General features: G+C 40.7%; 1 protein-coding gene and 1 long non-coding RNA gene across 2 annotated transcripts; both read left to right on the forward strand.

The window, feature by feature from the left end:
• Window positions 1-1,418: 1,418 nt before the first annotated feature.
• On the forward strand, window positions 1,419-4,358 carry LOC139073374 (uncharacterized). Its single transcript, XR_011522028.1, has 3 exons — window positions 1,419-1,548; window positions 2,770-2,808; window positions 3,813-4,358. It is a non-coding gene; the product is annotated as an uncharacterized lncRNA (long non-coding RNA).
• A 4,049-nt stretch (window positions 4,359-8,407) lies between these two features.
• Window positions 8,408-30,170, forward strand: AMD1 (adenosylmethionine decarboxylase 1). The gene is made up of 9 exons (XM_008521296.2): window positions 8,408-8,916; window positions 23,241-23,327; window positions 24,355-24,481; window positions 25,529-25,631; window positions 26,773-26,815; window positions 26,915-27,059; window positions 27,179-27,271; window positions 27,355-27,510; window positions 27,936-30,170. The coding sequence occupies exons 1-9, from the start codon at window positions 8,807-8,809 to the stop codon at window positions 28,074-28,076; spliced, it is 1,005 nt and encodes a 334-aa protein (XP_008519518.1). The 5' UTR covers window positions 8,408-8,806; the 3' UTR covers window positions 28,077-30,170.
• The last annotated feature ends 28,725 nt before the right edge of the window (window positions 30,171-58,895 follow it).

Genomic DNA, 58,895 nt, shown 5'->3' on the forward strand with positions numbered 1-58,895 from the left:
AATCTTCCTCTTTTTATACATGAACCACCACCACAGCATGGCCACTAATAGACAAGTGGCATAGGTCTGTGCCGAGGGAACTGACCCAGGGCTGCCGAAGTGGAGTGAACCAAACTTAATCACTAAGCAACTGGGGCTGGCCTGAAATCTTTCACTATTTCTTTGATAATTACCTCCTCTCTCTTTTTCTTTTTAAAACTCTTATTATTGGGGTTTGAGGACTGTTGAATTGATCAATCAATTTTCCTGTCTTTTCTCTCCTTTTTTTTTTTTTGAAAGATTTTTAATTTTTTTCCTTTTTCTCCCCAAAGCCACCCCGTACATAGTTGTATATTCTTCGTTGTGGGTCCTTCTAGTTGTGGCATGTGGAACGCCGCCTCAGCGTGGTTTGATGAGCAGTGCCGTGTCCGCGCCCAGGATTCGAACCAACGAAACACTGGGCCGCCTGCAGCGGAGCGCACGAACTTAACCACTCAGCCACGGGGCCAGCCCCTCTCTCCTATCTTTTATCCCTGGCTTGTCCTACTTGCTGAAAGATTTCTTCAAATTTATCTCCCACCTTTTTTTTTTAATCTCTGCTATCCTATTTTTAATTTCCAAGCACCTTTTTTATTCTTTAAACAATTCTTGGTTATTTTTATCATTCTTTGAACAATTCTTGTTTATATAGAATTTTTGTTCTTATGGATAGAATATCTTCTCTTATCCCTATGGAGCAGGACTATGGTCTTTTTTTCTCGGAAGTTTATTTCTACATCCTACATTATTTCTGTTTCTTCTGGTTTCCCGTTTACTTTGATTAAGTGTTGAAGGCTTTCTTCAAATATTGGATACTTGGTATTAGTATTTAAGTGTGAAGCACTACAAAACAGATTGTAAGCTCTAGGCCTTTGGGCTTACCGTAGGAAGGCCGAGTTGAGTTTTTCTTACTGAGATGAGGCTCGACAGTCAGTCTATAGGTAGAGGTCTTTCCCTTGGAGCTGCTAAGTTGCTACAGAGTAGAGGCCTCCAAACTCTGGGACATAGAAACTTAACTCTGCTTTCTGAAATTAGCCACCAGACCTGGGGGGAGGGGAAGAATAGGGCTAATTTTCCCTAAGAATTTATAAATTAATATTCAAAAGAACTTACTTCCCATGATACCTGACTCAAAAATTTACCATACACAATAGACACAAGAACTGAATTTCTGTAAATATTTGGCCTCAGAAAATGTGGACTTTTTCATTTCAGTTTGACAGGTTTTTTGAAATAGAGTAACTGGAGGGGCCCAAAAGATTAAAAACCTCTACTCTAAGAAACCTTTATGCCTACCAGTGGCATAGAAGACTAGGGAAGAGCTAGGGGTTTGAGACTTTAAGCTACAGCTATAAAAGGCTGTTAGAAGCTGCAGTCCAGAGATAATAATTCTGTGAACTGGAAGCAATATCTTAGACCCAGCAAGAAGGGCTCTGCCCTGGACCCTGCACGTCACAAACATACCCAAAAAGGCATTTATTAAATAACGCATGGGGAACTCTGTCGCTTGGAATCCAGTGCACGTTACAGGTATAGTATGACTCATAAACTTAAACATCCATTACGGGAAATAACAACAATTAGACTCCAGGGAAATATTTCTCCATGTCTCTTACCCTATGTCCACAATACAAAAGGCAACTGAGTACAAATGCCGTAAGGGTTCATGGTTTATGGTGCTGTTGACATAGGAGAAAGAACTTGCTTAGGAATGTGGGGAGGACTTGAATAGCAGAAACAATTAGATAACAGAAAAGACAAAAAACAGGCATTAACTTGTCAAATTCTTCCTCTCATTGTGAACGCAATAGTTTTGGGTCTAATGAAGTATCTTTTCCTAGTGCCAAGTATCCATTTTCTTGCTTTTCTCAGGACACCAGAGATACTCACCAATGAGGATGAAATTTCAAATAGTTGAATATGTGGCTGAGGAACACTTTGCCATACTGAACGCCTTTATGTTTTTCTTAAATTTGCGTATATGTAGGGATAGACATAACACACATGAAGTGTAATATAGACTCTTTACATTAGTAGCAAAATGGGCGTATTATACTAGAATTGCAGATAGTTTAATTTTCATAAAGATATTTAATAAGGTTTCATTAACGTTTTAAAAATTAAAAAACTTTATCATTGCAAATTTAAGAGTTATTGTTACTAATTATAACTCATATATTTATTGTCTTTAACAAATAATTATACATTTTGGAAGAAAAGCAGCTTTTTGAAGTATCTGAAAAGAGTTTTAATTTGTAATTTTTAACATTTTAATTTATATTTTACACACATTCAAAACAATTACTTTTTTAATCCTTTAGATGACAGAATGAGTCCAAGTTGAGATCATGATAAAACAAGAAAATACAAAAGTGGAACTCAAAAACAGTAAAAAAAAAAAAACCTCAAAAGAAAAAAAACCTTCAAAGAGGCTATCTGCTTAAATATTTAAAAACTGAAACGATGAAAGTGTTTATGAACCACATGAAATTTGCAAACAGCACATTACAAATTCTTTGCTTACTGAATATTTAATTACTGATGAAAATAAGTAAGAAAATTATGTTGGTATATTTTGTCAGGACCGTGGTCAACAAAATTGTTTATAAATAGCTTTGTCCCTTTCCATTAGGGTCATTGTCTATCTTTTCTTATTTTTAACTTTATATCTGCTGTTAAATATTTAATTCATCCTAGGAAACATCGTCACTAAATTTGTTATATTCTGAGTTTCTTATTCTTTCTTCTTAGTTTCATTTTCTTCTGTTACCTGCGTTTCCTCTATGTCTGGTAAGTTGAAATACAATACAGAACTTAAGGGGAGTCACTCCAAACAAAACTGCATTTTCATTTTTGGCATATTTCCTCTTATCCACATTAGTCACAAGAAAGAAGTCAGCTTTTGGGAGCGATTATATCTGGGCCCTTTTGTTTCACAATTTAATGTGAAATGTCTCAGGCCTTGCAGCGTTTTTCCTTTCTTCAGAACTTTCACATCAGTATTTTGTAATAATGATACTGTATCTTCTCTTTCCATGCTGTTCTACAGTTTCCAAAACACTTTTCTCCTTTGTAATCCTAATGAAGCCCCACAACAGCCTTGGGTAGTGGCACTCACATTTCTATTAGAAAAAACCATGTTTTCAACACCATCGAAGTGACAGATGTGACAACTAGTGGTGTACTGGTAAATGTTTAATGACTGCCTCTTGGAGGGTATGGAGAGCCCTGCTTTAGTCCCCAATCTCCTTGAAGTAAATACTCCCACCATAGCCAATTTCAAGCTACCAACGTGGTGTCAACTGCTCCTAAAACTTCTGAAAACTTAACAAATGGCTCTTGCAAACAAGGAGAAGTCAGCTCCAGCACACCACCCTGTCACTTTGAATTCAACGTGAAAGCATATGAAAATTTACGTGTGTGCCTTGTTTTGAGACTGGGATATCAAAACAAAACACTTGGATGTGCCAATTTAGTTGGCAGATTAAACCAACAATGAAGCCATGAAGCGGTAACTTATGTGGTCTTAATTACAAATGCTTTGGAAGGTCCCAGAGGGTGGTGAGCGTGGTGGCTGGGTTCTAAACTGGCCCTCAATCATCCCTAATTCCCGGAGTCATGCCCTTGTGAAATCCACTCCCCTTCGGCGTGAGCGGAACCTTTGACTTTCTCCTAACCGTCTTAACCAATAGAATACGTCAAAGGTGCAAAGGTGATGGATGCCACTGCCATGATTATATTAGATTGTAATTTCTGACTTACCAGCAGACTCTCTGTTTCTGCCTTTGATGAAGCGAGCTGTTAATGTTGTGAGCTGACCTATGGAGAGGCCCACATGGCAAGGAACTGAGGCCCTCAGTCCAACAGCTTGTAAGGAAGTGAATTCTGCCAACAACCATGTGAGCTTGGACGTACATCTTTTCCTGGTGGAACCTTGAGATGAGACTGCAGCATGGACCAACACCTTGTCTGCAGCCTTGTGAGAGACCCTGAAGCAGAGGACCCAGCTAAACCATGTGCAAACTCCCAACCGACACAAGTAATGGATAATACGTGTGTTGTTTTAAGCCACTAGGTTTGTGTAATTTGTTATGCAGCAAGAGATAATGAACACAGTCAGCGTGTGCAGGAGTGTTGTCCTGGAGAATGTTATGTGGAATTGTAACTAGCATCGGAAACTGAGTAAGATTTTGACAGCACAGGGAATGGTGTGTGGGGGGGGAGGGGGCACTTTAATGGAATGTTGGGAGATAAAGTCAGTTTGAAAGAGCACATCTATTAGGAGGGTGCTTAAAAATTCACTTATTCGACTAATACTGATTAAATACCAACCTTATGCCAAATACTTCCTTTGGGCAATGCTATACAGTATTATATAGCAAGCTTTTACGTAGCTTAAAATGTAATTGAGGGTGAGAGGGAGCTGACAACCAACAAACTAGTAAATACAAGAGAACAATAAGATCACACAGAGAATTAAAGCAGAACGGTGTGTCAGGGAGTGACTAGCTGGCTACTGTAGATTAAGTGGTAAGGAAAGGCATGACAGGCCCCACATCCATTCTCTCCCTCCTTCCTTTCAGTAGTAGAATACTCCAAGCTCTCACCAGCCAACTAGCTACCCAGGCAGCAACTATATTTCCCAGCCTCCCTTGCAGCTGGGTGTGAACATATGACTAAGCGAGCAGAAATGATGTTACAATTTCCAGACCTTGTTTTCATAAGGAAATTGGGTTTTTTCCTCCACTTTCTCTTCCTCCTCTTTTTCCAGGCTGGAATGTAGACAGTTGTAGGCCAGCTTCAATCATGTGAATTAACGTTTCACCCTATTTACCAGAGGGTCTAGAAAAAGCTAGAAGGAACCTGGGTCCCTGAATGATCTCATGGAGCTGAGCTGCCCATTTGCCTGTTACCAGCTGCCTCCATCTAGTCATTATGTGAGAGAGAAATAAACTTTAATCTCTTTTGAGTTACTATATTTGGGGATCTCTGTTATAGTAGCTTAGCCTGTGCGCTACATTACAGGGGACCTCTCAGAAGAAGTGACATTTAAGCTAAGACCTAAGTGACAAGGATGAACAAGGCATACAAAGAGGAGGAGAAAGAGCACTTCAGACAAGTGAAAAGGACCTAAAAGGTGAAAGGTCAATACAGCTGGGGCACAGGGTGTGAATGGTGGAGATGAGCTGGAGGAGAATTAGTCTTGGACCAGATCATGGAGGGGTTTGAAACCTAAGGTAACGAATTTTGATTTTAAGTGTCATGGGAAACCACTGGAGAATTTTTAAATATTAAAATAAGAGAAGTGTCATAATTGGATTTATGTTTAAAAAAATCACCCTGGCTGCTCTGTAGTAAGTTATCTAAGAGGGACAAAGTATAGGCAGAAAGACTGGCTAGAAAGCTACTGCAGGAGTCCAAGGAGAACCAATTTGAGCGCTCTGAATTAGGGTCGTGGGAGCAGTGAAGACAGAAGATAACACATTCTTGAAATGTTCTAGAAGTATCATCAACAAGGCAAATGATAGACTGGACTGGTAGGGGGAGCGCAGGAAAGAGTAGAATCAAGAATGACTGGGGGCTTGAGTAAGTGCTATTTAATGAGATGGTTGCTGGAGTGGATGGGCTGAAGGGTAGGCCATAGGGAAGCAAGAACAGAGGCAGAGAGGTCAGCCAGGGAATTGAGTTGGGGATAGCTGAGTTTTTTGTTTCTTTTCATTTTTGTGGGGAGGGGCCAGATTTTGCTGTGAAAAGAAGCAGCTCTCTTTGAGTCATCTTAGCTTCGATATGCTTATTAGACATTCAAATAGAAATGTCAGATATGCAACTGTGCCAAAGTCTGGAATTCAAAGGAGATGTCTGGGCTGGAGACATAGATTTGAAAGTCATTAATATATGGATGTGTCATATGCCATGGACTGGATGACATAAGTCATTTAGGGAGAATGTGCACATAGAGAAGAGGGCAGAGGAGAAGCCAAGGGCACTGCGGCATTGGGAAGGATATCCAGATGTAGAGGGAAAACCGAAAGACAGGTGTCACAAAAGCCTGGAGAATTGTTTCAAGAAGGAAGGTGTAGTTAATTGTGTCACAAGCTATTGAAAGACTGAGTCAAATGAAGATTGACACCACTCTTTGAACCATTAGCTTTGACAAGATGTGGGCCTTGAGAAGGGCCATTTCAGTCAAGCAGGTAGGGAGACATACCCATTTGGAGGGTTTGAAGAAGAGATAAGGAGGTGAAGACCAAAAGGATAGATATGTCTTTATGTCTTTTAGGGAGTTTCGCTGTGAAAGAGAGCAGAAAAATTGGGTGATAGCTGAAGGTAAAAGTGGGGTCAAGTACGGATTTTTTAAAATTTAGGTAAGATCTCAATAGGAAGGATTACTAAAGAGAGTAAGGGGGTGGGAGGGTACAATTAGAGGTGCCTTAAGAAGGCACAGGGGATGGGAGTCCTTTAAGTCCTTTAAGCAATCCTTTATGTTCAGAGTGCAAAATGATCATTAAGCACTTTTTTTTAACTGGTAAAGTGGGAAAAACAGTCACTTTGATAGAAATGGGGCTGATGATAAAGGAATGATGATAGATATATTTTGGACATATTAAGTTCAGAGAAATATTTAAATAAGAATTTACTGACCAACTTAGCAAATAGTACAAGAGACTTTGAGCTTCTAGATAGTAGTGATGCTTAAGAAAAATAATAGATTTTACAAAGGACCAGTACAGTTGATGGGCACTATTTAAATTATCCTATATCAAATTAGCAAGGACTTACCTTGCCAAGATTCTTGGCACTTTTACATTAACTTAAATTGCATTGGGAAAAAGCATAATAGTAACTGAAAAGCAACTAATTACAAGCAATTATAAGCCAAATTATGTTTACACCACAATTAGTGTTTGAGGTGGTTTAGTAGACTGATCCTTCATTTCAATAAGCAACCATCAAATAATTGAATAGCTTGTAAAACACAAATACTTCTTTTATCTTTATTCCAAGTATAACCACCACATTCTCTTTGAATTACTATTGTAATAAAATAAGCAACATTTATTATCTTTTGTCCCAATCCCCAGTTTGAGTTGGAAGCTTTTAAAAACATGGCAGGAGTGGTGTTATGTACCTACCTCACAACACAGCTTCTTTCAACAGGTTTCACGGAGAAATGTGAACAAATTCACGTGGTTGTAAGACTAGTACTACGCTGCAGGGCATCTAGAGCGCAAAGTGAAACGATGTCTTTTTTTAATTAGGTTTTTTATGCTTACATTCTTATCTCATTTTTAGTTGAGGAAAGTCTAAGGATGATAAGGAAAAATCTTTTGTCTTGTGACAATGGTAATTTTTATGTCAAGTTGGATTTTTTCTCCCATATTTCCAAGTATAAGTCGTAACTTTGTACTTAGACAATTATTTTACATCTTATTTTGATTACTGAAATATTAGATTCATGTTTCTTTAAACCACCACTAGTGATAGATCTGAATCCCTTTTCTATCAATTTCCATGTAAATTCTGAAGCACGTGAGATAATAGTATTGTAAATTTTGGAGGTGGGGAAGAACCCCTTTCAATTACTTCATCAGTTTGAGAAAATTCAAAGAAAAATATTATCAAACAATTTCAGATTATATTTAATAAATCAGTTTCTAGAAATAGTTTTGCATAATAAATTCCCACCAGTTGACCTAATGGAGCACGGAGTTGCCAGTTCTGCACGGCAGCTGCTGCGCTCGGCCAACTCCGAGGCTTGGCGAGCCACATGGTGGGAGGTAGGTAGAGCCGGAGCCCTTCAGGGCTGGGCGCCACGTTGCTTTTCCCTTTTTAAATAGGGAGACAACGCTCCTGGCTATTGTGTAAACGGATCGAGAACCGCGTCCATTCGCGCATCAGCTAAGGCGTAAGCAGAATTAAAGCGCCTTCTAATCCGACCCTCGGCAACATGTGTGCCATGGACAAATGAGTTTTAATGCCGGGCTTCGTTCACCTTGGGGAAACACTTTACAGAATGGCCAAGTACCCGGGCGATTGCGGTGAACTGCACAGGATCAAAACCACCACGCCAGTCCAGCAGTGGCCACCGCCCCCGCCGAACCCCGCCAACGCTCCGAAGGACCCACCCATGTGCTCGGCTAACCAGTTGTTTTATGCAGAGCCGCACAGCCTTCCCTCACTCCGTTCCCGCTCTCCCCACCCACTCTACGTTCGACCCCCGGTCCCTAATACCCAGCCGGACTACACAGCGCCGTCTCCCGCCCAGGGGACAGCGCAAACGCGGGCAGCCTCCCCGCGCTCCCTGCAGGCCGGCGGCCAGCCAGCCGCAACTCTGCGCCTGGTGATTGACAGGGGTCTGCAGCTATGAGCCGCAGGGGCGGGAGGCTGCGTCACTTCCTGGCCTTTCGGCGGAGACGGGGTATATAAACCCGGTGCTCACGCAGCGCCCTCGCTTCCACAGTATGGCCGGCGACATTAGCTAGCGCTCGCTCTACTCTCTCTAACGGGGAAACAGCGGACTACAAGAGACTGAACTGTATCTGCCTCTATTTCCAACAGACTCACGTTCAACTTTCGCTCACAACAAAAAAAAAAGCCGGGAAAATTTTATTAATCCTTTTTTTTAAAAAAAAAAGTTAATATAAAATTATAGCAAAAAAAAAAAAAAAGGAACCTGAACTTTAGTAACACAGCTGGAACAATCCGCAGCGGCGGCGGCAGCGGCGGGAGAAGAGATTTAATTTAGTTGATTTTCTGTGGTTGTTGGTTGTTCGCTAGTCTCACGGTGATGGAAGCTGCACATTTTTTCGAAGGGACCGAAAAGCTGCTGGAGGTTTGGTTCTCCAGGCAGCAGCCCGACGCAAACCAAGGATCTGGGGATCTCCGCACCATCCCGAGGTGGGTGCCCGGGGCTCTCGCCCACACTCGGGGCTGGGGGCTGTGGCCGCCTGGCAGGCACCAGCCACGGGCGGGGCCGGGTTCCCGCAGCCTTCAGGTGGGGCAGGTCCGCGGGCGGGATCGTTTCGGCGGCCGTGGACGGGGGCCGGGGGCAGCGGCCGCGTCCACGCGGGGCCCGAGCCGGCTTCTCCCGCCGCCGTTGCCGGGCCGGGCGCCGCCCGGGGGGAGGGGAGGAGGCCCGCGCCGCCGCGTGCTCAGGTAGCGCGTGCGGGGCGGCGGGCGGCGCCGCCCGACTCTCCCCTCCGGAGTTGGCGGGCCGCGGCCCGGGCGGGGGCCGGGGGACCGCGCGGGCTCCCTCCCGGCAGGTGTGGCTCGGCGGGCTTAGTCAGGCGCTCATTCGGGCGTGCCCGCCTCGCCTAGCGGAGGAGGGAGGGCGCGGGGCTGCAGCCGGCCTCGTTCTCGCCGCCCGCGTGCGCCGGAGGAGGGGGCCCTGCGGCCGCGGGCTGCGGGGCTGGGAGCAGGCCTCCGGCCCGTGGTCCGCGCTGGCAGCATGTGGCGCTGGGCCGGCGGGGATTGAGCGGGAGCGGTGATGTCGCAGTGGCTGGGCCCCACCGCCGCCCGAACGCGCGCTGCACCACAGCCTTCTCGGGCGGGCGGCCCCGGGCGAGGCGCGGAGCCCGCCGGGGCTCGCCCCCGGGGCTCTTGACCTTGGGCTGGGGAACCTGTTACGGAGGCGGCGGGGTCCGGCCGTGGGCCGGGGTGGGGCGAGCTTTGCCTGCGCGGACGGGCTGGAGGCCCGGCGGGCCCGGGCCATAATACCTTCAATGCCGGAGCCTGCAGAGGCATCCGGGGCCCCAGCGTCCCACCGGGGCAGTCACGCGAGAGAGCCGGGCATCCCGCGCGGAAGAGCGGCGGGCGTGCGGCGCGCTCGGGGTCGGGGCCTGGGCGCCGGCGCTCGCGCCCCCGCCGCCCCCAGCCTCGGTCGGCTTCGCGGCGCGCGAGTGCGGCGATCGCGGCGGTGCGGCGCCGCAGCCGGCGTGGCCGCTTCATTGAGAGGCGGCGACCAATGAGCTGCGGGGCCCGGCCGGGACCTTGGCCCCGGGGCGTGGGCCAATGGGCGTTTCAGGAATGTTGGCTGCGCTCCCCGCCGTCCCGGACAAAAAGCGGCTGGAGCAGGGAATCCAGGCAGACACGTGCTGCCGAGACTTCAAGGCAGTATTTCTTGAAGGCGTCTCTTGTAGAAAAACATGATCGAGTTAGCCAAAATGTCACGGGTCTCATCTTCCACGCTTTGTGCGACTTTTAAAATGTCCAGCAGAGCCCTTTACTCCTATGGCAGGCTCAGTTCTAAGCCCTTTATATGTATGCTATAGGAAGCAGTTACTTTTCTTGTAAGTATGCAGAAGCTTGGTATTTCCTCCATTTTACAGACGGGAAAACTTCCTGGTATTGGTAATAGGCGTTTGGCAAAACGATTGTGATCGGTAATCTAGGTAATCTTGTCAAGGAAGAAGTAATGAGTAACAACTGTCTTATAAAATGAAAAATTGTTTTGCTCTAGCTCTTTAAATGTTTTGAAGTTTTATTTGTAAGCACACGTTCTTAATAAAAAGAGGGTTTTTCCTCCCCAAGTTCTTGGGCAAAAGTGCCAGAATTTAAGCTGGGGCTTTTTTTTTTGGTGGTTGAGTTTTCTGAGTCAATGACGGGGAGAAAGGTTTAGAAAAGGGCAGCCTGCTTGCTTTAAACGTTTGAGAACCCCCTTTGCTGTGTACTTTAATCAGTTGAAATTGTTTTACTGCCTCAGTGTTGCTCTTAAAGTGATGGAAAATTAAATCTTCAGGAACAGAGTATTCCGTTTTGTCGAGTTCATGACTTAATGCCGTACGTTTTATAGACATTTAACGTTCGTTAAACCACTCTTTTTGAGAGTTCACTACCACGTTTCAGCTGTTGTAGATACAGCAAGTAAGAATGGATGTGAGAGGTCCGTTAGTAACCTTCGTGGGGATATTTTTCAGTGACCTGTCAAGCAAAGATACACAGGTCGGGTTATTTACTAGGAGGTAAAGTACCTGCAAATAGTAGATGCTAGGTAAATCACCTGGAGTCAATGGCCTAGCAAGCGGGAGTCATTGGAGTCTGGTCTCTGAGGAGGTGGAGTGCAGGCCTCAGAGACGGTGGAAGGATTATCAGTCATCTAGAAGAGGAATGCATAATAAAGTGGTTAAGTGCATGGCCTCCGGCGTGACTAGATTTGAATTCGAACAGTATTTAATAGCTAGCTGTGTAATGTGTCCTCATCTCTAAAATGGAGACAATAATGGTACCCACTTCGTAGGGTAGTTGTGAGGATTAAGTGGGTTAATACATGTACAGTAGCACTCTTAAGTGTTACCATCTTTTTCTTTGCCCTTAAAATCTTTTTTCTTTTCCTTTTTTTTTTTAAGCAAACAAGGCTGGAGAAGGAGGTATATCAGATTGTAGTCTAAAAGGTGACACGTTAAAGGCTGCTCTAGCAATTTGAAGTACTTTTTATTCTATTTTGTTGTTGTGCTGAGGAAGATTCACCCTGCGCTAGCATTTGTTGCTAGTCTTCCTCTGTTTTCGCTTGAGGAAGATTCACCCTGAGCTATCATCGGTGCCAAACTTTCTCTTTTCTGTATGTGGGTCACTGCCTCAGCATGGCTGCTGATGAGTGGTGTGGTTCCGCACCAGGGAACCGAACCCCGGGCTGCCAAAGCAGAGCATGCCACAAGGTCATGGGCTGGCCCGCAATTTGGTGTATTTTTATACAAGAAGAGGAGATAGTGTCACTGGGGAGTTTTCAGTTGCTTCCTTAATATTAATCCTTCGATGGCATAGATGGAATGATCAGTCTTTAGTGGCTTTGTTTTTATTTAATTATATAAAAATTTGGAAGCCAGAAAGTCATTGCTTGTGCTTGCCTCAGATGCCCACCCTCAGTAATTCCAATAAAATGCAAATAGACTAAAAGTCATAGTTAGGAGTTAATCCAGACTGGATTAAACTAAACAATTACGTTTACACTGTTGAAAAGAGTATATAAAACCTAAGGATGTGGAAAGGATTAAGAGTGAGAAGCCACAAATGTCCTAAGAGGGCATCACTACAGATGCTAAAGACATTAAAAAGATAACAAGGATATCGTGGAAAAGCTCCCAGAAAAATACCTTTCCAATATTGATGCAAAAAGAAGTAGAAAATCTAAACAGTCCTATAATGGTTACATAAATTGAACTGGTCATTAATTATCCCATAAAGAAAACTCTAGACCCAGATGGTTTCACTGGAGTATTCTCTCTAACTTTCAAGGAAGAAATAATTCCCGCCTTTTCCACACATTCTAATAGTAGAGAGGGAACACACTTCCCACACTTCATTTTGGGATTTGCATAATTTTGATGTAAAACTCTGACAAGCTGTGAAGGAACCAGAATTTTCATGTACTGCTGATGAGAATGGAAAACAGTACAGCAACTTCAGAAAATGATTTGGCAGTTTCTTAAGTTACACATCTTGTACAGTCCAGCCAGTCCACTCATGTATTTACCCATAAGAACAGGAAATATATGTCCATAAAAAGATTTGCACGTGGGGGCTGGCCCCATGGTGCAGCGGTTACGTGTACACGTTCTGCTTCGGCAGCCCGGGGTTCACTGGTTCAGATCCCGGGTGTGGACATGGCACTGCTTGGCAAAAGCCATGCTGTGGTAGGCATCCCACATATAAAGTAGAGGAAGATGGGCACGGATGTTAGCTCAGGGCCAGTCTTCCTCAGCAAAAAGAGGAGGATTGGCAGCAGATGTTAGCTCAGTGCTAATCTTCCTCAAAGAACAAATTGTACATGAGTGTTCATAATAGCTTTATTTTTAATAGCCTGCAAACTGGAAACAAATCTCTGTTAACACGCAAGTGGATAAACAAATTTTGATATATCTGTACGATAGAATACTCAGTAATAAAAAGAATTGTTATTGATAGACACATGCAACAAGTAATTGTGCTGGAGTAAAAAAATAAGCCACACAAAAAAGTACTATACTATAAGATTTCATCTCTGTAAAACTCGAGAAAATGCATGCTAATCTGAGTGGTTGCTGGAGGATAGGAGTAAAGGGAAGAGTGGATTACCAACAGGCACGAGAGACCTTTTGGAGGTGATGGAGGTAGTGACTATCTTTAGGTGATAGTTTCCTAGGTATCTGTGTATGTCAAAATCTTGTAGATAAAATGTAAATGAAAAGAGTAGAATGTGAAGTTCTGTAACACAGCTTAAAATAAATGGGTACATGCCCCCAGTAAGCAGAATCTGATCATTTTTGCCTTAGTAACTTCATCTTTTCAGTGATTCTCACCTCTTACATGGCTGAATTGCCTTGCTGATAGAAATATTAATGTAGCCATTATTGGCATGTGTTGTATTTACTGCTACAAACTAAAGGATACGTAAGCCCTCCCCTGTGTAAACCTACCATTTAGCACCTGTTCTAAGTCAACTTAGAGCATTGTATGCCCCCAAATTCTTTGTACAATAACAGATGGATATGAGTTTGGAAAGCTGCTGAAATGATTTTAGAGAAAAGATTCTATCATCAGGTGTGTGAATCAAAAATCATTTAATTGGAAGCAGTGTGGGGTTTGAAGAATTTATAGTTATTCCAGAGACTTGAACCAGGAGAAAAAACTATTATTTCAAAGGAATATTTCAAAGGTTATTTTGAAGGAAATAGTCAGCAATTTGAGGACTTGGTAATCTGCAAAGGAAAAAAGTATGGTATGAAAAATCTGGCTATTAGTAAAACTTACCTTACGAATACAGATATTTTGGATTTTTTAAACTTTTTGTTGAAGCATAACACAAAGTGTTATGAAAATCATAAATACATCCCATGTTTTCACAAAGTGGTGACACTTAGGAAACCGGCACTCAAATCCAAGACTGTAGCTAGTGCTGGCTTTGTACCACCTTCCAGTTACTATCCTCTCCCCACCCCACCTAGAATAACCACTATCCTGACTTCTCATCCCACCATAGATTAGCTTTCCCTGTTTTCAAACCATGTGTAACGTGGAATCATTTGGTATACATTGTGTAAGGCCTCCATATGTCAAGATTATGTTTGAGGTTTTGTGGTTCATTCTCATTGGTGTATAGTATTTTGTGTCAATATACCACAGTTTGTCCACTCTACTGTTAAGGGGTACTTGAGTAGTTTCCAGTTTGCTGATAGAAATATATTGCTGTAAACACTGTTGTACGTGTTTCTTAGTGAACACTATGTATGCATTTTTATTAGATACACAGTCACCTAGGAGTGGAATTAAGTGATAGGGTATGCATATAGCTAGCGTGAGCGTTCCAGTTGCTCCGTATCTTCATCCAACACTTGGTGTTGTCTTTTTAATTTTAGCTACTGTGGGTATTTGGCAGTATGTATTTCCCATCAGATAATGGAGTTGAGCATCCTTTCATATCTTTATTTGCCATTTTGATAACTTTTGTGAAATACTTGTTCAAGTCTGTTTACCTATTTTTCTTTTGGGATGAGTTTTCAATTTGCAGGAGTTCTTTATATATTGTGGATGGGTTCTCTGTCCAGTATGTATATTACAAATATCTTACACCCTCTGTGGCTTCCCTTTTCGTTCTGTCAGTATCTTTAGAAACAGGTTCATAATTTTAGTGTAATCCAGTTTATCAGTGTTTTCCCTTTAATGGTTAGCAGTTTTTGTATCCTACTTAAGATATCTTTGCTCATCCTAAGGTGATGAAGATACTCTTTTTTTCCCCTAAACTTTGTTTTACTTTTCATATTTAGATCTGCAATCCATCTGGAATTGATTTTTTTTTTTTTTAATATGGTATGAGGGAATAGAATGCACTTGACACAAAATTGGCTCGTCTTTCCTAGCTCTGATTCCCAAGTCAAGCTGAAACTCTCTGAAGGCTCTGCCTTTTCTATTAAACATTTCCCACCCTCCCGTAGGCCATTTAGTGGGGTTTATACCCTGTGTGATCTGGACAAATTACATAATACTGGGATCTTTTCTTGCTGGTTTTTCCAAGGGAGTCAAAAGGCGCACATTATATAATTTTTGTTTTTAAGAAGGAAAGTCCTGTCTGGTATGGCTTGGATTAAAGAATACTGATTAACAGTAGTTGGAGAAAAGCAGCAGTCCCGGCATAGTCAAATAAATGGAGGAACAGGTGATGCATTCTAAAACTGCCAGGTTTCACAGTGTGTAAAGTTGAAGTGTGAAAAGGACGGGGTAGTATCCTAGGTTTAATCTGCAGTTTTCTCTGAGCTTTTCAGATTTCAGCAGGATATTGAAGAGAAATCAGTGACCATATATAAAAATGTCTTAGAGTTGCTGGAGCAAGCAAAAGTCTTTTTTATAAAATGGCAGTTTGGGGAGGAAGTCTGTTAGAAAGTTAAGAAATTTTGGTTAGACAAAAGATAGTTTAATTTGGTCTTTCAGGACTTTCAGATTGGCTTTCCTCCTTGCTTTAGAATACATCCCAGACCTGAGTTATTCTTAGAAGTGGGGTGGGTTCAGATGGGAAGTTCTAGTGGAGGTGAAGACGAGAAATATTTTATTAATTGTGGGACGGTTAGAGGTATTTTATTTTTACAGTTAGGTGAAAATAATGAAAAATGGAATCTCTTGTTAATGTTAGAAAAGACATTTAGGACTAGTGGGATGTTCTGCGATTCTTACTTTCTCTTCACTCAAATTTTATAAGCTAAAATATAACTTTCAGTGAAGGATTAGGGGCAGTTGCAAAGATAGATAGTAAATCACCCCTCAGTGTTAACTTTCCCAGCACTCACGCCGCACTTGACTCCATCATTGCACATTATTGAAGTATCAGTAATTTACATTGAAGGAATTTACAACTCTGCCAAAAAACCTTTTAGTGTAAATGTTTTGGAGTAGAAAAGCTTCCCGTTGAATTAAGCTTCTCATTACGTTCCTCACAACAGTTTCAAAAAACTTTGAACTGCTATGTCCAAAACACCTTTCCTTAAGAAGTACACATTGAAAGAAATAGTCAACACATTGGTGCAATAATTACACTATGATTTACATTTTGGGTAAAAGTTTGAGATGGAGAACTTAATACTGTGATTATAATTAGCAGTGCATTCTGGGTTGATGCCTTTGAACAGAAGGGGAAGGCGTAATTCTCTGGATATCCGAATCAACGGCCATAGGAAGGCATCTTCAGAATTTAACTTAACTCCTCGTCAGCCTAGGCTTTGCTGACGAAGAATCTGATGTTTTAGGATGCTTTTGGCCCAAAGACTACTTAATACCTTGGGTAAGGTGTAGAGGCCTGAAGATAATGTGGTAAGGGGAGTCTCTGAAATAGGCAAGTTAGGCTGTTAGCTAAGGTCACAGTTGAGGGGAACTTCAAATAGTTGTGGCTTTTGGGGTAAATTACTTGATAACTCTGAAACCAGCGATTTTTACTTTAAGAAAGTACTCTGAGGAATCTGATCACATGGAGGCCTTTTGGCAAATTTCCAGGCACCATCTGCAGAGTGTTTGACCTACTGGATCTGAGAGGGTAAAATTCAGCTCAGCTCTTCAGGTGATGCGTGAAATCCTACTCTAAAGGGTTTCTTCCACCTGCCAGCAGCATTCTGTTCTCTCAGTCATTCACTTTTTTAAATTGTGGTAAAAAAAAAAATCTAACTTTAGATTTACTATTTTAACCATTTTTACATGTACAGTTCACTATTATTAAGAATATTCACATTGTTGTGAACAGATTTCTAGAACTTTTTTATCTTGCAAAACTGAAACTATACCCATTAAACCCTAATTTCCCCTCTGCCCTTTGAAACTACCTTTCTATTTTCTTTGTTTTTTGACAATTTTAGATAACTTCATGTGAGTGTATGAGTACCTCAATTAAGTGGAATCACACAACATTTGTCCTTTTGTGACTGGCTTATTTCACTTAGCATAATGTCCTCAAGATTCATCCATGTTGTAGTACGTATGTACCACATTTTCTTATGCTTTAATCCCTTGGTTAATTTGGGTTCCTTCTACCTCTTGACAGTTGTGAATAACAATGAACGTGGGTGTGCAAATATCTCTTCCAGATCCTGTTTTGAATTCTTTTGGATATATACCCAGAAGTGGGATTGCTGGATCCTATGGTAATTCTGTTTTTAAGTTTTTGAGGAGCATTCATCTGTTTTCCATAATGGCTGCACCATTTTACTTTCCCACCAACAGTGTACAAGTGTTAGAATTTCTCCACATCCTTGCCAACATTTGTTATTTTTTATTTGTAGATGTCTTAATGGGTGTGAGGTGTGGTATCTTGCAGTTTTGATTGGCATTTCTTTTATGATTAGTGATGTTGAGCATCTTGTCATATGCTTCTTGGCCATTTTGTATATCTTTGGAGAATTGTCTGTTCAAGTCTGTTGCTTATTTTTTAATTGGTTTATTTTTGTTGTAGTAGTTCCTTATATATCCTAGATATTAACCTCTTATCAGATATGATTTGCAAATATTTTCTCCCATTCTGTAAGTTGTCCTTTTTTCACTCTGTTGAGTGTTTTTCTGTGATGTGTGAAAATTAAGTTTGATGTAGTTCCATTTGTTTATTTTTGCTTTTGTTGCCTGTGCATTTTCTCATCTCCAAGACAGCATTGCCAGATTAGTCACTTGGCCATTTTAAGTCTTATTGAATCAGATGTTGTAGGAGTCTTTCTCATCATTTTAATTCTATCTTTTCCCTTGTAAACATCCCAACTTGTTCTATTTTTATTGGACCACAGATTCTTTAAGAAAACTGTAAATATAAATTATGGTGTACCTTAATGTTTTGCTTTTTAAGCATAGTGACTAAGATTATTCGGTTCATGGGATTACCATTTGTAAAGAGCACAGTATCTCCTTGGGATCATTTATCATGATCTGATAGTATTTTTTAGTATTTTAAATACCTACTTGTTAAGTTAATCAGGGTTTCTCAACCTCAGCACTGTTGACTTTCTGGGCCAAATAATTTTTTATTGAGTAACAGTCCTGTTCACTATATGGTGTGGCAGCATGCCTAGTTTCTACCCACTACCCTCCAGCACCAGCACCACCACCACCCTCAGTTTGATAACCAAAAATGTCTCCAAAATGTTTCCTGGGTGGCAGAATCATCCCCAGTTGGTCTGCTGAGTTAGACCAGTATGAGGTGGGCATCATTTAAGTAAACAAAAAGGAATTCAAATCAGGAGATATTTTGGTTTACCTGTGAATTTCTTTGTTTTATAAGCACATAACAATTGTGTAACACTTTTGAATACCTTTTACAATATTTTCCAGTCAGTATATGTGATTCTATAATATGGACACATCCCCAAATTGTCTTTATTCTGCTTCATGTCTTATTAGTTTATGACTTATTGAACTCGTCTATGTTTAAAACTTAAGAAGAATATTAAGGATATGCCAGAAAGACCAATTTTGTAAAATAGTTTAATATAGACTGGTGATTCTCAGTCTAGATGTTAGTGTGTTTGGGAGCAAAGTTCAGACGCCTTCCACCGTCGTTATTGAGCCTGCTGTGACATTCTGACTTGATACTGTCTCTTTGAAATCACAGATATGTAATTGAGAAAATGTCTCGGGCAACTGTGTGAAGCCCTCTGTCCTTTTCATCATTAAATTTGGACACAAAGCCAGGGCACTGAAAACCTTTCCTCTAAAACAGGAGCCAGCAAACAGTCTGTAAAGGGCCAGAGAGTACATTTTAAATTTTGCAAGGCAGACAGTGTGCTGTAACTGCAGCTCTGCCCTTCCTTATAGGGAGAGAACAACCAGAGACAATACACATGGAAGTGAATGGGTGTGGCGAGGATCCCATAAAGCTTCATTTACAAGAGGAGGCTTATTGTCCCCACAAAAATGTGATAATATAATTTGCTGAAATTCTCACCTGTTTTGGTGTTGGTTTTCACCTTTCTCTTAGCATCATATTGATGTAGTTTTACTTCTGTCACATCTTCTTTGTCCTTTGATTTATTTTTTTGATCCTGGCAGCTCTCCTAAGAGCATGTCTTTCTAATAATTATTTGGTTGATAGACCATCCAACTGTGTCTATCTTAGGGTGTTTCAAAGCAATTGCTTTCTTTCATATGGTGACTTTGAAAAAATACCAACTACTTGAGGGTTTCTATTAGGAAGAGTTTGGTTGGAGAGTTTATTAACTAATGATAAATGATCACAAGAGAATTCTGGTTTCCCTCAAAATGGAATAAGCACACTCTACTTTTGTCTCTTAGTAATTGCAACTAAAAACCCTGGACAGAAGGCATGGAGCAACTATCTGTGGACTCTGAAAAGTAAATGTTAGCAGATGAATGGGAGAAGGAAACCAGAACTCAAAACCACTGAAACAGCCATGATTTTCTGTTTCTTTTTTTCTCTGATATCTCCTGGGCTGGTCCCAAAGGCTGCCAGACGCCTGGAGCTGCACACTAGGTGCAGACAAAAAGAGCTCCAAGAGAGGCCCTCTTTTTCTGGTCTGCAAAGAGGGAATGGAGGCCCCTTTGGGTCAGAGAGCGTGGGAAAATCTTTTTTGTTTTGTCGCCTTACTCTTTTTCTGTTCTCTCCTGCCACTGCTCAGTAGCAATTTTAACACCAGGCAGATGCTAAAATTGCAAGGGAGGTTTGACCAGAGGAACTGTGGTCCCAAGAGTGGAGAATGGAGAACATCAGGGATATCCCTGTTACTCCTTTCCTTCTTTGTTGTCTCTCCATTTGGCCCCAGAGGAAGACACAGTCACAGGCAGCCTGCTGCAGAGTAGAGAAACTAAAGCCTTGGCTGTCTAGCTGGAGGATCCAGATGTCCCCCTACCTCCCCCCCCCCCCCCCCCCCCCGAGCTAGAGATTATCTGAGAGATTATGGAGAGGAGAAAGGTGAAGGAAGAGATCCCATAGATTTATATGAACACCCCTGAGCTACTCATATATAGATCTGACCCTAAATAGCATATCAAACGCTTTGAAAACTGATAAGATTGCCTCCCAGTCCCAGATTGGCCACCAGGTAGCACATAAGCTGGGCATTGCTGAACACCATGGCAAAGGCTTTCATGAGTAGACTGAAACCACAACATGATCCAAGAACTTGAAGGCTTCTTATAGAAGAGTGAATGGAGACTCTTAGAATGAAAGAAAGTCTTAGCAGAGGAGTAGAGAAGATGGAACTTAAAAATAGAATAACTGCAATTAAAAGTTCACTGGATAGGCTTTAGTGCACTGGAGATGATAGAAGAGTGAGTGAACTGGAAGATAGATTAGTAGGAATTATCCAGTCTGAACAATGGAGAGAAAATGAATGAAGAGAACCTGAGGGACCAGTGGGACAAGCCAAAAGCTTTAACATTTTGTGTCAGCAGATTCACAGAAAGAGGAAAGAATGCTACAGAAAAAATATTTGAGAAAATAATCCATGTCTGTGTTCATTATAATGAATGGGTCCTATAAAATTAAGTTGTTTGGCAGTGAAATGAGTAAGCTTCATTGATGTGTAGATTAAAATAAGATGGCGTTTCAAGTGGAATATATAATCACAGTTGGTTAACAGGATTATTCTGGTAAATGAATATCTCTTCAATAACTTGCCCTCTTAAATACCTGAGCTATCATGGTGAATAATTTAAAATACAGTAGAGAACCGTGTAACAGTAATTTTAGATTTTAAGAATTGAAGGCTGTTCGTGGTTTTCCAGCAAGTCCATAAGAACCTAATCAAAATAATTATTTATTGTAATTATTCAGCAATATTCAGCTATTTGAGGACAAGTTATAATAAAACAAACAAACAGTCCCTAACAACATGGAATGACTAGTGGGATTGACATGAATACCAAAATAGCCACACAAATAAAATACTTTGGTAAGCTTTCTGAATTTTAAAACCTTTGAGTGACAGATTTGACTTGGCCGGGATAGTGGGGTGACTTTTGGGCTGGAAGAAGGGGACTGGGGACAAGGGTTCTGTGTAGGGTGAAATCATTCCAGCAGTACCCAGAGCGGTCATGGTTTACATATATTTTCCCAACATGATTATGATGTTCCTTTTACCCTCAAGTGGGCTTGATTTGGGTGAACAAGTTTATGGTGCCCTGTTTTGAGGAAGAGAGAATAGTTTGTGGAAAAGCCCAGTGTGAATGAAGTATAGAAGATGGAGGTAGGTTCAGTTATCTATGTATCTGTCCATATATGTTTTATTTATTTTGATTGTTCTTCTGATTCATTGTCTTTGTATTATACACTTTAGTTGTGGGTCCCTCTAGTTGTGGCATGTGGGATGCCCCTTCAACATGGCCTGATGAGCAGTGCCGTATCCGCGCCCAGGATCCAAACCGGCGAAACCCTGAGCCGCCGAAGCGGAGCGCGCGAACTTAACCACTCGGCCGGCCCCCAGAGCCCTTGGTTAAAGCATATTATTTGTGGAATTGAAATGCCATGAGTTCTGAAATGTTGTTTGTACATTAGTGAACTTTGAGTCTTAGAAAAATGAAACTCAAAGCTACTGCTTGGCTGCCTAAAATACGAGGATTAAAACAATCTATAAATTTGTTTTATACAGAACTAAGTCCTAATTGCAAATTTTCCTCCCCTGGATAATAAATTGCACCATTTTTTAAAATGTTAAACTGCAAAACCATGGTCCAGGTCTAGTGTGTATTTATTTTTTCTTGATAAACAATTATTAGCATCTTTTAAAGGGGGAGCTAATTGTTAGCTCTTTTTAAAAATTGCTTGGTTAGGTTATGGGCAAATAGGCTCTAAAATTATTAGCAAGCCTAACTCATTTAAGGTTTTCAGGTGGGTCTCAGTACTGTTCTATTTAACTTATTTACCCATTGTAGGAATTACTGCCTTCTGTGATTGGTCTTACAATTTCCTTGTGGGCCAGTAACGACTTCTTTTAGCAAAATGATGAAACAGACGCAAAATTCTAACAAGATTGATTGGTACTGTGCTTGTTTTTGTTGGTGAGGAAGTCTGGCCCTGAGCTAATATGTGTTACCAATCTTCCTCTCCCTTCCCCACTCCCCAAGCCCTGTTACATAGCTGTATATCCTAGTTCTGAGTCCTTCTAGTTCTTCTCTGTGGGATGCTGCCGTGGCATGGCCTGAAGAGCAGTGTGCAGGTTGGCACCCATGAACCCACCCACTACACCACTGCGGGCCCCTATGCTTGCTTTTTAATACAAAAGAATACTTGTTTTTGTGCTCGCTATGCTGTTGAGGATTTCCCTTACAAAGTTTTGACTAGAAAAGAAAACTTTAACCATAATAATGCTATTCTCTTGAGTGTGGAAGAATGACCTGCCCAATACTAAGAGCCATAACATATTTCTGAGCTTTAATCTGGTAATTTCACGCTGTCCCATGGAACTATTTTGTGCTTTCTGTTTTATAGTGGACACACTAAAGAGGAAGCACTTCTTAGGTCTCAATCAGGTAAATGAAGATTATTTAGTTATGCCCACATGGCTTCCGTTTTCCTATCTGTTGCCTATGCTGCAGACTTTTCACTTTGTTGAAGTGAGTATTTTCTCATCCCGTTAGAGAGCTGCATAGATTTCCCAAGATCCTATGGGTATGCTTGTACTGTTGAATTGCCAGCCAAAAGCATTTTTCATTTTTTTGACAATGCTTCTAGACTTTTAGACACCACTAGGTATTGTGATTAGCTGCCAATTTGATAGCAGACTGTAGTATCTAAACAATGTGAGAGTACTAGCTTGCTTACTCTCAGCCTTTTAAATCTCTTTGCCAATCTAATTGGTGAAGGAACTGATGCTTTTTAAATTTTAATGCATAGAGTAAGGTTAATTTAGAGAATTTGACAGACAAAAAAGTATTTCGCTGTAACTTGTATTTCTTACACTTACTAGTGAGCGGTAGTGATTTTCCTTGGTTTGTGAGCCTTTTGAATCTGTACATGGCTTTTTCATGTTGTTTTGTCCATTTGTCTTTTTCTTAGTAAATTGCAAAAACATAGTCTAATTTCCAGTTTGCTTTTTTGTTTTTCATATATAGCAAACATCCATCTTATTTGGTGGATATGTGAATATAGACAAACTACTTTGAAACAAATTGTTAGTATTCATAAGAGAAGCTGGAGCAAGAATGTGACAACAAATATAAAATATGGAGTCTTAATCACTGGAAAACTCTTAAGTGTGCGGGCTTTGTAATTTTTATGAGAGTAGGCAAGTACTGTTATGAATTAATCATTCTTTCTTTTGGTTAAATAATAGATCCGAGTGGGACATACTTTTGAAGGATGTGCAATGTTCAATCATAAGTGTGACAAAAACTGACAAGCAGGAAGCTTATGTACTCAGGTAAGTCCTGTAGAACCAGTGCAAGCTAACCGATTTCTTTCTGAATCGTACTTTACATGTAAGAGCAAATCGTTCCTCTGGATCTTAGTTCTGTTATCATTTTTCCTTACTGTAAAAAATATAGCATAAAATTAAATGTTTACTTCAGGTGTCTTTAGGAAAGTAGCTTTTGAAGTCTTACCTAAAAGGTGCTTAAAATGGTTGCCATCTTTACCTCCTTGTAGTTAGCAGGAAGAATCTGTAAAGGAGGGTAGAATGGCATTGTACCTTTACCCTCGACCTCATATATTAAATCCCTTTTTAGTGTATGCCTCTCAATATCAGAACTTCAGGCAGAGTGAAAATTAGCTTCACCACACAAATAGGATTGCTATGTGTAAGAGAAGAAAACCATTTAACCTTTTTAAAGATACAAAGTTAATTTATTCAATAAATACGTTGAATTTTTATAATACGTATTTTAATCGGCCCTGGGGCTATTAGATTGAATAAGGTGCATACAGTGCCTGCTTTTTACTAAGCTTGTGTTTGACATATACTGATATTTGTAAGATGCTTATTATGTGCCAGACCGTGAGGGTATAATGATGGATATAAACAAACATTCCTTTCCTCATGGAGCTTATTATCTAGTGAAAGAAGTAATGAGATGGTTACAGAAGTACCTGTGACAGTGGGTGGTACAAGAAGAGGTATAAATATAAAAGTATGAATTTGGTAAATAACATCCTACGATAGATGAGGTCGAGAGGAAAGTTTAGTAGTAAAAGAGCTTTGTGAAATGAACTAATATGCTTTATACCTAATTTCAAGGCCTGTTTCAGTGGGGCTCTAGAACCTTAAGCAGATTTTTGGATAATAGAAGAGGAAGAATGCAGTAGTACATTACTCGCTCCCTTGAGATCTTAACATGTAACATTACTAGCCAAACATCTGCGTTGTAAATAATAGTCCCGTAATTGATTAATTGCATCTCAGTAGTAGTACATAAACATCATTATGATACTGTGACCATTTTCATCTGCAGTGAGAGTAGCATGTTTGTCTCCAAGAGACGTTTCATTTTGAAGACATGTGGTACCACCCTCTTGCTGAAAGCACTGGTTCCCCTGTTGAAACTTGCTCGGGATTACAGTGGGTTTGACTCCATTCAAGTAAGTAAGCAAAAAACTTGATCTGATCTTTTTTTTCAGGTATAAATGTTTAGGGTTCTGTGATATGCCTAGTAAATAAAGTTGTATGCTTATTGCTTCAGTTGTAATGAGTGAGGATGCTCACACCATGGGAGAAACAATGTTCTGCCTATTGCTCAAGAACAGCAGAAAATACAGAGGCAGCAGAGAACTAGTTGGGATAAAACGCAAATGGGAGAAAGAAATGAAGAAACCAGACATTTTCAATGGTTAACTCCTTGATATGGTTACTGGAAATGGTAGAGAAACTAAGGGAGGGAACAGCAAGGAAAATGACCCAGTCTTCATCGTGAAGAGTTGATTGTGTTGAAGAGCAACCCTCTGTATTGGGTTAAATTCTGATAGCAGTCAACAGTTAAGGTGATTATACCTGGGGTATAATTGTTCTGACAAACAGATGTTGATTTTAAATACTGCACTTAATTAGGGTAAAGGACAGCTTGTCCTTAGGACTTAAAAGAGTTTTTGTTAATTTTTGATCCTTATAAGAAATCTAAAGCAATATGTTTTTAATTTTTGGGTCACTGACTTTTTTAAAACTAAATGTACACATGTTCTCCCACAAAATTTTTGCTTACGTTAGTATTTAAAAGCTCAGAAACCACTGCTCTAGACATACATCTTACTCTTTGTCTCTATAGTTGTTATGACCCATCGTCAGTAGCTTGGGTATTTTTTAGTTTCTAGAACTCATCCGTGCAACCTGCATTATTAATGCTCCGTTGAGACTCTCCACAGCTTAAACACACAGTTGCTCTGTATGACACTGACTTGTGGACCTTGGTCTGAAACCTTGCTCTCTGACACAGTGGCCTTCGTTTTTGTTTGTTGGCCAGCAAAAGCCTGTATCTGTTTAGCATATTAAAGGGAAAACATTATGCTGAATGTCACTGGGGAACATATTTGTAGAGGTAGAGTTTTGATTTTGGTGTGCATATGTAGAAAACAGTTGATTAGTTTAGGAAAGGTGGTGGAATTCTGTGTGTGATGTTATCTGTCTTTTTTTAGAGCTTCTTTTATTCTCGTAAGAATTTCATGAAGCCTTCTCACCAAGGGTACCCACACCGGAATTTCCAGGAAGAAATAGAGTTTCTCAATGCAATTTTCCCAAGTAAGTTTAAATAAACAATTGGAGCGTATTTTCTTAAAGTTAAAGCACGTATCATTTCAGAGATATTTTATATATATGAAAGCATATGTATGCGAATATGTAGCACATTATGTAGTTAAGATAAATGTATCAGTATAGCTGATTACATATTTTAGAGTGTGTGTGTGTGTGTGTGTAACTCAGGTCAGTGTTGTTGAAATGATGGACCAAGAAAACGAAGGACTTGATCACCTGCCAGAAGGCGAGTTCATCTTCAACTAGCCAGTTGCTCCAATTTACGTCTAACTTAGTGGTTATGAAGGCTGATCTCTTCATCCAGAAAAATGCCCAGTGACTTCATAAACCTGTGCTAAGACACTCACTGGTCCATGTTAAGAAACTCTGGACGGGCATTCTATACAGGAATTGAGCTGACTTAAAAATGATCAATACAATGAGATCACAGTGTCTCTTGAACCAAATTGGCGAGATTTTCTTCCATCCATTTTGCTAAGCTCTTATTTATAGACCTTCCTTTTTTGGGCTTCGAGGTTAGGGAATTAAAGGTTATCTAATCTAACACCGTTATCTTCTAGATGAGGCTGAAAACCTAGGATGATTTTAATAACATGACACAAAGTCAGTCACAGGCATGATTTAACAAGAAAATCAGATTTCTACCTATTGTTTTTAACTTGCCTACTAAAACAAAAACTATACTAGGCTATATCAGTGAGTGCTGAGTATAATTTAGTGTAAATTTCTATCAATTGTTAATTTACTGTGTTGAGTAAGGCTTTGAAACAATATGGAAAGGAGGACGTATTTGATAAAATGGCTTGTATTTACTTGGGAGAGTAGATAAATGGGTGACCAAATTCCATTTCCTGGTGGAGTTTTAGGAGAGAGTGAGTTTTTCTCAGCACCGTTTAGACTGACTCACTGTCTGAAGTGTATCTTTAAATAGCAACCAATAGAAGATTTTTTTTAAAGAGGAGGGAGGGGAAGAATCTTACCCACTTGCAAATTCACCCACTTAAGTTTCCCTTCACTGAGGACATTTCTGATGGGAGGCAGGTAGTATCGTCCTAGCTATCGGAAGTGGGGAAGCCCTCCCATCAAGTGGATCTCACGTTTCGTTTACATTCTCTTCCCTCAACAGATGGAGCAGCATATTGTATGGGACGTATGAATTCTGACTGTTGGTATGTTGGACACACTTTTGTGGATTTTTTGGTACTCTATAGCATTTATTTTAAACTACCGATTGTCATTTTTAGAAACTATTTTTTATTTTTACATAGGTACTTGTATACTTTGGATTTCCCAGAGAGTCGGGTAATCAGCCAGCCAGATCAAACCCTGGAAATTCTGATGAGTGAGCTTGACCCAGCAGTTATGGACCAGTTCTACATGAAAGATGGTGTTACTGCAAAGGATGTCACTCGTGTAAGATTTTAAATAATAACTCTGGATTCTTCAGTGTGGGGACTAAATCTTTTGTTTAACTCATTCTCAGTTTATTTTTCAAATTTGTGTTTAACTCAATCTTTCGCCCCTTTTTCCAGGAGAGTGGAATTCGTGACCTGATACCAGGTTCTGTCATTGATGCCACAATGTTCAATCCTTGTGGGTATTCAATGAATGGAATGAAATCGGATGTAAGTAATAATATTTTGCTTAATTCTTATTTAAATATTTCAGTGTACCCTTTCCATTATTAATACAAAACTTGTTCTCTAAGGGAACTTATTGGACTATTCACATTACTCCAGAACCAGAATTTTCTTATGTTAGCTTTGAAACAAACTTAAGTCAGACCTCCTATGATGACCTGATCAGGAAAGTTGTGGAAGTCTTCAAGCCAGGAAAATTTGTGACCACCCTGTTTGTAAATCAGGTAATTCATTTTATTATTGACAATAAAATCTCACAGGAAATAAAGAGACTGAGGCGTGTCATAAATGTATTCTGAGACGGCGCATTTCAGTCGAATATCCATTGGCACTGCTAGTGGAGATTTGTTGGTGGATGAACAGCTTTATGTGTTTCATTAAATGTCCGTTCGTCCTTGTTGTATATCTAGTCCAGTTGATGGGCTCCTCCTGTCCTGTCTGTTTTCCCTGTTAACAGACTGGGGTGGGGGGAGGATGGGGACGACCTAAGATGTCCCACTTGATTCAGCAGCTAAGAAGGCAGCTAAAATACTCAAATGCCACAGTTTCGTTAAGATAGTAGTCTTAAATATTTATTGCATGACTGTTTTGTTTCGAAAGACTTCTACAGATTGGAAGCACTAATGGTTCGTTTAAATTTTTTCCCCAGAGTTCTAAATGTCGCACAGTGCTTTCTTCGCCCCAGAAGATTGAAGGTTTTAAACGTCTTGATTGCCAGAGTGCTATGTTCAATGATTACAATTTTGTTTTTACCAGTTTTGCTAAGAAGCAGCAACAACAGCAGAGTTGATTAAGAAAAATGAAGAAAAAACGCAAAAAGAGAACATACATAGAAGAAGGTGGTGGCTGCTTTTTAGATATTGATACCGGGGGCCATGCTTTCCATAACCGCCACCTTGTAGTTGCAGAAAGCCCTAGATGTAATGATAGTGTAATCATTTTGAATTGTATGCATTATTATATCAAGGAATTAGATATCTTGCATGAATGCTCTCTTCTGTGTTTAGGTATCCTATGCCACTCTTGCTGTGAAATTGAAGTGCATGTAGAAAAAACCTTTTACTATATGAAACTTTACAACACTTGTGAAAACAATTCAATTTGGTTTACGCACAGTGTAATATTTCTCCAGGTATCTTCCAAAATTCCCCACAGACAAGGCTTTCGTCCTCACTAGGTGTTGGCCTCAGCCTAACCACGTGGGACTGTTCTATTAAATTGCTGCCAGGATTTTACATCCAGTTACCTCCACTTTCTAGAACGTATTCTCTACTAATGTTATTGAAACCAATTTCTATTTCATACAGATGTTTTTTGCAACAGCAATTAAAGTTTTTCTTCCACGAGTCAAGTCCTCTTAAGAAAATGATTGTAGTTATCCATTTTGTGTATTACTGTTTTAACATTATTGCTTCCTGCACTTGTATTCCCTTAATTGATTTCGTTGCTCATCGTGGTGTCTCCCCTCCCAACCCCCGCTCCCAATAAAGCAATACACTGTTACACTGTGGGTTATACTAATCCTAACCTCCAGAGGGGGCAGGCGGGTGGACCCTGGGCTTAATTTTCTTTTAAGGTCAGGGGAGTTTGGCCTCCTTTTTATTGGCATGAGCTCTCCTGGGAGAGAATGACAAAAGTAAACTTCTAGTGTTGGTTACCAAGAGAGACTCACAGGTTGCTTTTAGGGTATGCTGGCAGAACTGTGTGGGAAGTGTGTGCCGTTCTGTGCTCTCCAGAAGTGAGATTAGCTTCTCAGGAGTACCATGCCTTTACTAACGTGCTAAGTAGTAGTATAAGAGTATTGTTATCGCTGAGTTTATTAGCAAGGAGATTGAAGGTAAAGGTTGTATTGGATTCAATAAATCAAGCAGCTCAGACCATTCACCTTAACTTCTATTTTAGCAACCATTTCCAGTAATTTCTGTTAATAGTATGCCATAAACTTTGGTTCAAAGCAGAATTAATGTCTTTGCCATCTTGTGACTAAAAGTTCTGTGACTTGAGATGTATGTGATAGTGTTCTGACTTTATTTGTTCCTCCTACTGGTGTTCCTTTCACCGTGGTTTCACAGGATCAAGTGAATGACTGCCCAGAATGAGAACTGTTCAGGTTATTCAGACGTACGCAGTGAAGCAGAATGCTATCCATAAAACTTGATGTATAAAATTCCAAAATAGTTGATGGGAAATGACTAGAAATACAGGCTTTCAAGAGTTGGCATCTTCTAGCTATATTTGCAAATACTATGAGATTTAAGCAGCTGAGAAAACAGCACAGTTGACTAAATTTTGTATTTCTTCCTTTCCTCACAAAATTTTTTTGATCCTTTCTGGATTGAATGCAGTGATGTTTTTGTTCCTTCCGTATTTATAAATGAAACACTTTTTTTTTTTTAGTGTTTCTAAACAAAATCTACTTGGTTTGAAATCAAGTGGTTGGAACACTTTTGACTTTTATTTTAAGCAAGTTGTTGATTCAAAGTTTCATTGAAGAAGCTTTCAGTCAGTGGGTCAGTTGGATTCTGTACTAGTGCACCGTGCCTGGTGTTTGGTGCTGTGTTGAGGACCAGTGCTCAAAGTGGGTTTTGTTCTTGAACAGTGTCCCACTAGATTCGATGACATTTGTTGGCTTGAGGTCTGCTTTTTTTTTCTAATAGGTTTAAGATTTCTATCTAATGTTGGAAAACTGCACAAATTTGTATGAAACAAAGCCTAGAAAAATGAAAACTGTAGATTGAATAGTAATCTAAATTAATCCTAGTATGTGTGCTAGAGGAGGGAAATTTTGGTGCCGTAATTTCTCTCTTCCTGGTGTTGGACTTAAATCAGTCGAAATGTATTTCTGTGCCACAATTTAAGCTTCAATAAAAGTTTGCTTAATTCATTGTCTAGTGACATTCAGAAAGTTTTCTGTTCATGTATTTTTTTAATAGTATACATGACCGAATGCTAGATATCTAAAGTTTTTATAATTGAGGAAATCGATATTTAACAATTTTATTCTCAGATTTGTGCGAGTATCGTGAAGATGTAAGATCTGTAAGTTCCTGGGAGAATATCTAGTTTGTATTCAGATTTAGACATTTTTTGTTAATGGCTTCATAACTGAAGCTCAAAAGAAATATCTGGGGTATATACTAGGATATCAGAGTAGAAAGGGTAAGTAAGAAGGATGTATATTTGTGAGTTTGAAGTTGGAGGAAGTCAAAGTTTGAGGGTGGAATGTTCCGACCTTTATTTTATAGGCTCTTAATGGTGGGGTGAGGGAGGAACAAGCTGTAAGCTTCCTTTATTCCATTCATGATTATTTCTATCAAATAGAACAAAGTTAGAAGCTTGACCATTTTGCCATGCAGGTGATCGTTCATTTGGCAAAGATTCAGTTTTTCTGTTTCATGTCTACAATAAGCTGAAAATCAGAATCATAGAAATGTATATTCATATCTTAGAATAAGCTTATTAAACAATATTTTCCAAAATTTGAGTAAAAAGAGAACTGTCAATCCTAGAAAAGCATTTGTGTCCATACCTGCTTTGCAAGATTCTTTTGCAGGAACAGGTAAGTGGGTGTTGAGGCCACTAATGAGCAGTCATTGGATTAATTGATCAGATTTCAGGCATGTAGGTGGTAAATGTGAAACTATACTATGAAAGATCCAGGACTTGACTTTTACTGTTCTAGCCAGATGATTGTCACCAGTTCCTGGCTCCCCGCCTACAAACTCTGTTCTCATCCACCCTTGTCTCCCTGTCGTAATGGAAGAAGTGGTCTGCCGTGGGTTCCGGCCCTTCCTACCTTCGGAGACTGTGGCTGAGCTCTCTATAGGGATTCCTACTGTTGATAACTTTCTTAAAACTCACCTATTAGTTCTACTTTCTAGAAAAAGTTTTCTTCCCACTTCCTTTTGCTCCTTAGGATCCGTTTCGTTAGTCGTTTACAAGATGACAAGTGTACAATTTTTAACCCTAAACTGAACCTCTTAAAACTGCTTGCTCCGTTCCATCATTTTCCTGGATGCTCAAACCAGAAATCTAGGATGAAATTGAGGTAGGGTCACACCTAGAAGTCTGATGTGACTAAGATGGGAAGAACACCATTGTTGGAAAGTGTCAAGAGATGTCCAATAGGTTGTTGGGTGTGTGAGCTAGGAACCCAGGAGATAGATGGAGATTTGTGATTAAAGATTTTAGTTTGAGACTTTTCAAACCTACAAGTAGTAAACAAAATAGTATCTTGAGCCTTCATACCCTAGCTTCAGCAATCCTCAATTCTGCTTTGATACATCTGTCTATTCACTACACGCACACATCTTTTCGTGTAAGATTTATATAAATTGAAATACACAAATCTTAACTACAATTTTGGAAAACTGATGTTCTCCTTAGCCCACAGCCGTATCAGGACAAAAGAAGGTTTGCTCATATCCCTACCCAGGCATCTAAGCCCCCCATCCCGCTCCCAAGGAGCACCACTCTTACAATTTTTTTTTGCCATAGTCGGGGGTTGTACTTCCCCCTCTGGAACTTTATATAAATTGAATCTCATATATATATACTCAATGCTTTCATTTGGTATAAAGTTTTTGAGAGGTTGAACCGTGTATTCCTTATTGCCGGGTAGTATTCCATTGTATGAATGTAGCACAGTTTGTTCATCCATTCTGTCAATGAACATTTTATTGGTTTCCGATTTTTGGAGAACGTGAATAAAGCTGCTATGAACGTTTGCATACAGGCATTTCTGTGGCTTCTGGGTGGGCAGTAGTGGTACCTCCGTATTAATCTGAGTGATAAATTCTCAGCAGTGTTTTGTGTGATGCTTTGTCTCGCATGATTTTTTATTAGTCCCTCAGGTTTTTTTTTTTTCGTTTTTTTTTTTTTTTAAGATTTTATTTTTTCCTTTTTCTCCCCAAAGCCCCCCGGTACATAGTTGTGTATTCTTCGTTGTGGGTTCTTCTAGTTGTGGCATGTGGGATGCTGCCTCAGCGTGGTCTGATGAGCAGTGCCATGTCCGCGCCCAGGATTCGAACTAACGAAACACTGGGCCGCCTGCAGCGGAGCGCGTGAACGTAACCACTCGGCCACGGGGCCCGCCCCAGTCCCTCAGTTTTTTAGGTTTTTTGATGCTACTGTCAATGGAGTCAATATCTTTTTCCAGTTGACAGTTTATAGATAGTATAGTTTAAATTTTTATTTCATCTTGTATCATGAGATGTTGCTGAAACTTAGTGGTTTTTATTTTGTTTTCATTATTGCACTGCTTAGGACCTATAATACATGTTGAGTATAAGTGGTAAGAGCAGGCTGCGACTAAGGTGAAGTGAACAAGACACCTAGGGAGTGAAAGTCAAGGAGAGATACTGGGGTGGTGAAAGTGGGCATCTGAGAGTGAGTTCATCCTTGCATTTTGCTCCCTAGGGGCTTTGCTTGCCTGAGTCTTAACCCTAGTCCTGGATTAAAGGCATACTCCTTGTCCCAGTTGTAGGAAGACATTCAGTATTCCATCAGTGTTTGCTGTCAGTTTTATGTGGATCCCTTTTACATAGTCTGTTTGTGGTTGGCTGTTTTCTCATGAATAGGGTATTGAGTTTTGTCAGATGCCCTTTTCTTTTGCATTCATTGAGGTGATCGTATAGTTTGACTCCTTTGTTCTGGTAAGACAGTGTTCCTGTCCTTGAGGAGTTTAGTATTGGAAGATTATGACTGAAAGAGGCCCCCAAACATTGGAGGCAGAAACACCTAAAGTAACTGCCCAAGGTGCGCAAGTAGAAATGGAAGAACCAAGATTCAAATTCTGGCTCTCTGTCTTAGTTAGTTACTCCGCTCTCAGCTAAACCTCTTTTCTTTTCATTGTCTTTGCTCCGTTTGCACCTACCCAAATCGTGGGAACTCTGTTATTTCACCTACTTTATTTACAATTCAAGAATCATTTCCCCATCCTTGATAGCATGTTTGCTTCCTTTAGCTTCAGCTTCAGCATTTTCGTAGTAAGGGAGTCTGAGCTGAACCCTGGGATAGAAAAGCCACCTTCAGTAACCCCTGATGTGCTTGACCCTGGTGCTCCAAGCAGGTTCATGGTACCTCCCACTCTCCCATTTTCCCTGGCCAACCCTGATTGGGATTCAAAGCCTGCAAAATACGGGGAAATAATGAAACCAATGCTGGTGAGGCTTTATGGAAATAAAGATACCAGCTCAACACTGTTAGCCTGGGAACAGTTTCTAGGGAGGATAATCTAGCAATGCGTATTTAGCTAGAAGTTTTTAAAACTCATGTATATGTATACAGTGGTGTACAAAGGCACACGTAGAAACAATCCAGATGTTAAAAATTAGGGTGCTGGTTAATGTCATAATGTCTATGCAATTAAATCTTCAAAGCAAATGTGTTCAGTAACAACTAGGTAAAACTACACGAATGTTCAGTCAGTTAAAAATGCTGAGAATTAAATGCAGGTCATGGGAGTATAAAAATGAATGAGCCAACATCGCAATCCCTTCAAGGATCTCATTCTAGTAGAAGCAGCACACAAAAACAGTGATGATAGAGGCACGTGCTGCAAGAGTGCAGAGGAGAGCCTGTCTCCTAGGGAGGTTAGGGAAGACCTAACAGCTGAGGAACCCACTAAATAACAAGCAAGTGTGTGGCATCGTAAGGCAGATAGATATTTTTCAGTTCAAAGAGCTCAAGGTGAATTGCTTTAGAAATTCTAAGAATCTATTTAAAGGTGGAGGAAGGAGAGGAAGTCCTTAAAGCAGTAGAGTGTGGTAGGTGCTAAACTTAGATTTCAGTTTACCCTCACCCCCGCCCCCAGGACCTATACATCGATTCCATTACTTAGCAGGAGTGTTGGCTACTGGCAGCTCACTGCTTAGTACCCCTCTAGAAATTGTTCTCAGATAAAGATTTCTGTGTAATAAGAAAAATACTTGAAGAAAGTTAATTTGGTGGGAAATTGAAAGGGGCAAGAGAGAGAATCCTGGCGGGAGCTTCAAAATGGATTACAGAAAGATAGGCTGGATGCTAGGGGACCGGTTGGACTACCGCAGGAGGAGAGATGAGAAATGTTAGGGCGAACGTGATGAAGTCACAGATACAAAATGATAAATAGACACTAAAGAGGTAAAAAGTAGACTTCGGGTCTTCTGGCTTGGTTCTGCTGACAGCCCAGAGATCGAGAAGGATTGGGATGGAAGATAATAGGTCTGCTCTCGGATGTGTTTGATGTTTAATGAGCCAAAAAGTAGATAAAAGTAACCCACATTTGCTGTGTCAGGATAGTGAGATTATGGCCACTTTTCATAAAGAACATTTAACCCTTTCTGCAAACTTTTTAAATTTGTTTACTTTGAATTTAAAAGAATTGGTTAAGATAAAAACCTGTGCACCTGCAGGGGACCTGGTTAAATAATCGTACATTGACATATGTTGAAGCTGTCACAACTCAGCTGTGTTGGCATGATAGCATTTTTATAACAAGTTATAGAATAATAGTAAATGGTCATCTTTGTTGTCTTAAGTACATACAACAGGCATTTACAGATGTGCACAGAAGTGTGGAATAGTGAATACAGGGAGTTCAGTGGTGCCATTTCGGTGGTGGATTACAGGTGTGCTTTTACTCACCTATTTCTACACTTTACGTGGACTATTTGAGTAGTAAATAAAACTATCTAGCAAAAAAGTGTCCCTACTCCCCAGTTTACTTGAGCCGCCTACCCTAATCTAGACCACGCAGGCAGAGTAGCGTGCGAATCAGAGGACAGAGCTCCCGCGGGCCGACACCGCCCTGTGGAGGCAGGCTGAGTTGAACATGCTGGATTTCAACCCTGGTGAGGAAACAGCATGGAGGCCAAGGTTAAGGTGAGACCGAGTAGGTCCAGAGACTGAGGTCAGTGTCATTCACACACTGAAAATGACAGGACTGGATCGATGCAGGCAGCACTGGGCATTTTTCTGATGGCACTGGGGTAAAGGGTCATTTAGAAAAGTCTTCCTCAAAGTTTTGACATGGAGGACCAGTGTTTATTTTCAGTCTGTCACCAACAATCAAATTTTCAAAATTACCAAATTTTGAAAACTGCACTAAGTCAATTATTAGGAAGATGAATTTTTAAAAGGCCTGATTTTCAGCAGACAAAATTACTCTGCCGAATAGTTATAAGAACTCTAAATGCCCTCAGTTCCCATGCTTATCTCATTGCAAACCGGTAACCGTTGGTGGCCGCCAGCAGTCTGCAGACGCGCAGCTTGCATCTGCAGCTTTGTGTTCTTCAGAATGTAGACACTGGATGGGGCGTGACGGGAGGGTCGTTTTCCTGTCTTTGTGGGAATCATGCCACCCTGAGCCAAGTGGCGTTTGGGACCAGATGCTCCCCTGTCCACACAGCTCATTTGTTCATTGGTTGGTTCCAAAAACACTTGCGTGCTGGTACTACCTATCCTCAGAAGATGAACTCTATTTGCTCAGGCAGAATAACTGGGTAATTTGTAGACGTTTTCATTAGACATTTACAAAACATAACAAAATACATATGAAATAAGGGGTGTGACAGCACCCACTTCTTGAATAACAAACAGTTCTTAGAGCTGAAAAGCAGACCGTCCCATTTAAAATCATCATCATTGTTACTATACTGAGGCAAGACTGCTCAAGGACGCTGGAACCTAATTAAAGTAGGTACTTCACAAGCTAACCTTTCTCGATTCTGACAATTAGGCTCAGTAAGACCCTAATGTAACTAACTGTTCTGTGTCCTGGAAGGAAATTTGGTCATTTTTTCTTACCAGATTATCAGATCTTAACATTGTGGATTCTCCTTTTAAAAACATGACGTTGTCACTAAATAGCCTATTTATGATGTACTACCTATTGTGTGGTCATAGTATAAAAAACTATCAAGGGTTACCAGAGAAAACAAAGGGAAGCCTTTACTTCGATTCAAAAGACGAAGTAAATGAGAAAGAGAGTGGGAATGAAGACCTATTAAGTACTGGAAGCATTTTTTCTTTTCTTTTTTTTTTTTTTTTTTTTGATGAGGAAGATTGGCCCTGAGCTAACATCAGTGCCAGTCTTCTGCTATTTTGGATGTGGGACGCTACCACAGCATGGCTTGATGAGTGTTGTGTAGGTCCACACCCAGGATTCAAACCTGCAAATGCTGGGTCAGGGAAGCAGAACGTGCGAACTTAACCACTCTGCCACCTGGCTGGCCCCTGGATACAATTTTTGAAGATGGTCTAGCTACAAAAGTTTGTTGTCAAAATTAAATCATTACTGAATTTCATTTCTAAATTGTTTTTAGCTATGTGGTGTAGTCTGAAGGTTCCACAATGTATTGTCTGCCTCTAAACATGTCTGCCTCTGCCTGCCCTGGGGCTACCCAGCAGTTGTCTCTATTCGTATATAACTCTTAAGTCAGCATTTTAACATATGGCTCCCACTGAAATCAGTCCACAAATTTTACTGAATAGAAGTGCCTGGTGAGAGGAAATGTAAAAAAAGTGTAAAACCCTGTGCTCAAAAATCTTCCAATAGTTCCCCATTTCAGTCCATTTCAAGCCAAAGTCCTTACAGTGGCCTACAGGGCCTTATAAGTCTGTCTCTGACCTCATCTACTGTCCCCTTGCTCACCACTCTCCAGGAATACTGGTTCCTTGCTGTTCCTAGAACACACCAGGCATGATTCTGTCTCAGGACCTTTGCACTAACTGTCCTGGACTGCTCTTCCTTTAGATATCGACACAGCTCTTTCTCTCCCAACCTAACGCTTTATTTTAATATCATGTTAAGAACTACCCTATTTTAAATTGCAGCCTGACCCCAAAGCAATCCTGATGTCCCTTAATCTTTATTAGTTTTTAACATTAGATGCTAAATAATTTATTATTGTTTATCATTAGTGGCTTTTACTAGAATGTAAACTTTGAGGGCAGGGATTTATATCTGTTTTGTTTACTTCCTAAGTGTGGAGGCCAGCCTCCAAGATGGTCCCCAATGATTCCGACAGTGACAGGGCTGACTTATGTAGCCAATAGGATACTGCAGAAATTAAAGAGTATGACTTCCAAAGACAGCTCATAAAAGGCATCTTGGAAGTAAATCCTCTAGACCACGTTGAGCCTTTATATGACTGCAGTCCTGGCCAACATCTTTCCTGCAGCGTGACGCTGTCACCCAGAAGCACCCAGATGAGCTGCTCCCAGATTTCAGAGAAATTGGTAAAGGTTTACTGATTTAAGCGCTGAATTTTGGGGTAGTTACATAGGAAGAGATAGCTCATGTACGAAGTATCTAGAACTATATACCTGGCACATAGTAGGCATTTGATAAATGGAGGAAAGAACAAAACTGCCAGAAGTAACCTGAATTGCCATCAAGATTAGCCAGGATTATCATCACTTATCAGGAAACAACATGGACTCTCACACAAGTGAACATGGAGTAAGAAAGTTTAGGAAGAGAAGTCGAGGATGGGATGAGATGGAATGGAACACGAAATACTGCCTGGGGAGAGGGAAGTGACTCTGCTCCCCCAGAATTCCCAACCATCTTACTGCCACTCATGTCTTACCCCCCTGTGCACTGTGGGGCATGAAAATCAATGTTTGAGCATTAATAAATTTGCCTAGAGTACCATCTCTGTCATTTTGTCAAGTAATATATGATATAGGCACCTTATTTCTTCTTTAAAAGTTGGAGATAAACTTCTGTTTCTGGCGAATATGGAATAAGGGGAAAGGATTTACCCTCTCACCTGAAACAACTAAGAAAAAAACAACAATAATTTTTAAGGTGAACAGGCAATGAAGGAAATTGAACTCCAAAAGTAGGAAAATAAACAAGGTAAACGATTGTCCCAGTGTAGTGGATGGAAAGACCTCTGGCTGTGGCACAGGGTGGGGGAACCCAGGCAGTTAGCAGCACCTCTGGTTTGAGATCTTGAGCTGTGGGTCCTGGGAGGCCAATGCAGCTGGAGTTCACAGGATAGAGTGCCACAGAGGAGGGACACGCTAAGAATTTGAAGATTTACAGAGGGTTCTTCTTGAATATGTAAATATTGATCACTCCATGTGTGTGTTGAAACTACCAGATACTGAGAGAAGAGCCACCCAAAAGGATTAAAGGTAACAATCCTTGGAGCTTACACAGAGCTAGTAGTAGTTCCTGCTCCCAGCATCTGGAGTGAAAAACATGGTAATTTATAGGACGTTGGGTAGAGGAGCTGGAAGGCCTACACCAAATGCTTCCCTGCTCTTGCAAAGCAAGACCCAAAAGGATCGAATTATTTCTAAGTAACTTAACTGCAGCCCAGAACAAGGCTCAAGAAATTCACAAGGTTTAACTTACACTATTAGCCAATAAAAAAGTTGCCTAGCATGCAAAGAAGCAGGAAAAGGGGTGGAACCGGTGGCCCAGCGGTTAAGTTCTCAAGTTCCGCTTCAGTGGCCCAGGGTTCGCTGGTTCAGATCCTGGTTGGGGACATGGCACCACTCATCAGGCCATGCTGTGGCAGGCATCGCACATATAAAGTAGAGGAAGATGGGCACGGATGTTAGCTCAAGGCCAGTCTTCCTCAGCAAAAAGAAGAGGATTGGCAGCAGTTAGCTCAGGACTAATCTTCCTCAAAAAAAAAAAAAAAGCAGGAAAATACAAACCCATACTAAAGAGAAAAATCAATCAAAATGGACCTAGAAATAATTCAGATGATAGAATTTTTAAGACAGCAATAGAAGCTACCCAAAATGAGATACAAAGAAGACTGGAAACGGCCGGCCTGGTGGCCAGCAGTTAAGTGCACACATTCCACTTTGGCGGCCCAGGATTTGCTATTTCAGATCCCAAGTGCAGACATGGCACCTCTTGGCAAGCCCTGCTGTGGTAGGCGTCTCACATATAAAGTAGAGGAAGATGGGTATGGATGTGAGCTCAGGGCCAGTCTTCCTCAGCAAAAAGAGGAAGATTGGCAGCAGATGTTAGCTGAGGGCTAATCTTCCTCATAAAATAAAATAAAATAGTAAAGTAAAATAAAATAAAATATAAAATAAAAACGACTGGAGGGGCTGGCCCGGTGGCACAGCAGTTAAGTGCGCATTCTGTTTTGGCAGCCTGAGATCTACGGGTTTGGATCCCAGGTGCAGACATGGCACTGCTTGGCACACCATGCTGTGGCAGGCGTCCCACATATAAAGTAGAGGCAGATGGGCACAGATGTTAGCTCAGGCCAGTCTTCCTCAGCAAAAAGAGAAGGATTGGCAGATGTTAGCTCAGGGCTGATCTTCCTCAAAAAAAAAAAAAAAAAGACTGGAAAAAAGGACCAGCATGAATGAACCATAGGACAACTTCAAGAGGCCTAGTATACATGTAATTGGAGTTCCTGAAGGACAGAGAAAAATATTTGAAGGGGGAATGGCTGGAAGTTTCCCAAATTTCATAAAAACTAAAAACTCACAGTTCTAAGAATTTCAGTAAATCCCAAGCAAAAGAAACATAAGCAACATCAAATTGCTTAAAATCAGTGATAAAAAGACCTTAAAAACAGCCAGGGGAGTCAAGATACATTACCTGCAGGGCAACAAACAACAATGGTAGCAGGTATCTTGTCAGGAACAATGCAAGCTGGAAGACATCGGAGCAGTATTTTCAAAGGAATGAGAAAAACTCTAAACCTAGAATTCTCTACCAAGTGAAAATATCTTTCAAAAACCTAGGTGAAATAAAGACTTGCAGACATAAACCATTATTAGTCATTAGGAAAATGCAAACTCAAACCACAATGAGGTAGCACTACGTACCTATAAGAATGGCTACAATTTAAAAGGTTGGTGAGTAGAATCAACCCAAATGTCCATCAACTGGTGAATGGATATGTGGTATAGCCATACAATGGTACACTATTCAGCCACATACAGGAATGAGGTACTGAAACATGCTAGAAGATAGAAGAACCTTGAAAACATGCTATGTGTAAGAAACCAGTCAGACAACTCCACGTATTATGATTCCATTTACGTAAAATGTCCAGAATAGGCAAATCCATAGATTAATCCGGAAAGTGGATTAGTGATTGCATAGGACTGGGGCTGAGGGTTGGGGGGAGAATGAGAATGACTGCTAATGGATACAGGGGTTTCTTTTTGGGCTGATGGAAATGTTCTAAAATTGATTGTGACGATAGGTGCACATCTCTGTGAATACGTTATGGTGTATTTCATGGTATATGAAATATATCTCAAAGCTGTCATTTAAAAAATATTAAAGTGTTTGAAAGAATGTGTAGCAGCTGGGATACACTGCTGGTGGGCACACCAACTTGAAAAAGAGTTTGTCAGTTTCTTAAAAAGTTAAGAATCCATCTACCACAGGAATCAGTCATTCCATTTACACATTCACACGAGGAGTGAAAGCATATGTTCATACAAAGACGTGTGCATGAATTTTAAATTTTAATTTTAAGTTCTTGATACAAATAACAGAGGAATCTCTATGCTGAGTGTAAGAAGCAGACAAAAAAGAGTACATACTGTATGATTCCATTTATACAAAATTCTGGAAATTGCCAACTATTCTATAGTGATAGACAGTGTTTGCCTAGGGAGAGGAGGTCGTCTGGGTGGAGGGGCAGAAGGGAGAGATTACAACAGGGCACAAGCAAATTTTTAGAGGCGATGAGTATGTTCGTTATCTTGATTGTGGTGATAGCTGTACACATGGCAAACTTGATCAGGTTGTATGCTTTTTGTGTGTGCAATTTATTGTGTGTTAATTATACCTCAATAAAGCTGTTTTAAAAACCCTGCAAGTTAAACTGTCGGCAACAAAACTAAATTTCTTGTCATGGTTTCACCAAATTGGCCGTCCTACTTCTGGGAAAGAATAAGGGGTTTTGCGATCCAATTTGGTTTGGGGCTGAGTGGATCAACGGAGATTTCAAACACAGTACAAGCTGTCATGTCAGGGTTAGTTAGTTCTACGAGAAAGCGCAAAACCCCTGAAGCCTATGGGTGGAGCCTGGGCACCACCTGAACCTGTTTCGACAGAGTGTCTATTGTATGAAATGAAACTGCCTCAGGTGTTTTTGGAAACCTTATCTAGGAATTTTGATAGCTGAGGAGTTTTTCCCACATTAGCCAAAAGCCAAAATATTTCAATTCCCTCATTTTCACAAACACCAACGTTTTTGTTTCCCCTACACCGCGTGTGCATACATACACGCTTTTTCTTTGAATGTTAAATTTGGTAAAAGTTACAACTTGCAGAAAACACACTAGTATGTAAAACATTTAAAAACTTGTGGGGTTTTCTTCCTATATAAAACCTCTGTTCCTAGGTTTCTGCTTACTATTTTCAAAGCTCAGTTAATTTTAATTAATACTTGTGCATAATATATTCAATAACGGAATTCATACAAATGCAAATGGCACCAAAGGGTATAGGGTGTAAAGTCACTCTCCTACCTCTGTTCCCCATCTACTCAAATCCTCCTCCCCAGAGGCATCCAGGTTTGCCAGTTTCTTGTATGAACTGCCAAAAAGTCTATGCATATGCAGGCAAATACACACACACACACATGCACATATGCACACACATATGCACACAGCACACAGTCTCATTATCTCAGTTTTTTAAAACTAATTTCAACTTTTAGATAGATAATATACTCATGTGTTAAAATTCAATAGGGATAACACTGAAGTTTCCCTTCTGTCCGTGCCCTGCTTCTATCTTGTTCCCCTCCTAGACAAGCAGTGCCGTTGTGTTTCCTTCTGGACGTGGCTTGTGCATGTCTAACTGGTTTTCTACTAGTAACATAATCTGGCTCCCTCAGTGTGGGACTTTGCCTATTTGGTTCAGTGTTTCTTCCCCAGCACGCATAACACAGTTCCTGGCACAGAGTAAGTACTCAAAAAATATTTTTGGGACGAAATGACATAAACACTGACATCATCCTTACCTCCCTAATCTCTCTCATCATTTTCAAATGTATCTCGCCAGTCGGATTGATTCTCCACTGGGACTTTTTCTGGTTCATCCCTTCCCTGCGTGTTCTGTGATCACACCAAGCTCAGGGGCTCAGCATGATGTGCTTGGGACTATTACAACCTCCTCAGGAATCTCCTAGCTGTCTCTCACATAGAGAAACAGCTCCGTGGAAAGACAGGCCATGTCACTTAATGGTTAAGACACCACGTTTAGAATCAGACTGCCAGAGTTCACATTCCAGGTCTGCTATTTAGAAGCAATGGGAACTTTGGGAAACAAGTTACTTTAACAGAGCTTTGCCTCAGTTTCCCTGTCTGTACAATAGAGATAAGAGTGTCTCCATCCTCGGGTTGTAAGATTAAAGGGCTAATATGTGAAGCGCTTACATACATGCCGCTGGCATACAGTAAGTGTTCAGTAAATGTTAGCTATTATTATTATAGCACAAATCCTCTTCCTCAAGCGCCATTTTGAATACATCATAAGTCCTTTTTCATAAACCTTCAAAGGTTTTATGAAATGTTTAAGGCAGCTCCTCATAGAAACTGTTCATTATTAACACTGAGCCTTAAGGCCCACTTAGTCAACTTACCTCCTCCTTATTCAGTTTCTTAACCTGCTGTGGAGCGTGAGCTCCAGGAACCCAGTCGGCTCACTCAACCGCACGGGTCATGCACGCTCAGCCCAAAGCTGCACTTTGCACCATCCCTCCTTCCTAGCGCCCATCTTCATCTTGCTTTTTCTTCCTTCTTTCCCTCCTCTATCCTCTTCCTGCCTCTCTCCTTCCATCAGGCCTGCTTTGACTAGTTCTGGCTCTGAGTATAGAGGTACAATTGTTTAGACATGATATATTACATTTGTAGTTCTACATTACATGTTCTTACATAACTTTCATTGTATGTGTACAGATTATCCCATTAGATTATAATGTCCTCGAGATCTGCTTATCTATTTTTTGTTACTCTTTGTACAATATGTTCACAATTAACTCACAGAAAAACATTTTAATTTTCTCTTTCTTTTTTTCATGCTTAATCCTCCTCCAAATCCCTTGGCTCCCAGGAAAACGAAGACAATAAACTATAGAGAAGGGTATGAGCTGAGACAGGCTGCAGGTGTCTGGAAGGGAGGCCTGTACCAAGGTGCACGGGAGCAAAGCTGCCACCCCAAAGCACTTTCCTCCTAGAAAACGTGTAGTTGCAGCTACATTGTTTGTTTGTTTGTTTGTTATAAGCAACTGATCTGAACTGTTAACAGCAAATCACTTATTATTGATCACTATGATCCCTGTGATCATCACCAAATATTTATTTAGAACCTTTGTTGTTAAGGCACCATGCCTGCAGGATACAAGGAGGCATTGAATGCTTCTTTCCCTGTAACCAGCATAGGCTAATTTGTACTGGCCCTTTTGTATCCTATTGTATCAATGACAATCTTGTTTCAAAAGTTGCTTTGCAGGGGTAACAAAGCAAAAACTCTAAGTCGTGTAGATGGAAACTTTGTCCTCAGCTGACCTGGAGCATCCTAGGAACCAAAATTTCCCCAACTACAGAACTCAGTGTAAACAGAAAGTGGAATGGGGAACTCCTAATAAGAAGCAAAGGGTCCCTGATGTGTAGCACATAGGACTTATAAGACTGTTACACTCCCACCCTCCAATCAGATTCCACCAGGTTAACATTTTGTATAACCACTCCCACTCCCAGCTCCCTAAAAGTCTGTCCCAGCTTCAGCGCAGGGAGACAGATTTGAGTCTTGTCTCCTGTCTCCTTGCTGGTTGGCCCTACAATAAAGCTCTTCCTTCTCTCAAAAACCAGTGCTATAGTATTGGCTTCTACGTGCATCAGGCAGCAAGGCTTCACTTGGTAACACCTGTGATAAACTAAAAATCTAATGTGATATAGACCCAATATTTCACCCAATACGCTAAGCCATGTGAGTGGTACAAAAAACAAGAAGCCATCATCAAGGCTGTAACAGCCAATTAGTGCTTCATAGAGAAGAATAAACCTAATCTGACCCCTGAAGAAAGGGTCAAATGTTTAATGAGCGTAGGGAAAAGCAAATGTTTTAGGTGGTAGATATATGAATATTATATTCTTTAATGTTAAATGCCGTTTAAAAACTAGGTTTCAGGCCCAGCCCCATGACCGAGTGGTTAATTAAGTTCAGACACTCTGCTTTGGCGGCCCAGGGTTTTGCCGGTTTGGATCCTGGGTGTGGACATGGCAACACTCGTCAGGCCATGCTGAGGCGGCGTCCCACACAGCAGAGCCAGAAGGACCACAACTACAATATATAACTATGTATTGGAGGGTTTGGGGAGAAAAAGAAAAAGAAGAAAAAAAAAGAGATTGGAGAGAGATATTAGCTCAGGTGCCAATCTTTAAAAAAAATTAAAAAATAAAAACTAGGTTTCATTATTTATAGACAAAAAGATCATTCAAATGACATTATTTGAGTACCTACTATGTGCAAAGCACTACACAAGGTATAATGGGTTGTAGACACGGCAGGAGCTGTGATCCCTGCCCTGCAAGAGTTTACAGCATAGTGGATGCAAATGCTTACGAAGAACTTGCACAATGAAGGACGCTCAGAGAGCTGGAACAAGGATTTCCTGACCACCGTACTGTGGTGTAGTCTATCTCTAGAGCTCTGCAAACTCCTTTATGGCAAATTTTGACAAAAGATTCTAAGTGTGGATGACATCAGGTGGATAACAAGCTTGCACAGTGCTCCAGAAGCCCACCGATCTGCATTACTGAATGGGAGACTATATATTACTCTATCATCCTTATCATTATTCTTGTAGTTACTGGCTTGTGTCAGTTCCTTGTCTCAGCCACCGAAACTTTTTGTTCCTGAAAAAGCATTAAGCAAGCTGTGTGGAAGAGACCTTAGTATTATCCAATCCAATTTTCTCATTTTATAAAGGAGGCAGCTGGGAACTTGGGTGAAGGTCATGAGGCTTTTTCTTTCATTCATTTCTTTAATGAAAAAGGCACTTATATTTGAATTTTATATTGTAATTTGTCACTTTTGGACCTTTCTTAAACTTCCTATCTCGTGACTAATCTAGGATGTGACATGTGTCACCGAAAGTTAGCGCTGATATCATGAAGTGCTCCATGAAACTTCTGCCCATCCCCACATCCCCATTAGTAGTGCGACACTTTCTTTCCATGCCGCTTAAAAAAGAACCTTTGCTATTTCTCCAAAGAGAACGTCGATACTATCAAACACAATAATACATGAGAAATTTGAAATTACTTTTTATTGGTATATTTTATCTTTTTTTCCAAGCTTCAACTTTAAGTGATAGCCGCTTGGATTTGGTAAGATACTTCTGAATAGAAATATCTGTGGTTTTAATGTTAGGAACGTTAGAAGAACTTAGGTTGCTTTGTTTTCCCAAGTCAATCCTTTTTTGCCCTTTTGTACTGAATTTTCATCCAGTTTTATTACAGAACTGATATTTTGCAGTGGTTCCAATTCATCAAATATCTATCAGTCTCCTACAATGTGCACTGTTTCATGCTTAATACCAAAGGATAACACCAAACAATCATAAGTAAGCCATGGTCCCATACTCTCAAACTGCCTATCAGATACTGGGCAGTGTTTCATGGACACAAGTTCATGAAGGATAAATAAATGCTGTTAATTTAGCCTCATGTGAGTAAAATATTTTTTCTTCTTCTTAAAGTGTGTCTAAAGTTATCAGGGGCTTATGAAAAGCCACTGGGGATGCCCATTTGTGTTCCCAACCTACCAGAGAAAATTATATGATGAATCCTTATAGGAGCTCTGCAGCTCTGAAGCAAGCACCTCTCTCCTTAAAAAAAAAAAAAAAAAAAAAAAAACCCAAACACACCCAGATGTAAGAGTTAACACCGGACAAAATAAATACAAACTAAAAGACAGAGCATGGGAAAATCCAGTTAGATGATCCTTAGTGGTGTTCATTGCTTATAGTAAAGATGTCATTTTAAACAAAGACTGGGGAGGAATAAAATAAAAGGCAGATCTAATAACAACTACTTAGTCACGTGCTTTTTTTAAATTACAGGAAAATTTGTATTTAATGTTAGATTGTCTTATCCTTAACTAGCTGCTATCCTACATTTCAAACTATGAGTATTTCATAAAGTATGAAAAGAAACATTATCTTTGTGGAAAAATCACAGCCTCATAAATCTTAGTGCAAAGTCATCAAGTTGCATCATCAAATTTTAATTTATTCCACAGTCATGAATACATAAAAGAGTCTCACGTACTAGGGAAGCTTGATAAATATCCACAGACACTGCATTTCTACAGCAGGCAATGAGGTTAGTTGGGGTTGTTTTTACCAGTAGTCTTTTGACTATCAACACTAGGAAAATTACGTGCATTTGACTTGTGTTCACATTATAAAGTATTCTTTTTCAGACCTTAACTAGCCAAAGCGACACTGGCACCAGAAAGATGGCAGTACCCTCTCAATATTAGACACTACTGAAACAGTAAGTCATGTTCTGTTCATCTGGTAAGAAGCCAGTTTCACACTGGTGAGCACAGAATGACGAGGTTATAACTAAGGTTTAGACATCTTTCATAAATTTGTCCTTTCAAATATGAGAAATAAGTGTGTTCCAAAGGTTTATGCTTAAAACCAGGAATAAGGGTCTAACTGTTGTTAAAAAGTTGTTGCTATAAAATTCTCATGCATGGGGCTGGCCCGGTGGCACAGCGGTTAAGTGCACAGTTCCACTTCGGCAGCCCGGGGTTCGCCAGTTCAGATCCTGGGTGCAGACATGGCACCGCTTGGCATGCCATGCTGTGGTAGGCATATCACGTATAAAGTAGAGGAAGATGGGCATGGATGTTAGCTCAGGGCCACTCTTCCTTAGCAAAAAGAGGAGGATTGGTAGCAGTTAGCTCAGGGCTGATCTTCCTCAAAAAAAAAAAAAAAAACTCTCATGCTCATGGAGATGAGCTTGGCTTATGCCAGGCCATTTTGCTCTCTGATTATTTATGCTATCTATATAATGATGATAACTAACTTCCTACACAAGGATGCCTTGTTCGCAAAGGATAGCTCTGGAAATCCAGTGTGCTTAAATAAACGTCAAGTATTATTATTGTCCCTCTGTTCCCTTTGGCTACTCAGCGCTCCTGTGGCAGTTTTACTATAAGGGCACCTGTGTTAATTGTCCACTGTCCCCTTAATATGATCTCACAAAATCTCTGGCTGTTGATTCATGTGGAGATCTGGATAGAATGTGTATTCAAGGTGACAAGTTAAAGAGTTTCCTTAGTACTGTAAGCAGCCACTGAGTGTCAACATCAGCTGGAAGACAGTGCAATAGAAGCAAGAAAGAGACACTTCTCCAAGACCTATTTGACACCCTCCAATTTCATTCCAACTTCAACAGAAACGGAAACAGCTAACACAACCATAAAAGTGAAGAAAACAAAACTGAATTCTTAGAGAGTTCAGAACTGGTCATTTTAGATCTCTGATTTGAGCCTTTGATCCTTCAGCTACAAGCAAACGCATTTTATTTTAAATCCTCTTCTCACTCTGAAAGAAAATGCTTCAGCGTATAAGGGGAAAATAGGGCAAAAGAATAAAAGAGAGAGACAGAGAGAGGGAAATCTTTGTTGAGCTCAGCAACTCTCAAATGAACGAAGTATGGATGTTTTATTCTTCCATCCACCAGGGCACCAATGTACTCTTTAGTAAATATCTATGAGAGAAAAGACTATATTAATTGTTCTTACAGCTAGATTTTTATCTATCATTGTTCAAGTCAGAAGATGCTACAATTTGAAAATGATGCGATCAACAATGATTATTATCTGTCTGAGTGGGTGTTGGTGAAAAGACCGATACTGGATTACTCTCCAGTTCCTGGGTGTGGTATAGTTTTTCCAGTTAAGAATTAAGGTTAAAAGGGCGTCATGTCTGCAGCTTACTCTTAAATGGGTCATAAAAAAAAGGTGTATATATAAATAGAAACATATAAATATATATATATAATGTTAGAATGTGAAGACTATCTGGGGACTCTTTGTACTATCCTTGCCACTTTTCTGTATATCTGAAATTATATTTAGAAATCTTTAAGTAGAATTTAGGTTCATGGAAGTGAAATATACTTTTGATGAGTGATAGAAAATTAGAACCATTTTTTAACTGAGATATAGTTCATATACCATACTGAAATAATTTTTTAAAATAATTGATTCATTAAAACATTAATTAAAATTATGATCCAAAATTATGAAAAATACGTATTCACAGAAACTTTTGGGCTGGCCCGGTGGTGTAGTAGTTAAGTTCATGTGCTTGGTTTCAGTGGCCTGGGGGTTGCCGGTTCAGATCGCAGACATGGACCTACGCATCACTTATCAAGCCATGCTGTGGCAGGCATCCCACATATAAAGTAGAGGAAGATGGGCACAGATGTTAGCTCAGGGCCAGTCTTCCTCAGCAAAAAGAGGAGAATTAGCAGCAGATGTTAGCTCAGGGCTAATCTTCCTCAAAAAAGAAAAGAAGGAAACTTTTAAAATTCTGTATCTTATTGTTTAACGGCAAAGTTTCTATTATATTCTCATTAGATGAAATACTAGAAAATAATTCTTTATGTTTTTATTCATTTGCTAGATTTTCAGAAATAATTAATATCAAAAAAGTAAAGTACCGATAGCGTTTACATTTTTGGCCTTCAAGCCAAAATTTTAGTTTCCCCAATTTTAGCCCTTTGTTAAAAGCAAAATTAACTAAATTCCACAAATTTTACTCCTGACCCCACCACTTACAAGCTCTTTGACCTAAGCAAGTCCTTCAATGTCTCTGGATCTAGCTTCTCTATAAAAATTTAAAGAGTTATATTACATTGTCTAGAAGTTCCTTCTAGCACTAGCATTCTACTATAAGTTCCTTTTTACAAACAGGGAAATAGAAATTCTAATCTTAAGTAACTTGCCAGAAGTCATATGATAAGAAGAAAGCCTCATTTAAAAAGAGCCCATTAATGTATCCAGTGTGGATACATACACCAACAAAGAGCCCATTGTAGACAAACCGTCCTGGGTTCCCGGGCACACCTGCTGTCAGGGATCCGTCCTCCAGCCATCAGTAGCTGAAGCTCATCTCACTCTTAAGGGGAGAGGGATGGGGAGTTACAAACACTCTGGTTTGGTCTTGGGAGTGTTTTCCACCTATCAGAGGCTAGCAAGCCTCCTGGAGAAGAGACTAGGAAGGACGGAGAGGCCTGGAGTCAACATGGTCTCCACAGAGACTGGGGACAGGAGATGACTTGGCCATAGGATTGTTGCTACCATAGGCTTTGTGTTTTGTTACCCTTGGTAGCTACCCAGACGCTTTCTGGTAAGTGAGAAAACACGGTAGACTCATTTGAATCCCTGCCCTTTTTATGTGGTTTTAATTATGGGGAAGCTGTAGAAAAGATTGAGTGCTGATCTCTGGCTCACCAGCATGCAGTAAAAGAGCTAAGCTTTCTCTGTACAGGTTTGCCCTGCAATAAGGTAATATCCTGGTTTGAAGTGTCTACTTCTCTGCAACAGAAAAGGAGAAAGGAAAGGAAGGACAAACCCTGTGGATTAGGTTTTCTGCAATAAGACAGGCTTTATACAGAAATGTATGTGTTGGAAATTGGATACTCATAATTTGGATAGTGGCAAACATATACACCGTGTTTACGGTTTACACTGTCAGGTTCTGTTCCAAGCACCTTACATATATTGACTACTTCAAATATTGGGTCCCTGCCATGAAGGAGCTTTTACTCTTATGGCAAAGGCTAAACACAATACACAATCATTCCTTTTGATAATTAACAAGCACTTTCTGAACGCTTAACATGTGTCCGTCACTGGGTCAACTGACTTCTATAGAGAAGAAATAATGTAAATGGTGAATGCATAAGCGTCAAAAATAAGTGATTCCAGTCAAAAATGCTCAAGGAGGAGTGCACAGCACAGACATGGGCCACTCAATTGAATCATTTACAACGTAACCCTCAAAGCTGTTTGAACTTAAAATGACTTTTAAATTCTAGTTATTTCCCTCAAATTCCTCTGAGTTCAACCAGTTTCACATTATTTAATTCATCCATCCATCCCTTCATTCCATAACCCTGATGAAGCCAGAACACTGTACAAAGAAGCCAAAAAATTAACTCAATGCGCTTAAAATCAAGTTGAGAAAAAAATACACATACACCAACTAACAAATACAAAGTAGAATGTGAACGATATGATTCAAAGTCGTGTTAAAGATAAACTGAGGCATATTAACCTTTTTAAGAGTTTATTTCAGCAAAAATCTACTGGAATTATGCAGCGCCAGATCAGAAGCGGGCGGGGAGCACTCCGCATACAGGAAATGGGGAGAATTCTATGGAGAAAGGGTGAAAGCAAAGTAAGATGATTGTTGATTGGCTAGAGCCTAAAGCCTCGTTGGCTGTTTGTGATTGGTTGTCCTTAGGTTTAGGGTTCGTAAACTTGAGGCATTTACAGGCCTAGGTTTTGGTTTGCTTACCGCAGGTAACCACGGCATTAAAGCCAGCTCTGCCTAATGACCTCCTTCTTTAATTCAACAGTTGCGTGCAGAAATTCATAGGAAAAGTGGAGGGAGGGCTTAGCAGATATTAAGCGCTCAGTAACTTAGGTTGAATGAATGAATGTGAGATTAGAGTAGGTTAGTCAAGACATATTTCTTGGAGTGAGAGAAGTCATGGGCATGGACTGAGAAGGAGCAAAGGTCAGCCTGGCAGAGCAAATGACATTCGCAAAGGCCCAGTGGGCAAAAAAAGAAAGAAAGAACGAAAAAAAAAGGCAGGATGTAGAGTTTCAACAGATTGGCTCGGTTGAAACACAAGGGTTAGTTGGTGGGTGAAAAGGAAGAGTGCGAGGTTTGATAACGTGTGGTACATTCTGATACCAGCCAGACTGTCATAAACTCAACATTTGTAACACCCGAAGGATAACAGCTTTGTTCTTCCAGCTTTGACTTCCTTTCTTGAAATGTATTGATAATAACATGATAGTTCTCCGAGACCAAGCTATTTAAATAAGTAATATTTTGTAACTAGACAAAAGGGAAATGCCATCAAGATGATAAAGCAAAATATAATGGTATAGGCAATGTCAGGGATGGAAAAAATTTAGAGACTGTTTCTTCTCATTCAACCCCTCTTTGACCAGACGAGGGTCAAGGAGCAGGGAGGGGAGCGTCCAGTCTGAGATGCAGATGAGGCGAGGCCGGGCTGCTGCCTCACTCATCAACGGTTGATGGCCTTTTTAATCTTTACACCTCTACCTGAATGGCACGATGGTTATTATTGGAAGATCAACACGAAAAATGTAAAACCTATAAAAAAATAGAAAAAGAGAAGATAAAGACACCATAGACAGAAGATGTTGAAATCTGAGCGTGGGAAGTTTAGACGTGGGTTAGGACAGTAGCTGAGGGAAATGAGAGGTGAGGTCAAGAGACATTCTGGGTGAAAAAGTAATAGTCCTTTTTCAGAGTGACTGCCTGAATAGGGAGGCCAATAACAGATTTAAAAAAAACAGACAAAACTCCAAGTATGAACCTGATGGTTAAGTGTGGAAATTGTCCAGTTGCTCAGGAGGAAAAGTGATAGCATTAAATACATTTCATCAAAAAGTAATTCTTTGAAAGTAATTCTTTGCAAGATGAAAAAGTTCTGGAGATTGCTCACACAACAATGCGAATCTACTTAACTCCTGGACCATACACTGAAAAGTGGTTGACGGTAAATTTTATTTTTTTAAAAATGCTCATCATCTTTTTAAAGGAATTCTTTTTATTAATTTAAACTTTCACCCTGTCTGCTTGGGAGCTGTACCAGCTTTTTATGTTTTGGGAACACAGATTCACTCAGGTCACCTCAAGTAATGGGAAGTTGGTCTATTTTAAGGATACACGTGACAATAAAGGAGATAAGAATATCAGAGGAACCTAAGAATAGCAATATGATTGGGCTTCAGTTGGGAACTGAAATGAACATGGAACTGGACAAATTCCACGCACACTTAGCCACTGAGTTCACTTGTCGCTCTTGGCTGCAGCAGTAATACAGTACTCCTCCACCATGGCGTGTCACCATTCCTCCGTCTCTATGACCATAGCAACTAGCTCCTTTAGTCATAGCTTCTGCTTACTCATAATTCCAGCTTACTCATAGTCTCTCTATAACCGACTTTCAGCTTCCCTCCCACAATCAACAGACTGATTCTGTATATCCCAGTTCAGATTCTTGAAAGAAAAAACAATCTGACTGGCCGAGCTCAGTTTTCAACTTCAGTGTCCATCAGAATCACCTGGAGAGCTGGTTAAACCACAGATGGTTGGGCCCCATTCCCATTGTTTCTGATTTAGAAGTCTGGGGACAGGGCCCGAGAATTTGCATTTGTAACAACATGCTGACTACACAGGTCTGGGGACCACACTTGGGAACCACTGACCTGCTTACTCACCCTGTTGTCTGTTTGGCCAGAGCAGCTGGGGCTCCACCTCATGTCGCCAAAACCATACTTCTGAACTGACTCTCATGCTTATAATTGGAGATTTTTGTAAACTTCCTTCTCCTATTGGTCTCCTGGTTTAGGCACTCACCAAAGTCCAATTGCTTTTTCAACAGGAATGTCTCTGACCTCTCCTTTTGTTTTCCTCAGTCACTGCCCTAACCCAGGATCTCATCTCCCCATACCTAAGTATCTACAGAAAGCTTCCTGTTCCAAGCCATGCTCCCCAAAACACACATCTGCCAAATTACCTTTCCCACTGATAGCTCTCAAATGCTTTGTCTCTGGGTTTCCTTTGCCTATCACATTAAACTAAACTTTGGAACACCTCTAAACTTTTTGTTTTTAAGTCAATAATATTTAAATGCTTGCTTTTCCACACTGATATTGCTTTTCTTTTCTTTTCTTTTTGCTGAGGAAGATTTGCCCTGAGCTAACATCTGCTGCCAATCTTCCTCTTTTTTTTTTTTTGTATATGAGCTGCCATCACAACATGGCCACTGACAGATGAGTAGTGTAGGTCCGTGCCCAAGAACTGAACCTGGGCCGCTGAAGTGGAGCCCGCCAACCTTAACCACTAGGCCACTGGGCCTGGCCCTGATATTCCTTTTTCTATCCTTTCCCTTGAGTAAGCCACCTATCTGAAACCTCTTAGGACCAGATTTTAGGAAAAGGCTTCAACTTGTTTCTATAAAGATGCCTCTAGAATTTAACCTCTAAACTCTCGCAAGTTCCATGACTACATTTCCACTACTAGCTGCTAGCTCCACCTAACTACACTCCAGGGAGCTCAGACTTAGTGTCCAAGGCCAGCCTCAACATTTACCCCTCAAACTAGTTCCTCCCCGTGTTTTTCTTCTTCCTTTAAAACAAAACAAAAACTCCCATGTAACCAGTCATCTAGGCTCTTAATTGTAGTAATTTGGATTTTTTCTCTCTCTCTGTTCATCCTCTTCTCTCTTCCCCTCATCCTACTCCATCTAATTAGAAGCCAAATTCTGCAGATTCTACCATCTATCACGGGGGCTGCTGAAACCTGGCACCTCTCCAATTACGATGTCATCCTGATGTTCCACACTGTCATTTACTTTTGACCTAGACCAGTATTTCTCAAACTTTTCCACAAAAGTAGTTCTAGGGGCCGGCCCCGTGGCTGAGTGGTTAAGTTCGTGCACTCTGCTCCAGTGGCCCAGGGTTTTGCCGTTTCGGATCCTGGCTGAGGACCTAGCACCGCTCATCAGGCCATGCTGAGGAGGCGGCTGTCCCACATGCCACAACTAGAAGGACCCACAACTAGAATACACAACTATGTACTGGGGAGGCTTTGGGGAGAAAAAAGAAAAATAAAAAATAAAATTAAAAAAAAAGTACTTCTAACAGCAGAGAAAATATAAAAGGTGGAAAGGAGGGTAACCTTAGGGAATGTAGCCCTTAGCAGCTTTTAAATTTTTCCTGACCCACTTTGGAGAAATTTCTTGGTAGACTCCTGTTATCTTTCAAAAGTTATACAGCTTCTGTATCCTCCCCAGTCTATTTTTGTTTTAAAATTAAAGGAATAATGTTAGCTGCTTGTCAATGAGCCAAAATGATGGTTTGGGAACATTTTCTTGTTTTCAGCAGCCTCATATGGGTAACCTGTGCTCTCGTTTGGGAAGGAGCCCTGTAGACGTCACCCCGTCTCTCTGCCCTCAGTCTCTCTAGGTGCCATTTTATTTTCACCACTGCCTAAAACACACTCCAGGGGCTTCTAATAGTGCTGTGCTGCTACCAAATTAAATATAAACTGCTTTCTTTTGAATTCAAAGCCCTCCAGCAATGATCATTCCAATCTTATTTCCAATCCTAAGTTACTTTCTAGCAAACTGAAATACTTTAGTGTGTTTTCAATGTTGAATTAACTCTGGTTGTTGGCAAATGGTTTCCTTCTACAGCCATCTAGCACAGTGGTTCTCAAAGTCTGTTCCGCAGACCAGAAGCATCAGCATCGCCTGGGAACTTGTCAGAAATGCACATTTTCTGTCCTGTCCTACACCTGACCTGCTGAATCCAGACTCAGCGGGGGGCTGAGCAACCTGCGTTTTAACAAGCCCCCCAGCTGAACGCAAACTTCAGCTGGTTCTGATGCAGCAGGAATTTGAAGGCCACTGGTCTAGCATTTAGTTTTCAGATCTAAAACGGAGTAAGAATGTATACATTAAAAAGGAGAAAAAAAGACCTGAATGGAGTATAAACTATTATTTAAGTGTAAAATGTTCATTTTTAAGGCAAGATGTTAATACTCACTAAAGGCTCTTTTACTAGAATTCTGCTGCTAAATATATTTTTTATCTAGGCTCGTCTTAATTTAGAAAATGTGTTCTCAAGGACGAAGAGCAGATTAAACAATTTTTAATTCATTTGTCTCCTCCTAGTGGCAGGCTTTTAAATATTTAGCATGACATCCCATTTACATTTCTCAATAATTGTATTTCTGAATTTTTTTCATAAGATTCCTCTTACTAACTACAATTAAAATCAATTGCCCCTCTACACCCAATTAAATAGATTTTTTCTCTGTTAGTTCCAACTGTGGCTGCAGAAAATGATGTAATGTGTCTCCTACGTGGCTGTTTCTAATCTGACTTGTAAATTTTCCCTCATTTAGTTACCCATAACTTCCAGCAGAACTTCCTTAGTACTTAGAACACTTTGAAATGAGCCTTCTTCCTTTACAGGATTCAATAACACCTAGGTGTTTATCCTTTACTCCTCTCATTCCACTCCCTTTCCTTTTTTTTTTTTCCCTACTGAGGAAGATTTGCCCTGAGCTAACATCTGTTGCCAATCTTCCTCTTTTCTTTGCTTGAGGAAGATTTGCTCTGAGCTAACGTCTGTGCCAATCTTCCTCCATTTGGTATGTTGCCACCACAGCATGGCCAATGAGTGGTGTAGGCCTGCACCCGGCATCTGAACCCACAAACTCGGGCCACAGGAGCAGAGCATGCCAAACTTAACTACTATGCCATGGGGCCAGCCCCAACTTCACTCCCCTTCTTGCAAGGCCCTAGGAACCACACAAGATCTCCAGGGTACTGGGATAGCCACTGCCACCAAATCTCTTTTCAGCGAGCACTTTGAGCCCTCAGACTCGCAGGATTTATTGACCTAGAGTGTGAACAAATTCCTTTGACTCTTAAAACCAATAAGACAAGGTTTGATTTGCTTGCAAAAGAGTTTATTGATAGGACGAGATGATTTATGGAGATACCAATGTCCTACATTTTCCCTTTTATTACTTCCAAGCAGGTAGCCAGGCCATTTGTACTCCTTCATCTGGGATGGCTAAAGAATGGGAAAGCTCAAGCTACTTGAAGACTGTGCCTTTTCCTGTGTATTGTTAGAGTCTCAGCTCACTAAAGAAATTTTTTTTTAAGGATTGGCACCTGGGCTAACAATTGTTGCCAATCATTTTTTTTTTTTTTCTGTTTTATCTCCCCAAACCCCCCTGTACACAGTTGTATATCTTAGTCTCAGGTCCTTCTAGTTGTGGGATGTGGGACCCTGCCTCAACGTGGCCTGACGAGCGGTGCCATGTCCTCGCCCAGGATCCGAACCCTGGGCCGCCGCAGCAGAGTGCACGAACTTAACCACTTGGCCACGGAGCCGGCCCCTCACTGAAGAAATTATGCTAGATGTCTTAGAGGGAAAACAGGATGAGTGCCTTTATTTAAAACTGAAGGAGAGGGGCCAACCCCGTGGCCGAGTGGTTAAGTTCACACTGTCTGCTTCGGCGGCCCAGGGTTTCGCCGGTTCAGATCCTGGACACAGACATGGCACCACTTGTCAGGCCATGCTGAGGCAGCATCCCACACAGCACAACTAGAAGGACCCACAACTAAAATATACACCTATGTACTGGGCGGCGGGGGGGGGGGGGGGAGGGGGGGGTTGGGGAGAAAAAGCAGAAAGAAAAAATAAAAATGAAAAAATAAAAATAAAGAAATAAAACTGACAGAGAGAATGGAGATTTCCTTAGGCTGGAAAGGAGTATAAATTGGTGTGTCCTCATTCCCCTGGTAGCACCCTGGAGAGGTGCCAAGACTTATGGTCTGCGTAGAAAGGCGAGAACTTGTGATTAATCAAGGAAAACATCATTTAAAATGGAGTCACAGGGCCAGCCCCAGTGGCCTAGTGGTTAAGTTCAGCATGCTCTGCTTTAGCAGACTGGGTTCAGCTCCCAGGTATGGACCTACAGCACTTGTCCGTCAGTGGCCATGCTGTGGTAGCGGCTCACATACAAAAAGAGGAAGAATGGAAACAGATGTTAGCTCAAGGTGAATCTTCCTCAACAAAAAAAAAAAGAAAGAAAGAAAAAGTAAAATGGAGTTGGGAGGCCAAAACAGGGAGCTCTCAGCAGTACCACTCCCAGTCAATTACAGGAAAGATAGTCAATTACAGACCTCAACAGAAAGAATAGTCAATTGCAGGAAAAAGTGTACATTGCATCCCAAACAGAAATCTACTACCCTAGCAACTCAGCCAATGAAAAACCATCACCACCCTGAACTCCTGCTTTTCTCCAATGAACTTTCCTTCAAAACAATCTCACCCAGTTTCCTCCTTTTTCTCTATAAAATAAGCTTCTTCTCCCTTGCTTGTTGGATTTGCCCATGGTCTGCCATAGCACGCACATCCCAAATTGCAATTCTTTGACTCTCCCCAAATAAACTTGTTTTGCTGGTAAAATAACTAGCTGTTTTATTTTTAAGGTTGACAACCTTTAAACATCAAGGTTCCCAAACATAGCAAGGATTCCCATGCTCTGCAGAAACACAGTCGCCTCATTTCAAGGATCTATGTGGCTTCAACCATGGGAATCTCAGCAGTAACCAATAAGGGCTGAAGACTGGAGAGGTCTCTCCAAATATTATGTTTGATCTGGGGATGTGGGGCATGGGGAACTGACAGAGATTAGATTTTCCTGCCATCCTGATGTGGCAGGGGCTCAGTCAAGTTGAATTTGATTTAAAGAAAATAAAGAAACATAGTTTTTCTTATATATCCAAGTTTGTGGTTGCAATTCACATGCTAAGAAATACAGCAAAGGACAAAAAGCAAAAAGAGATGGAGAATACAGCAATGGACAAGTTCTCAGAACAAGGGACACCAATCCTAATGTCACTCAAGTCTTGGTGTAGAATAATGGGGCTGACGCAGTTTTATTAGGTGTGCAGCTCCCTAATCCTTTGTCTCCCTTTCAACTCTGTTAAGGTTGGACATTCCACCCTCTGACCTTAGTTAGCCTGACTGCAGGGCTTGACATCTCTACCAGGTCTGTTAAGGCTGGATGCTCCATCCTCTGACCTTAGTTAGCCTGACTGCAGGGGTTGGCATCTCTACCAGGTCTGTTAAGGCTGGATGCTCCATCCTCTGACCTTAGTTAGCCTGACTGCAGGGGTTGGCATCTCTATCAGGTCTGTTAAGGTTCTCCCACTTTCCCAGGAAAGATAAAGAGTAGAGTGGAATAAGTCAGACAAGCAAGGTTCCTAATTTTCTAGTCTCAGTTTCCTAATGTGTAAAATGGAAATTAAACTAATGAAGACTGATTTTATCTTGTATGCACTAGTAAAACTACCTCAGTTCTTAAGTAACTGAAACTCTTCTATATCAGTCAGCAAAAAGCAACTTCCCCAAGCCCCTAGCTCGCTCCAGACCTCCCTATAATCCAGCTTTCCCACCACCCTACTCCAGTGTGGCTGAGTGCTGTGCCCTACTAGTTAAATATTTCAAACATCACTCTGGATAATAATTACCTCTTGAGACTGTCATGAGGCTTAAAGTAGGTTCAGTTAAAACAAGCTAATGACTCTTGACCTTGACCAACCAACCCTCCTGCCACACGGGTTCTTAAGCCATCCTTTTGGATCCAGGGCCAAACGATACTTCTGCTATGCAGCTGCCATGGTATTTGGCCCTGATCTGGCCTTCAAAGATTTTTCCTTAGTCAGCCAGGCAATTTTCCTGTTTTTGTTTTCTTTGATAACAGATTTATTCAGATATAATTCACATACCATAAAA

The sequence above is a fragment of the Equus przewalskii genome, chromosome 9 (assembly GCF_037783145.1).
Source record: "Equus przewalskii isolate Varuska chromosome 9, EquPr2, whole genome shotgun sequence".
NCBI lineage: Eukaryota > Metazoa > Chordata > Mammalia > Perissodactyla > Equidae > Equus > Equus przewalskii.

Coding starts and splice junctions, on each gene's coding strand:
- AMD1 (XM_008521296.2), top strand. CDS start 8,807: ATGGAAGCTGCACATTTTTTCGAAGGGACCGAAAAGCTGCTGGAGGTT. Junction 26,816..26,914: donor CGTATGAATTCTGACTGTTG/GTATGTTGGACA, acceptor ATTTTTACATAG/GTACTTGTATACTTTGGATT. Junction 27,272..27,354: donor TGAATGGAATGAAATCGGAT/GTAAGTAATAAT, acceptor TTGTTCTCTAAG/GGAACTTATTGGACTATTCA.